The sequence below is a fragment of the Crocodylus siamensis genome, chromosome 11 (genome assembly GCF_052110815.1).
Source record: "Crocodylus siamensis isolate JL-2025a chromosome 11, ASM5211081v1, whole genome shotgun sequence".
NCBI classification, from domain to species: domain Eukaryota; kingdom Metazoa; phylum Chordata; order Crocodylia; family Crocodylidae; genus Crocodylus; species Crocodylus siamensis.
This window is the reverse complement of record NC_143405.1, coordinates 14,801,532-14,872,040: the sequence shown is the minus strand read 5'-3', so window position 1 is coordinate 14,872,040 and position 70,509 is coordinate 14,801,532. Positions and strand designations below refer to the sequence as shown.

The 70,509-nt window shown below is 46.0% G+C and overlaps 2 protein-coding genes and 1 long non-coding RNA gene across 5 annotated transcripts; 2 read left to right on the top strand and 1 right to left on the bottom strand.

Moving 5' to 3' along the window:
* The first annotated feature begins 12,978 nt into the window (after positions 1-12,978).
* On the top strand, positions 12,979-17,904 carry ATP6V1G1 (ATPase H+ transporting V1 subunit G1). 2 transcript variants are annotated; one of them, XM_090022544.1, is made up of 4 exons: positions 13,170-13,631; positions 14,641-14,677; positions 15,387-15,487; positions 17,150-17,904. In XM_090022544.1, exons 1-4 carry the CDS (start codon positions 13,377-13,379, stop codon positions 17,321-17,323), a joined length of 567 nt encoding a protein of 188 aa, XP_089878670.1. In that variant the 5' UTR covers positions 13,170-13,376; the 3' UTR covers positions 17,324-17,904. The 2 variants fall into 2 exon arrangements, with proteins under 2 accessions (XP_089878671.1, XP_089878670.1); XM_090022545.1 differs by lacking the exons at positions 13,170-13,631; positions 14,641-14,677 and adding an exon at positions 12,979-13,142.
* Positions 17,905-23,613: 5,709 nt separating this feature from the next.
* Positions 23,614-50,840, top strand: TMEM268 (transmembrane protein 268). 2 transcript variants are annotated; one of them, XM_090022463.1, is made up of 11 exons: positions 23,614-23,784; positions 30,234-30,319; positions 31,361-31,465; positions 33,641-33,993; positions 39,806-39,915; positions 40,877-40,984; positions 42,248-42,397; positions 43,477-43,587; positions 44,239-44,319; positions 45,385-45,570; positions 47,311-50,840. In XM_090022463.1, the coding sequence occupies exons 4-11, from the start codon at positions 33,897-33,899 to the stop codon at positions 47,488-47,490; spliced, it is 1,023 nt and encodes a 340-aa protein (XP_089878589.1). In that variant the 5' UTR covers positions 23,614-23,784; positions 30,234-30,319; positions 31,361-31,465; positions 33,641-33,896; the 3' UTR covers positions 47,491-50,840. The 2 variants fall into 2 exon arrangements, with proteins under 2 accessions (XP_089878589.1, XP_089878590.1); XM_090022464.1 differs by lacking the exons at positions 23,614-23,784; positions 30,234-30,319; positions 31,361-31,465 and adding an exon at positions 32,638-32,732.
* Positions 50,841-50,852: 12 nt separating this feature from the next.
* On the bottom strand, positions 50,853-55,550 carry LOC149855469 (uncharacterized). Its single transcript, XR_016438534.1, has 3 exons — positions 55,408-55,550; positions 54,399-54,503; positions 50,853-51,683 (listed from the first exon to the last, which is right to left on the bottom strand). It is a non-coding gene; the product is annotated as an uncharacterized LOC149855469 (long non-coding RNA).
* Positions 55,551-70,509: the final 14,959 nt, after the last annotated feature.

Sequence of the window (70,509 nt, the reverse complement as noted above, 5' to 3'; positions counted from 1 at the left end):
AGAGGTGGAAGCAGCAAAGAAACACTGCTGCCTGAGCAGGGAGCTGCACATTAAGGAAAAGGGGAACACCTGCAGCCAGTCCAGGGAACATTACACAGAACAAGTTGGCTACAAGAGAATGGGCAGCTAGAAGATATAAGCTCTGAGTGCCTATTATACGGCAAGCCGCTCTGCAGCAGGCCAATAGGACAAAACCTAGCATAGGCAACAAGGGCACTGCTATGGAAGCAGCTGTAAGTTGTCATGGAGACCAGACATCAGGCCTGATGAAAAATGCTGGGCAGTTGACTGGGGGAAGCTACCTGACCAAAAAAGGGGCAGGACTTGTGAAGCATACAGACTCAGGGCTCAAACTAGGGAGGCAGTCTGACCCTGGAAATAGCCTAAGAAGGAGCTCTAGAGCAGGAGAGATGCAGAGGAGCTTCTGAGAGACACTCAAGCTACCCTGGGCATGCAGGTAGACTGCCACTGGCTGGCAGTGGTATAGGACTCAGGGGGTAGGTCTACATGAGATGCTTTACTACACAGCAACTAATTTGCTGCATAGTAAAGTGTCACCATCAACACACATGCAGCAATTAGGGTGCAGTTGACTAATTTACTGCACTGCCAGGTAGCCCCATCAGGTACAAGTGTATCCAGCAGCACAGTAAATCGCTGTGCTCAAATGTATGTATAGATGGTGATGTTGGGATTAGTTTACTATGGCTCAAATTGAGCCAGAATAGATTCAGTTGCATTAATTGCATGTGTGGACATGCCCAGGGTAGGAGAAAGTATTGTGAGTCAGCAGAGATGTGGATTGTGGTTCAGACCCAGTGAAAGTTTGATTTAGCTGTAGGGGTTGTTCCTTTGTTATAGTCCCAACCCAAACCACCTATAAACTATCAAGGGTAATATGGAGGTCCCAGTGGTACCTGAGGGGCATGTGGCTGCTTTGAGGCCAGCTAGAGGCCAGGCTCAAGATACTGACAGGCAGTGGCTGATAAGCCTAACCTGGCTGAAGCTATAGCTCAAAAGGGTGAGAGGCAGGGCCAGGGAGCCCGGTGCCCAGAAAAGGACAGAGATGGGGGTCAGAGGGCCTGATGCCCAGAAAAGGGGGGAGACAAGGACTGGTGCCCAATAGGCTAAGATCCAGTGCAGTGGGCCAAAACAAAGCGGGACAGCAAGAGCAGAGGCGAAGAGACTGAGGGGGCTAAGGACCCAACAAGGGAAAGTGACTGAACAATAACACCTGTGAGGCATGAGTGTGACTCTAGGGGAGTCAGAGGCCAAAAAATTAGTCCCTGGTATGACTAGTGCCCTGGGGTACTGACAGGCCAAGAAGGCCAAATTTGTGTTTGAGGACAGGACAGAGATCAAGGGGGGTTGGGAAGAACCCAGTGACACCTAGTGCAGCGGTTCCCAAACGCTGACAGATTGCGCACCACCAATTTAAAACGATACAACCGTAAGTACCACTAGCAAATGTTTGTCATATAAAGTAATTATAACAAATCTGTTAACACGTACCACTGATAGGTTGTCTGCATACCACTGGTGGTAGCTGTACCACAGATTGGGAACTGCTGACCTAGTGCGGGGGTTGTCAACTGAGGGTACACATACCCCTGGGGGTACTTGGGACGGTCCGAGGGTTTACACATAGCAGCGCAGAAGTGGCATGTGGCAGCGGTGCAGAGTGGTGAATGGTGGCAGCGGGCGCTGCTTGCGAGCTCCCCACCCCCGCTGCCACCATCCACCACTCTGTGCTGCCACTGCGTGCTGCTTCCCTGCCCCCTGCCACCACCATTCACCACTGTGCACCACCAGCTTTGTGTCTCAGCCATCTGCACCCCTCTCCCCCATCTGGAAGGGGGTACACTCCAGAAGGGGTACCCACCAGAAGCGGTACACTCCTTAAAAAAAGGTTGAAAAGCCCTGACCTAGTGGATCAGGACTTGCTCTGGGACCCTGGGCAGCCTCCCTCTATCCCAATAATAGCAAGGCATGGCAGGAAAGAAGGCAAAAACGGGGAGGGTACTCGGAGCCAGAGCTGCCTGGCCACCGGGGCCATCACGGCCACCCCTGGTGTCCAGTCCCATTACACAGGGGTTTTGTTTCAAAAGACCCCACGGAGGAAGCCACTAACAACTATTCCAAGCCATGCCTTGCTTTGGTAAGAGTTTCTCTACGGAGTTGGCTCCTACAACACTCAACTGATCTTCCCTAGCCGTGTAGATGCAAACTAATTTCTCTCACAGCAAGGAGCTTCCTTCACACCATTCATGTTGTTTTGAGATTGTCACAGTGTATCTTCCTGTTCTCCAGAGCTTGTAATAAACACCCAAATTAAACCGAGCCCTTAGACACTTTCAGTGTCTCCTAGCAATATTGATAATGAAAGAGATTTATACAGCAGCCCTTCATCTATCCAAACATCTCTCAAAGCACCGAACAATCTACATATGCAAAGATTATTCCATTCATCACTGAACTGCAACCACCTGAAGGCAATGGCTGTTTAACAGTGCAGAGCAAATTTACTCAGTGGTTCAGGGCAGAAAATGAAAAGTACCTCATCCAAACTGAAAGTACAGACAATTTATTCTTTATAATAGGAAAAAAATGTTACTGAACTATAATATTTTTTCAGAAGAACAGAAAATAACACCCCTTTTCTTGCAGAAATTGCCAGAAAATTGGTAATGGCTACAAGTGGTCAAAGCCAAGGGTTTATCTATTATAGAAAGATGGCAAATTTCAATTTATAACAGGGTTTTCTTTAGATTGCCCATATACCTAAGAGCCTGTTCATTGAAGTAAGTGGAAAGATTCTCAGTTGCTTCAGTGGGCTCTAAAGACACTATTTTTCAATCTACCACAGCTGTTTCAGTAATATGTAATTATGAATTGCACTTGGGTCCCCAAACTCCATTTCTACTGCACCTCAGTTGCTTGACACACATTTGACAGGGAGTCCCCAACACTGACATGTCACGTAGTGCACTGTACATGACACATTCTTAACACTAGGACCCTAAACCTTAATGCTTTACAAATCCCCAAAACACTAATACTTAGTAAACTGGAGCCAACAGCTCTTCCGGGAGATTTTGCTCTTCTCCCAAAGGAAGGTTTAAGCTTTACAATGATACTTTTTGCAAAGGAAAGTGATTTAATTTGCAATTCAATTCAACCTATGATTATTAATCTACTGCCAGGATGGCATCAGGGATTTATGAACTGAGACCATTATTGGCACCTTAGGGCTAAACATGAATCCTCTGAAATACTGAGTCATACAGAGTGGCGAAGATACCATGTCAGCCAAGAAGCAGAGGCTTTTTAGGACTCTTTGGATAAATGGTTGCCCACACACCATGGGGACTGCACTTAATAGTCCAGGCAGCCCCTATCTGACATAGGTTGCCACCTATTGCGATTTTCATGAGCCAATCATGATTTGAATGTGACTCTGTCATGTACTGCAAGTTCACAGGATATGGAAACAGCTCTCTCTTTTATTTGAACTTCTCTATTCCCCCCCAGGTATAACCCAAGTGGCTGTGCTTTCATTTAATTTATAAACCTAAATTAAATAGATGTATTAATTTAGACACAATATTAACAGTAATGGATACTCAAAAATGAATCATTATCAATGAACAAAAAATTACCTATAAACAACATTTAATTTGTATCATCTCAGGTTCTCAAAAGTAGTCACATGAACAAAGTAAAATTCACAAGATCATAATTATGTTAATTACTCTTAAAAGATGATCATCTCAGAGATTTGGGGCAGAACACACCAGCTTTTCTAAACAGACAGCTGCACGACCTAACAGTTTAGAAAATGAGGTAAAGAATAACAGTGTATCCAACTGAAAGTGCAGGGGAATTGAAGAAGGAAGAAAGTACCTAAAACCAAAAAGAAGACAGGCATTGAGTTTATCATCTCATCTCTTCTGAAAAGTGCCTTGGGATTTTTTTACTGCTATAAAAGGTTTGTATATCTACAGATTTTGTACTGGCTCTCAAAAAAAAAAAAAAAAGACAAAAGACACTAAACTGGTTTCCTGGATCTAGAACAGCCTTATGATTTAGGAAGATAAGAGAATGATTTATTAAAGCAACCAAACATGTGACTAAAGTCAGGTTGCAGTGAAGTAGAGATTCTCAGCCTTTTCAGACTCAAGGTACACTGCATTACACGCAAAGCATGGGTTGGAAAATGCCAGGTTTCACTTACTTTTTTGACTACAGAAAACTAATAGAGCAGTTGTTCCATTGTAAAGAACTCAGAAAGACCTCAAGAGGTCAGAATGTGTTTGACAGTCCAGAGGAGAGCCACGCACATGATCAGAGGTAAGGAAAACAGATCTTACGATGACAGGCTGAGAGCCATGGGACTCTTTAGCCTGGAAAAGCACAGGCTCAGGGGTGATCTGATGGCCACCTATAAGTTTATCAAGGGTGACCACCAGGATCTGGGGGAACGTCTGTTCACCAGAGCGCCCCAAGGGATGACGAGGTCGAGCGGTCACAAACTCCTGCAAGACCGTTTCAGGCTGGACATAAGGAAGAATTTCTTTACTGTCCGAGCCCCCAAGGTCTGGAGCAGTCTGCCAGCGGAGGTGGTTCAAGCACCTACATTGAACACCTTCAAGAGTAAATTGGATGCTTATCTTGCTGGGATCCTATGACCCCAACTGACTTCCTGCCCTTTGGGCAGGGGGCTGGACTCGATGATCTCCCGAGGTCCCTTCCAGCCCTGATGTCTATGAAATCTATGAAATCTATGACACTATGGATTCCTATTTGAAATCTCTAGACTTACCTTGTGAATCATGTGGGTATTTGCACACCTAATGGTGCTAGTATTGAGTGGTGCCCTATGAGATCCCTAAAAGGATCTTGTGGCCCCCTGTTTGAGAATCACTGAAATAGAGAATTAGAGAGAAGAGAAGAAAATTAGTCAGTTTGCAAAAACTGAAAGCAAGCAAAATGCCTCTGTTTGAAACACAATAAAAGTGTATATTAACTGCCTGAATGTAGTCCTTATTTGTTGGGAACCACACTGAGGCCCCCTGCCACACACAACTCATTTGTCACAGGTCACAAGCTGGGACCGAGACATTTTGCAATGACAGCTACTTACAGATCTCCTGGAAATAGTGTCAAAGAGTCAGCCAGCTCAGACTCTGTGACCTTAAACAAACAAGTTGGCCAGGGGAAACCTGAATCAGAATTTGAGTTATGCAAAAAACAGTGTCTAGTTCAATCACAGTTCCCAGTTGGAAAAAAAAATCAGGAAGAATTATTTTGCATTAATCAGATATGATATATTTTTTCATAATATTCAGGCAAGTGAAAAGAAAAAAAATAAATCTGGTCAAATGTAGCATTTCTTTTGCTTCCCCTGAAAATACTGTATTTAGTTTTTGAGCTCTGAAAACCTTTGATTTGGTTTGAATAATAATTGAAGTAAATTTCTAAATGAAACAATGGTTCTTATAAAAAATGTAATTTTTAATGTAAAGCTTGTTTTTCCCAAAAGGTGCTAGGGAATGAGAAGATGATAAAGGGCTTTCAGTTCTGGAGCTGATTTTGTTTTTACTTTTTTCAAAGCTTTTATCTCTTGTTGACAGAGCAATGATTGGTGGAGGACTCCCCAAAGCCCATTGATTTCAATGAGAAGCTTTCAAGTGGCCTTGTTGGGGCTTGGATTAGACGCTGAATGAACACGATGCCTGAACTCCCCTGTTTGCCCTGGAAGTGATCTGTACAGAAAAGGCTGAGAGAAGTATGCGTCTTCACTGCTGTTCCTGTTCCATAGATCACATGAATCTTCAGTCTATAGCTTAGTTCAAAACTCTTTTCAGATCAACGCCTTTCTGCCTATCTTGTATCTCTTTTATTTGAGTGAATCTTCTTTTGACACCCACTAAACTCATTTACTTAATCACTGAGACCAGCTGAAAGTCACCCTCCCAAGCATTCATCACTGCTCTTTAGTTCTCTAAATATCCATCCTGATTCATTGTCCTATGTACTTTCCATCTGAGGAGATAGAAGGGATGTGCCCACAACCACTAATTCCTCCTTGCAGAGAGGTGAGTCACTGTCATAGCTGTAATACTTATAGTGTGACTATATTTTTAGGCAAAACCTAAACTAAGCAACTGCTATAGGGCAGAGCCTGGGTTTAAAGTAAGGGCCAAGGGTGATTTTTGCAACAGGGTTCAAAGGGAATTAGGTGCTTCCTATAGGGGTTAGGACCCATTCAAAATCTAGTGAAATTTTGGTTCCACTGAAGTTAGTGGAAAAAACCCCTTAGGTGTAAACACTTGCGTATATCTAGAATTCAGTGTTACTGACTGCAGGTCTTCCAAAATCATGAGACATTTAAAACATAAGACTTTCAAAATAAAAGTTGAGGGGTGAGGGTTTTTTTTAAATTTATCATCTGGTTTCTGAGCTGTGGAAGTCCCACTTGCTACATAACTTGTGTAAGAGGGTTAGAAACTTGCTTTAAAAAAATCCAAGCCAAGAATGCGTGATTCCAGAAGTTGGAACTAGGAAAAACAGTAAACATTGTGAAACCTGTGGAAACACAAAGGCTGGCAACACTGTAGAGGTAAGTACAGCTGTGAACACTTGGGATCTATATTCTAATTCATTCAGGTTTCAGACAGGATGATCAGAGATTCTGTTTGTGGTAAGGGATGGAAACCATGATGTTGAGTGGATATCTGAAGGAAGTTCTCTCCGAAATACTTAAAAAAAAAAAAAAAAGAAAGAATTTTGAAGGGGAAATGCACACCAGGGCAAATTTGAATCACAAACAGGGAACCTTTCATGCCGCTGATTTTCTTCATTTCTGAATCTGACCTTGTGAAAAGCCCTTTGTATTTATTATTTTACAAAATAAAACATTTAGGATAAGATTGTCAAAAGTGCCTTTGTAACTTGGGATCCTAAGACAGATTAGAAACATGACTTAAAGCTTTAGGCCCAGACTTTTAAGGGCATTTAGTCATTGCTTTGCTCAGCAGTGCAAAATCCAAGCCAGTAGTCCAATAACTTTTAACAAGCTACAGGCTGGAAAAACCTGGCTCCGATTCAATGTGAGCCAGGTGGCTCCGGTGGCACATCAGAGGCCTGGTGCTTTGGTTGTGTCCACAGCCGGGCCAGGCGAGTGGTACCAGGGCCAGGCGGCTGGAAGCTGTGTCCTTTTTGCCACTGCTTCTCTCTGCCCCGCACTCCTCCCAGCTGTGGTAAAGCTTCCCACCAGCTAGAATCTGCACCTGAGCTACAACCATGGGGCAGGGGCTGGGGAAAGCTTCCAGTTGCCCAGCCCCAGCACAGCTCCTTCCTGCCTAGCTTTAGTGTAGGCACAGGCATAGGCAAAGCCCAATAGCTCCACAGACTGGATCCAGTGCCTCTGTGGGTCTGATCTGGCCCGCAGGCTGTATGTTGGCACTCTCTAAGTGACTTAAAAAGCTTGATCCTGTTTAAAAAAAATGCATCTAAGGTTATGACTTCTGAGTAATGTAGAAATAACTAATTTAGTTTTAAATAGGCAGCCCAGCCATGGCAGTGTGTATCAGGATAAATTACTCTGCGAAGAACTTCACGTTATCTTGACTGCTGCTGGTACCTGAGCTAGCACGTTTAAACCTAGCTCAGCTCTCTTTCAACTGCCACCATTTCTGTGATACACACTTACGCCACTGATTCTCAGCCAAGGCCTAAGGGTGAGATCACGTTAAGGGTTCCACGTAATATTAGAACTATTAGGTGTGTGATGCATGATTCAGAAGATAAACTTAGAAATTTCAAATAGGAATCTATAGTATCCAAAATATTTCTGTCCTGTCCTGAGTTCTTTGCAACAGAAGAAGTCCTCTGTAGTCAAAAAATGAGTGAAAACTGAGTGTTGGCATTTTCCGATGTGTGCCTTGAGTCTAAAAAGGTCAAGAATAACTAGCTTTAGATGCTCAGAAGCCTTCAGCTCATTGAAAGTCAATTTGCTTCTTTAGGTGCCTTGAAGGCTTTAAAACTCTGGCCCTAAGTCCCTTCTGAAAATGGGATTTTTTCTCTTGAATCACTTTGATTTTATTTGATTTTCATCTAAAATATAGATGTGCTATTTATAGAGCACTGTGAGCATACACTAGGCTCTACATAGGTGTACTGTGCCAAACAAACCACAGGGAATAGTCTACTCACCCTTTCATCTGCAGGCCCAAGGGGCAAAACGACGTAGGAGAGTACGCTGAACGGCATATTTTATGTAACTGAATGGCTTCATGGAGGGAGTTTTATAGACTGAGAAAGGGGCATTTTGGCGAACATTAACTGGGAGGCTGGAGAGAGAGAAAAGAATTATTAGCACTTATCAGAACTGCCAACAGATAGGAGACAGAATTTATTTTGCTTTCTCCACTTTTGATTTTGCTGCCTCTAGAGGGAACATATGATTTGCCAATGTTCAAAGTTTAAGATGCTGTTTTGGGCAGACTCCCAATGAAGAGAATTAGCAATGAATAAGTGCTTGCACTAATGATGGCAGAGCATTAGTTTTGAGGCAATGACAGCTGAGATAGTATAAACTTGTTGTGAGCCATGCATGGCTTTGTCAATACGAAACCAAGTCCATCTGACCGTTCAGAAACATCAGCTAATGCTAAGTAATAGCTGACTGGCAATTTCAATGTGATCTGATCATGCTGTTGCCACACTGTGACATTTTGATGCACTCCTTTGGCACAAAGTTTTGATTCTAGCATTGCACTGTGCTACACTTTTGGATACTCTGCGATTTCACTGTGGATAGGTTCATGGCAATGAGATGGTTTCTGGGCACTACAGCACTCTTCCGAGGCGCTGCATATCACAACATATCAATACTTCAAAGCAACTTGCCTACAAGGTGCTGCAGAGCAAAGGTTTGGGAGAATGTGCCTTTGTGACCAGGACGTCAAAAGCAGCCAGGTTTCCACAGGTTCTCAGGTCAGGTGTTTTGCACAGCATGATGGACTTGCAGCAACGGCCTTGGCAATGCTCTCACCCAAGTGCAGGGCTGTGGGGATGTGGGATGGGGGCACCTCAGCTGGGGTTTCTCTAACACAACACTCCCCCACAGGGGCAGATCCTGGGGTGCACTGGTGCACTTCTCCCCTCCCCCAAGATTCCTGCTCCACCCCAAATTTAAAATCAAGTGCCTGGCTGTAGGATCAGTATGTCTTGTCAGGCAGTGCTGAGGCAGCCGCTTGATTTGATGGCTCGTTGTCAGCTACCCCATCCCTTCTAAACTCTTTCTTCCAGGGGCGTTAACAACCCTCTCTCCTTTTTTAAGGGCCTTGATGCTCCATCCGTCCATCCAGTAGGGCTGTGCAAAACAGCACCGTTCTGTTTCGACTTGCACTTCAACGTTTTGATGGCACAGTGTTTCAGTTTGAATTTTGTTTCTATTTGAAACTGCTGTTCCATTTTGTTTCGTCAAAACAGTTTTGCTGTTTTGACGTTTCGCCCATAGGCTATAATGGGGAAGCTCGAAACAGCCTATAACCTTGTCATTTCTGGCCTGATTTGGATGAAACTTGCAGAAATGGTAGCACCTTCTCAGGGCATGAAGTCTGCCAAGTTTCAAGGAGATAGGTTGAAGGGGTTCGGAGAAACTGCACCTCAAAGTCTTGAAAGCAAACAACTCACAACATGTGTATGTGTTAAGCTGCAGCAGGGTCAAAACTGCAGGGATGCTAGCCCCTGGTGAGGCCACAAAGCCTGCCAAATTTCAAGGAGATAGGTGCAGGGGTTTGGGGGAAACTGCACCTCAAGCTGCAGACAAGCAAAACTCGTGACATGGCTGACACTGTGTGTGTTAAGGCGCAGCAGGGTGAAAACTGCAGGCCTGCTAGCCCCTGATGAGGCCACGAAGCCTGCCAGCTGTCAAGGAGATGGATGCAGGGGGAGCCTGGGTTCTGGGTCCCTGCACCGCTGGCTGATGACTGGCAGCACTCATGACATGGGTGGATGACACTGTGTGTGTGTTAAGGTGCGCCCTCACTCAGCTGACACCAAGGCAGAAAGCAGGGCAGTTCAAACCATGCTGCCTTTCATGCAGTTTTTCCATCCCTCCCCAGAGCACTGGGATTGTAGGGGACCTCAGGGAACGGTGATAGTCACTGGCCAGCTACACAGTCAACAAAGAGAGCTCTCCTCCCCCACCTTTCCCCTCCCTCACCTTACTTTAGTTTCTGTTTCCCTGTAGGCAAGCCCAGCTTGAGCTTCGAAACTTGAAACGTTTAGAAAATTTCGAAATGTTTCGACTTGCCTTGTTTCGCTTTGAAGCTCTCTGTTTTGTTTCGATTTTGCTGTTTTGAGCTTGAAACGAGCTGAAACAGTGTCAAAATGAAACTGCTGGCGATTTCACACAGCCCTACCATCCAGCCATTGTTCTGCCCTGCTTGTCTGTGGGCTGCTCCTGGTCAGGAAGTTCCTATGTCATAGCCCTGTGGGTTGTTTTAACTCATCCCAACAGAGTTGTGCTTATTTTGGCTTCCCTCCAAAACGGAATAAGGCAGCCCCAGGAGGCGAGGGAACCATCTGGTTTCTTTTGAACTGGAGAAAAAAGTGTACCACGTAGGGTTGCCAACTCTGTTTAAATCTAGTCTGGGAGGTTTCCAGAACACTAACGTGGCCACGATGCACAACACAAACGTGCCCATGTGCTTGTGTACATCAGTTATGGATTACAGTGCATCCACTTTATATCAGGAAGGCAAATGCACATCACTATTACATTTAAAATACCCACTAGACGACTGTATAAATCGGATTTGACATTTCATATTTATTTCATAGATTTCATAAACATTAGGGCTGGAAGGGACCGCGAGTCCAGCCCCTTGCCCCAGGGGCAGGAAGTCAGCTGGGGTCATAGGATCCCAGCAAGATAAGCATCCAATTTACTCTGGAAGGTGTTCAATGTAGGAGCTTGAACCACCTCCGACAGCAGGGTGTTTCAGACCTTGGGGGCTCGGACAGTAAAGAAATTCTTCCTTATATCCAGCCTGAAATGGTCTTGTAGTAGTTTATGACCATTCGACCTTGTCATCCCTTGGGGCGCTCTGGTGAACAGATGTTCCCCCCAGATCCTGGTGGTCACCCCTGATAAACTTATAGGTGGCCATCAGATCACCCCTGAGCCTGCGCTTTTCCAGGCTAAAGAGCCTCATGGCTCTCAGCCTGTCGTTGTAAGGTCTGTTTTCTTACCTCTGATTATGCGTGTGGCTCTTCTCTGGACTCTCTCAAGCTTCTCCACATCCTTTTTGAATTGTGGAGCCCAAAACTGGACGCAGTACTCCAGCTGCGGCCTCACCAAGGCCGAGGACAAGGGGAGAATGACGTCCTGGGATTTGCTTGAGAAGCTTCTATGGATGCATGCCAGCGTTTTGGTCGCTTTACTAGCTGCAGCACCACATTGAAGGCTCTTTATTCCACAGTTCTAGCCAGTGTAGCACTGCTGAGCCTATAAGGATGCTGCAGGTTTTTCCTCCCCAGGTGGAGAACCTTGCATTTTTCAGTGTTAAACACCATCAGGTTCTTGTCTGCCCATTTGCTGAGCCTGTCAAGATCCGCCTGGATCACCCTCCTGTCCTCATGTGTGGATGCTTTGCCCCAAAGTTTGGTGTCATCGGCGAACTTGGCCAATCCGCTTCTGACTCCAATGTCCACATCATTAATGAAGAAGTTGAACAAAACAGGTCCAAGGACAGAGCCTTGGGGGACCCCACCATGATGATTGACTTCTGTCAACCACCACCCTCTGGGTCCGAACACGGAGCCAATTTCCCAGCCAGCGGATCATGATGGACCCAAGGCCACAGTTGGCCAGTCTTGCCAAGAGGTGATCATGGGATACCAGATTGAAGGTTTTTGAAGTCAAGATATATGACATCAATCTCTTCCTCCTTGTCCAGGTGATAGGTCACCTGGTCCTAAAAGGAAATGAGATTGGCCATGCAAGACCTACCCACAACAAACCCGTGCTTGCTATCCCTTAGGATGTTGGCATCGGCCAGTCTATTAAGGATGGCCTCCTTAATAAACTTTTCTAAGACCTTCCCCGGGATAGAGGTCAGGCTGATGGGCCTGTAGTTTGCCGGATCTACTTTCCTCCCTTTCTTGAAGATCGGCAGCACATTGGCCTTCTTCCAGTCTTCGGGCACTACACCAGAGCGCCAGGAGTTTTCAAAGATCCGTGCCAGGGGCTGGGCTATGACGCTTGCCAGCTCCTTGAGTACCCTGAAGTGTAGATTGTCAGGGCCAGCTGACTTGGAAGGTGGCCAGCCTTATTTGAATGAATGCCCTGTCATTTATCTCCCAGGTGACTCTCAGCTGTCTCCTGGAGATTTATATCTAATTCCTGAAGGGTCGGCAACCCTAGCGCCAGGCCGCACCTCACCATCCCCAAGCCCAGCCCCACGTGCTCCCCTGCTGTCATATGTGATGCCTAGAGGGCGAATGGGGAGGGGCACGTGCCCCCTCGGAGACCGGCTGCTGCCGAAGCCGCTGGGGCGGTCGCGAATCAATGGTATTGACTTGACTTCGCATTGAAAGACCCATGGGAGTGAGAACTGGGTCACCGCCGTCAAACAATGTCTTATGATGATTTTGGGGCAAGGCAACCCCGCAAGTGGGGTGAGATGCCTCAGAGCGACTGGGCAGTACACGTGCTGCATCAGTCACCCGCAACAACCACGGGGCTGCTGGGATACGTTTATCATAATCAGCACGATCATCAACAAACAGGGATAAGCATGATGATAAACAGCTGATTGTCATTCTTTGTACAACGGGTGACGTCATTGTACAAAGGCGATCGTCACCTTTCACGCGGGCGGGGCAGAAAACAAAGCCACTTGGGACGCCCCGCCCCCTGCTCTGATTGGCGGTCACCTCCCCCGGCCGGCCCCTTCCGGGTTCTGTCCCGCTCACGTGACGCAAGCCGCTCCCACGTGACGAGGCCCGGAGCTCGCTGCCGCGTTTGGGAGCCGGGATCGCTGCCATGGCCAGCCAGTCGCAAGGCATCCAGCAGCTGCTGCAGGCCGAGAAGCGCGCCGCCGAGAAGGTGGCCGAGGCCCGCAAGCGTGAGTGCCACCGCGTCCCGGGGCCTGCCGCGCCCGAAGCGAGCGGGGATCGAACCGGCGGCCCCTCGCCCGCTTTCGGCGTCCCCGCACGCGATTGGCCCGTGAACCGCGGAGCGCGTTTCTGATTGGCTCCGGCGCGTTCCATTCCCGGGCTCAGGGGCTTCCAGCCCGTGGGTTCGGAAGGGAGGCGGTGGGAGACAGGCGCTGCCCGTCCCCGAGGAGCACGGGCCGGGCATGGAAGCGGGTTCCCACTGGGGAGGGAGCAAGGGGCAAAGGTGCTGCCGCTCCAGGGTGGTGCGGAGTCTCCCCCCCCCCCGGGGCTCGCTCTCGTGCCCGGGGGTCCGGGGCGCGTGGCTTGTCCCAGTTGTGCGGCCGGGGGAATGGGCCCATGTTGGGCAGAAAAATGCAGAATCTTCTGAGCGCTCCCCAGCTTCCCTGCCCTCCCGGTGCTTCAGCTCTAAGCACTTCTCCATCCCCACCACCTGCCGGGTTCGTAGCCTTTTATATTTCAACGTTCGACCGAAGGGCCTGTCCGCGTCCCCCCAGCAAATCAGCCTGTTCTGCTCCATGAATTGGTTCCAGAAAAGAGCAGGAAAGGGGGCACCAAATGGGGCGCTCTGGGCATGCTCAGAGCGGTGCCTTGGGGTGTTCCCCAGGTGAAGCTGCAGCCTGATTTCCAGAGCTGGGTCTATGGGGTGGGAGTGGATGGGGCTGGAATTGCTCCCATCTTGTTTCTGGAGCCAGTTGCCCAAGGAGGTCTTTGCTGTGGTGTGGACCTGCCCTTTTGAGGAGTGTTGAAATGGGCAATGGCTACAAGTCAGGCAGCTGCTGGGGATGGAGAAGTGCGTAGAAGGGAAGCTGGGCCCCTTGCGTGGAGCAGTCAGGAGGTTCTGTATTTTTCTGCCCTGTTTGAGCTCCTATTCACTGCTTGCTATAGCAGGAGGGGTGTGCCCTAGTGCACTAAGGAATACGGCTAGCATCTGGCACTCTAAGGCAGAAGTGCCTGCAGGGGGTGTTCATTGTGGAGTTGTTTTTAACAGGAAAAGTACTGCTGTGTGTCTGGTTAAAGCCGGCGGGGTCAAAGAAAATGTGCTGCAGGCTTGCAGAGGATGGTGTAGGTTGTAGCCGTGCTGGTCTGAGGACATAGGCAGACAAGGTTCTTTGGGTGAATCAAAGAACCTTGTCTACAAAAGATGGTGAAATTTATGTGGCGCTTAGCTCCTTATGAGCTCGCTCCTGTGACGGCTTGCCTGCCCCAAGAAAGCGCCGCCTTCTGTGTGAAGATGTAGCACGGAGTGGTGGGAGAGACGCTTGTGATCCAGGAATTGAAATCTCTCCAGATCAGTTGAACAACTAATCTGTGCAGAGATCCTTATAAAAGTGAGACCACCAAACAGGAACAAGCATTTTCACCATGAGGAGTGGGCTGGCATGCTCATATTTCTTATCTGCTTTTTTGCTGGCATGTTGAATCTCTAATCTCTACATAAATGCCCAGGAAGCAAAGACAGAGTTGGACCCTAGCCTCATCAAAGGTGATGGAAGTATTTTTTTTTTTCATTGATCTTAATGGAGCCAGGACTTCATCCATGGTTACTACCCTGAGGAGTTCTTGTCACACTTCCCAAGTGCTGTTTTACTGCTTATCTCCTGCTTAATCATTTCAGCTTCTTTACCTGGGAGGTACATTGCTTTAATTTGGCTTAAATATAGAAATCCTTAAAGGGGGGCGGGGAGGGGTGTCATATAACATGTAACTTGTAGCCATTGCACAACTGGACCGAGGCAAAGCTGTGATCGCTTGATCTGTCTGTTGTGCAGACTGCAAGTACTCTTACAGAAAGTACAGATCAGCTGAGCCAAGGCAGCAGGACTTTTTTTTTTCCCCAGCAAGTATTTCTGGATTTTGAGGGTCTTTTTTCCCCCCCTTTCCACCCCGCCTTTTTTTTTTTTTGTCTTGCCAGGTGGTGAGTGGGTTTATGGATCAGAGGTGCACTCTGCAGTCAGTCCCCCCTTGGAAGATATAGGAATGTCAGTTAACTGTATAAAATTGGATAACAGGGGAGGCCTTAGAAAGCGTGTGGCATTCTGGCAATGGCTTCCCACAGGCTCTTCCTGCCAAGTTGCAACTGTAGATGCCACAGTAACTGTCTGCTAAGTTGGATGCCTATGGGGAATGTTGTGTCCTAGCTGTCTCTCTCTGTCTCAGATGTTATTCTAATCTGGCATATTTTTTGGTAATAGGAAAGAACCGGAGGCTGAAACAGGCAAAAGAAGAAGCACAGGCAGAGATTGAACAGTACCGCCTGCAGAGGGAAAAGGAGTTCAAAGCCAAGGAAGCAGCGGTTAGTTTATTAGATAATTCACAGCTGCCTCCTCCTCATCCTTGTGTCCCCCAGCCCCCAGTCCTTGGGGCTGCTTGGAGTTGGTGTTGCTGCTGCTTGAGATGATGCTGTTAGAGCTCTGCAAAATGTTTAGCTGCTGCTCTTTGTGGAAGAACATTCTGCATGGGGTGGTTTTGTCCGAGAGTGGTTTTCCTTAATTGCCTCCCTGTGCTGTAATGTGCCGCCAGCTGCCATGGCAATATCAGTGGAAAGCAGTCAGCAGCAGGAGTGTTGTTGCATCTTGGAACCTGGAACATGGTATCAGTAGTGAAGCGGTTAATATTAATGAGGTCTGATTTGTGTGTCATGGGTTAGTCTTACAAAGTAGACTTTGTGCATTAATAACAAAAGGAGATCATGCTCAGTTCTGCAGAGCTAGTCTTTCTTGCAAATGTTTCACTATGGTTCCTTGAGTGTTTAAAGATTTGAATTTTGTGATGTAAGTTTATCAAGTGGCCTATAAGTCTCTTGGCAGCTTTGCATGCTCTGTTTTATGTGGTGCTTTTATTCCCAGCAAAATGTAAAATAGTATGTGTGACCTCAGCCTTCATCAAAGGTTCCAAGTGGGAGCCCTCTTTCCTTTGAAGTGTGTTGTGAGAGCAGTGACGCGCTACTTTGTGCCAGCTCTGTTTTTGTAAGGGGTATTCCTACACTACCTGCAATCAGATTTCCAAGAAGATGAATCACTCATTTTCTTCTTTCTATACAACTTTTTAAGTTGGCAGTGTATAATTTCAGTTAAGCCTGTCCTCACATGGACCCCCCCCCCCGCATTATAAACCAGCAAATCAATCTTGACACCAGTAAGCTAAGATCTTATTTCTTAAGCTTTTCCTTTTTCATTCTCTAACCAGTAACAGTACTAGTCCATTCAAGACTTTGACTCTGTTCTATTCACCATACTTTGGAGTTTGGGTACTGAAGTACGGTTCTTGTGCTTCTGATTCCTGTACCAACAACATTTCTGAACCTTGTGTTTAATTCCTGATTTCCTGCCTCTGAGGCTTCAAGTCCCTATTTACAAATGGAGAAGCCGAGAGACAGATTTGAAGTGGTCATGGCTTTTTTTTTTTTTTTCCTTTGTCCTCGAGTTGTATTTACGGCAGAGGAATAGAATCCAGGTCCTGTGAGTCCTGTCCTGTGCCTTGACATTGCTCGTGTTTGGTGCGCAGCCAAGTTGAAGTGTTTGTACCTTCCAGAGAAATCGAAGGGTTAGGAATGACAAAGGAATACATTTTTCAAAAGTCCTTTACTTAAATATTACTGCGAATATTGTATTAGCTGCTATCATTATTAGCAGTCTTACTTAAAGTAGTGTCCAAAAGGCCCCAGTTAAAACCAAGGTGTCATTGTCCTAGGGACTGCACAAATTCCCCCAAAGCTTATATGCTAAATAGATGAGATGGTCTAATGATTCAAGGGATAGCAATGAAGCAACCGTGATGAAGCAACTCTCTCTTGGCATTACTACTTTACCGCTACGCTGTGTTGCTGCAAGAAGTGTAATGATTATTACTGAAGCATACAGAGTAGCAGAACATAAAAATTAGTCACAATAGTTTGCTTCCTTACCAAGGAGCTTTTTGTTCTAAGTGGATTGCTTTTTTCTTTTCATTCGCTCAGGCTCTTGGATGTCATGGAAGCTGCACCACCGAGGTTGAGAAGGAGACCGAGGAGAAGATGAGCATAATCCAAGAAAACTTCCAAAAGAATAGGGAAGAGGTGCTGACTGAACTGCTGTCACTAGTGTGTGACATCAAACCAAAAATCCACATGAATTACCGCATCAATGGATAGTAGAGGAAGAATGTGTGTGCTGGAAGTACTAGCAGTAACATCTGGCTTCAGATGGAACGTACAGCCCTTAGCCATACTATAGCTCTGTTCTTTTTTTTTGGAAAGAAATTAAATTATTTCAGTAGGTTTGTAGGTCCTTGATACCTTGTTGGAGACTCAGTAGTTTACCTCTACATGGATTCAGAGCTTATCCAAAGAAAATGACCATGTCTCAAATATGCATTAAATGGCAAATAGTTAATAAGCAAAAAAAAAAAAAAAAGTTTCTGCTTTTTCTTAGGTATTTGCTCAAAAGGAGGGGTTTGAGATTTAAAAGGAGAGAGATGCTGGACAGCTTTTAAAATGCAAGCCTGAGTCAGTACTGGTTTAGACATTTTTTCTGTATCCTTGTAGGCTGAATTGTGTTGGTAATCTTTAAAATAAAGGTGAATCCAGAAAGAAAAATCCTTGGGCTGTTCAGTATGGGCTGGTAGTTAGCTGTTGTGTGTACTTTGCTGTAACTTGAATGATAATGTCTTTGCTATAACTTGAATGGCATTGTCTGGCACTGACCTTGGAAAGTAAAGAACCTATGTAACTGATGTCTCTTTAGTTGTCTGTTTTGTTTCTCCTTGCCCTTCTACTTATTACAGTAGTGCCTGTGGCTTCGTTTTTTTATTATGTGCTGCACATATGCACACTGAATCTGTTAATTCTCTAAGACAAAACATGGGAGAAGAAAGAAGTGAAGTGACTTGGCAAAAGTCAGAGTGGGTAAATCGCAGAGCCTGCGGTGGAACCCACGTCTCCTGGATTCTTCTCTAGCATTCAAGCCACTAGACCAATGATGAACAACTTGCCCAAGAAAATTCTCAAGTAGTGATCATACGTGAAAGCTTAGGTGAAATAGAAATTAACTGCTTTCCAAATGTGACTTTTGTAGTCAGCCATGCAAATGCAGTATCTATCCTTCCTCTCCTGGTGCCTCGTACTGATCTCCGCTGTGCTGTAATAAATATCAAGGTGCTACTGACTTAAAAAGAACTGTGGGACAAGTATATTGTGTCCAAATTGGCTTCAGTGTCCGTTGCTTCTTGCCGAAGCTAACGTGCATCAGAATCTTGCAGGCTTTTTTGTTCCAGCAGCATCTCTATCAGCTGGTATAGTGACCCTTCATTCTACTAATGGAAAATGTGAGACCTCCTAGGAAGCATTCCTTATTTTTTTTTTTTCCTCAAAGCTACAAAATAAAACTCAATTCTGTTTGCATACGTTAAAAAACCAACCCCTAAAATGGCATTTTACTTTAAACTTGGTGTGCTCCTATGGAAGCAGTACATTAGCTGGACTTGGCTCACCTGCCATCTGTATAAGATCAGGTGCATTCGTGTGGCTTTTTTGGTGCTGTTATCTAATAGTTGATGGAATCAGTTTTAGCTAAAAATGCCAAAAAGCCCTGCTGATGTACCCTATCTATACTTTGACTCTGCTCTGAAGGATCTGTAACATGCTGTGCCAAAAAGCCCTGCTGATTTACCCTATTTATACTTTGACTCCACTCTGAAGGATTTGTAACATGCTGCTGCTTCTGGAAAAGCATTTTTTTTTTTTTTAAAACTTCTGCAAATAGCCCCTATACATATATGAGGAAGCTAAGTAAGAAATTCTGCTCAATGCTACCACGCCTTGCTAACAAGAAATAACAACCCCTGGCAGTGTACTCGGTTTTAGAGGATCTAGATTCTTTGCTGCTGACAAAGAAAGTGCTTTTGGGAGGTAGTTAGGAAAACACAACCCACTATCTTTGTAAGTAGAAGATTGGAGATAAAAGGTGACCTGCTTGAGATCATGCAGCCATGGGAGCTGAAGTTGTTCTGTCTTTTGTTTGGTTTTTTTTTCCCCGTTTGTTCACATCAGGTCTCTGATCAAGGATTGAAAGAGTCTCTTTGACAAATCATGTTTGGAAAAATGAAATGGAAAAAGCAGACGTGTTATACTGCAGTAGATCTTAAAAGATCCAGGGTAATTATGTCTTGGCCTCACAGGTAGTTCGTGGTTTAATGACATACAAACATGCTGTATGACCAGCAGCTAGTTGCGTTCCAGCTGGGGAATAATTGCTTCTGTTCTATGCAAGGAGTATGAAATAATCCTTGGTATTTCAAAACGCTTGTATTTGCTATTATCGTGCACAAGTGATACCGTTCCAATTCTGTCTACCTCTTCCAGGGTGTACTGCTCGCTGAAGGCAGCTGTTGACACCTTGGCTTGTTGCTTTCCTTCAGTAGGCAAAGACCACCTCCCCCTTGCCAGCTGGAAATGTAATGGCGCTCTCTCTGTTCCCAGGTTGACTTCTAAATACTATGTAATGGCTGCAGAGCATCTCCTTGTTAACCCAGGTTTTCTCCAAAACCACATCCCCTGGAGCTAGGGACAGGGAGGAGGAAAAAATCTACCTCGGTCTCAAGTTATCTTTTTGGCTGGATGTGTAAGGATTTCTGCTCCAGCTCATGCTGAGGTTTTAATGCCTTGCCAGAATATGTTTTTTTCTTTTTATATCCCTTGGCATGCTGTTCCCAAAAAAGCCTTATTTAACAGCCAAGAATTATCTGACTGTCCAAATCTGCGTAGAGGCAAATCACTCCAGTTACTGCTTTTCAGTCAGCGTGGCTTTGTTTGCAGTGTACAGCTTTTATTGAAAATGAAAGACGCATTAATTTCATCCTGAGCCTCCCTGGAAAAAAAGACCTTTTATGAGTCTGGGTACATAAATTAGACTTTGTAGACGTTTTTTCCCCCTCTAAGATAAGACTGCGCCACAAAATATTCCGCAGGGAAGGTTTCTGGTTCAAGACACGTGGGCTAAACATAAGGTAATTTGGATCTTGGAAAAAAAAGAGATCTTACATACTGTCTGCTCCCCCTCATTTTGATTAGTGCAAGTATCATTAATTTCAGTTTTTGTAGTGAAGCCTCCCTTTTGCTGATCTCTCCAAGTGTTGCCTATTATTGGCTATTTGCCTGTGGTGGTCTGGATATAAAGTGCTGCTGCAGGTCTTGATTAGTGAGTGAATTCCAATTAATTCTAATAGGAGTTTAGACCCAGATGACATGTATTTTGGGGATTTTTATGCTGTATATTCTAGATCAGGGGCAGGCAATTATTTTGGGTGGATGGCCACTTAATGGGTTTTGGTTTTGGTGAGCAGTCGTGGGCTGCAAGGGTAGTCCCTGGTTGCAATCTTGGGACCACAAGTCCTACCTGCTACCCCCTGACCATCTGAAGTCCCTCCCCTTGGGACTTCTGGTAATTCTAATACTATAAAAGCCTAAGTCTGTCTGTCTGTCTGTCTGTAACGCTTTATTTGCACTCTGATTGGCTGACGGAAGCAGCCAATCAGAGTGCTCCAAGCATGGGGGAGTGCTGCCATGTTTCTGAAGTGGTGCCAAAGACCAGACGGAGGGTGGGGGACCTGAGACTCGAAGTGCTGGCCTCGGCTCACCCACCCCGCTCCCTGCAAGAGGCAGAATGGCAGCAGCATGGGGCGTTAGGTGGTAGCACACCATCCCTGCCCTTCCCCCACCCCGGTCATTCTTGACGGGTAATTGGCTAATAATAAAATAATATTATTAAAAGAACTAAAAAATTCTTTATTTAAAAAAAATATTTTTGTCCTGATTTGTGTGCGTTTGTGGTGTATATAGAGGTGATTACATAACAGTTCAAAATGAGGTCTTACTCTTGTATATTGTAGTGGAGTGTGGTGCATGGGGGGTATGGAAGGGTAGCTGTGGGGTTTGTGGGGAGCTGTGTGTGTGTGTGTATGCGTGGGCATGTGGAGTGTGGGTGTGGGGAGGTGTGGCTAGGTATGGGGAGTGTGTGGAGGGGGAGGGTGGCTGGGGGTGTGCCTGTGGGGGGGGGGGCACCTTTGAAACAAAACAAGGGCACTCAAAATGTTTCGAAAATTTTGAAAAGTTTCAAAGCTGGGCTTACTTGGCTTCAGTGCCAGTCCCAGCTGGCAGCGGCAGCCTGCTATCATCTTGTGCACAGATCCAGGCTCCCCCCGGAAGGAGTCTGGCGCAGCCCCACAGCCCTCCCAAGGGTGTGAGCCCCCGGATCTGTACGTGGGATGACAGCATGCTCTCGCTGCCGGCTGGGGCCAGTGGCAGGTGGAAGTTTTCCCGGTGCTCGGCACAGGCTGTGCCTAGTGCCAATCCCAGCCAGTAGTGGCAATCTCCTGTGATCCTGCACACAGATCCAGGAGCCTGCACCCCTGGAAGGAGTCCGGCACAGAAGGCTGCGGGCCTCCACATCTGCACGCTGGATGAAAGGAGGCTGTTGCTGCTGTCTGGGACTGGCTCTGGGCACAGTCTGCGCCCAGTGCTGGGAAGATAGCTGCTGCCAGCGGCAGTCTGCTAGCATCAGATCCAGGGGCCAGCAGCCCTGGGAGGGCTGTGGGGTTGTGCCGGACTCCTGGGGGTGCGGGTCCCTGGATCTGCGCGCTGGATGGTAGGAGGCTGCCTGGGGCCAGCGGCAGTAGCAATCTTCCCAGCACTGGGCATAGGCTGCACCCAGCACCGGTCCCAGGTGGCAGTGGCAGTCTCCTATCATCTGGTGTGCAAATCTGGGGACCCACATCCCCGGGAGGAGTCTGGCACAGCCCTGGAGCCCTCCCAGGGGTGGAGGACCCCTGATCCCCGCTCTAGATAACAGGTGGCTGCCACTGCTGGCAAGGGTCATGAGTTTTGCTTTAAACAGTTGGAGGCGCAGTTTCCCAGAAACTTCTGCACCTATCTCCTTGAAACTTGGCAGGCTTCATGCCCTCAGAAGGGGCTACTATCCCTGTAATTTTCATCTGAATCTGGTAGGAAATGACAAAGTTTTAGGTATTATCATGATTCCCCATTATAGCGTATGGGTGAAACACAGAAACGCGTTGAAATTGCAAAACAGTTTCGATGAAACGAAACAGACCAGTGCTTCAAAATGAAACGAAATGATGAAATGAAACACTGTCCCTTCGAGACAGCAAAAAGGAAGTCGAAATGAAACAGTGCTGTTTCGCACAGCCCTACTGCCCAGCCCTGACCTCGGGTGCCCCGCGTCTGCTCTAGGCTGGAGCCTGTGCTGCACTGGGTTGCCCTGCATCTGCTCCGTGCTGCCACTGCTGCCCTGCATGGCAGCCCAGAGGTTGCCATGATGGCTGCAGAAATGGAGGACAGCTCTGCGCAGGCTCCAGGCAGCTGCAGCAGGAAGGGGAGAGGCCGCTTTCCCTCTACTTTGAGCAACAGCTTTTGTCCTGTGCTGCCACTGCTGAGCCTGGGAGGGCAAGGCCAGAGTAACTGTGGCGTGTGTGGGGTCAGGGCTGTGCAGCACAGATCCCCGTCATTATTGCAGGGCTGAGGCCAGGGCAGTGGCAGCCGGAAGGAGCTGCCTGCCCTCTGGGCTTCTAGGCAGTGCAGCCACAAAACCACCCCAGCCCATGGGAAGCAGGATGTGCCATGACTGGACTGTGCCTGGGCCAGGGGACCAAGGGACCCGCTGCAGGCCAGACAAAAACCCACATGGGCCCGATCCAGCCTGTGTGCTGTATGTTGCCCACCTCTGTCTTGGATGGAAATGCAAAGTTCCTACATGTTAACAATGACGGCAATATATTTTACAGGTGGTGATAGTAGGGTAGAGGATAGTCTTTATTAGAGTTTGGAAACAGAATCTATCCCATCTGCCTTCTGCCATTAATATAAAGTCGTCTGTCCTTTCACAGGGCCCTGAGTATACTGCAGTGCCTTTATACGGAAGCTGAAACTCTATCAATTGGGACTCCTAGGGGCTCTTGTAGTACAATTGTGGATCAGGATCCTGGGCAGTACAAATGCAAAAAGCCATGGTTCTTGTCCGAAGGAGCTTGCAATCTAAGAAAGTTTATCCATGGAGGAAGATGTGGGACTGTAGGGTTGAAGAGGCAGGTCTATGGCTTTCTACAGATGAAGTACCACATGCGGAGTGCACAGAGCAGAATGAGCCAGAAGTACCCTTGGTGTTAATTGAGAAATAGAGCTCAATACCCATAAGGTTCCTGGATGGGCAGACACGCTGTTTTTCCTGTTTAATTTGTTGTGTGTGGCCTTCTTCTGGCATGGTTCCCAAATATAAGCTGGAAGTGTGTTTCCCACCTGGCTGCTAGGAAACTGTCTATTTAAGTTAAGGTCAGCCTGTTGGGCCCCTCCCCACATTACCTCTTTGCAGAAGGGTTACTTTTAGATAAAGAGTTGCTTCCTGCCTATCACTGAGATGCCAGCACTGAAAATCCTGCAGTGTGGTTGCTTTGAGTCTGATTCTTCTTTCCCTTACAACAGAGCGGTGCTGATCAAAATGCTTCTGCTTCAAGACAGCAATAGCCTAATCAGGCTCTGTGGGAACCTGCAATGGCTGTAGAAAGAGGATCTTCTGGGAAAGAATGGCACTTTGTTCTTATGCGGTATGCCAGTGTTGGGTTTTTGATGTTTCTGATAACTCTAATTGCAGCTGCTGAGAACTCGTGGGGGGTGGGGAAGAAATCAGGACATGTATCCCCACTCCAAAAAGCAACAGTTAACATTTGCAGCTAGGAGCATGCGGTGGTGTAAGGACCCTGGACTTCAGAAAAGCAGAATTCGACTCAGGGTATTTAAGGGCAGGATCCCCAGGGAGACCAGTCTGAGGGGGAAAGGAGTCCAGGAGGGTAGGTTGTATTTTAAAGAAACCTTCCTGAGGGCACAGGAATGAACCATCCCAATGCGAAGGAAGGCAAGCAAGTATGGCAGAAAATCAGCTTGGCTTAGCAGGGAACTCTTCAGTGAGCTAACACACAAAAAGGAAGCTTACAAGAAGTGGAAACTTGGACAAATGATTAGGGAGGAGTATAAGCGTGTTGTTTGGGCATGCAGGGATGAAGCCAGGAGGGCCAAAGCACAGTTACAGTTGCAGCTAGCAAGGGACATAAAGGGTAACAAGAAGGGTTTCCACAAGTCTTTGAGCAACAAGATGAAGATCAGGGAAAGTGTGGATCACTTATTAAATGGGGGAGGCAACCTAGTGACAGATGATGCAGAAAAGGTGGAAGTACTCAGTTCTGAAGTACTCATTTCACCTCATTTTTCACAGGCGAGTTCAGCACATAGAAGCACCTGGCAGCACAGTTTGGGGAGGAGGTGAGCAGTCAACAGTGGTGAAAGAACAGGTTAGGGACTGTTCAGAACAAATGGATGTGTACAAATCCATGGGGTTAGGTGTGATGCACCTGAGGGTGCTGAGGGAGTTGGCTGATGTGATTGCAGAGCGGCTGGCCATTATCTTTGACAATTCATGGCAATCAGGGGAGGTCCCAGATAATTGGAAAAGGGGAAATATAGTGCCCATATTTAAGAAAGGGAAGAAGGAGGATCTGGGGCATTACTGACCAGTCAGCTTCACCTCAGTCCCTGGAAAAATGGAGCAGGTCCACAATGAATCCATTTTGAAGCACTTGGAGGAGAAGAAGGTGATTAGGAACAGTCAGCATAGATTTACCAAGGGTAAGTCATGCCTGACCAACCTGATTGCCTTCTATGAGATGACTGGTTCTTTGGATGCGGGGAGACCAGTAGATGTGATATACCTTGACTTAAGCAAGGCTTTTGATAATACATCCCATAACATTCTTGTAACCTAAGGATGTATGGGTTGCATGAATGGACTGTAAGATGGATAGAAAACTGGCTGGATCTTTGAGCTCAAAGGGTAGTAGTTAATGGCTTGATGTCTGGTTGCAAGCCAGTATCACGTGGAATACCCCAGGGGTTGGTCCTGGAGCCTGTTTTGTTCAATGTCTTCAACAACGTGGAAGATGGGGTGGAGTGCACCCTCAGCAAGTTTGCAGATGACACCAAGCTGGGGAGAGTAGTAGATATGTTGGAGGCCAAGGCTAAGATTCAGAGACCTAGACAAATTGGAGGGTTGGGCCAGAAGAAATCTCATGAGGTTCAATAAGGACAAGTGCAAAGTCCTGCATTTAGGACAGAACAATCCCATGCACCGGTACAGGCTGGGGGCTGACTGGCTAAGCAGCAGCTCCGCAGAAAAGGACACGGGGGTTACGGCGGACAAAGAGCTGAATACAAACCAGCAGTGTGCCCTTGTTGCCATGAAGGCTAATGGCATCCTGGGCTGCATTGGTAGGTGTGTTTCCAGCAGATCGAGGGAAGTGATTCTTCTGCTCTATTCAGCACTGGTGAGGCCACATCTGCAGTCCTGTGTCCAGTTTTGGGCCCCCCACTACAGAAAGGATGTGGGCAAATTGGAGACAGTCCTATGGAGGGCAACAAAATTGTTAGGGGGCTGGGGGACATGATTTATGAGGCAAGGCTGAGGGAACTGGGTTTATCTAGTCTGGAGAAGAGAAGAATGAGGGTGGATTTAATATCAACCTTCAACTACTGAAGTCCCTTCCAACCCTTATTATCACTGATTTTGTGTGCTAAGCTCTGTGTGAACACACAGACAATGGTCTACGCTATGTAATTTTGTCAGCAGGCATCCAATGGCAAATTTGGTCAGCAGGGCCTTGGTAAGGCACAATTCCTGCACTTAGGACCTCATTAGAGGTCTGTCTTTGTGTCTGAGTTACTCCAGTCCAAGAAGTTTGGTTTTTTAGCCCAAGCTGTTAGCAGTTCATTAATTTAAGCTCAGAAGGTCTTCTGTTTAATCAAGCAGGATGTAGGCTGTCACACTTATAATATACATAGAGGCAAGTAGAGCGTAGGAAAAGGGATACAACATTGAACTGGAATGACTGCAACATGACATGATGAGAATAAGGTCCCTACCCTGAATCGTCCCTAGCCTGAATCATGTGCATGTATGCTGTGTGTGGCACACCACAAGGGGGCATGACAGCAGGCAAGAAGAAAGCAGTTTTCAAGAAAATTTGTGATTGACTCCTTTTGCTTTGCATGTGTTCCTTTTAATTAGGTTTATTAAGTTAGAATGGGAAATATAGGCCTAAACTGTAATCTTTCATTTTCCAGGGTAGAGACCAAGCTGCAAAATGTTGCTGTGAAAAAAAACTCACAGGAGTTCTTGCTATTGAGTTTTACTCCCTGTTTTTCAGTCCAGTGGCAAAAAATTAAAAAAGCAAAGACAAAGGTGATCTTTGAATATTAATTTCCATTTTTTCAAAACCTATTTTTTTGGTGAAAATTTTCTTTTCATTGAAAAAATGTTTTTTTTCCCACGGGCATTTAGTGCCCACACTGAGCATCAAAGTTCATAGTTGGAGATTTTGAAAAGAACACTACAAAGGAATGATCAGTGACAGGACGATCATTGAATACTGAATGTCCATTTTCATGATGCTGCCTGCAATGACATACAGATCTGTTTTGGCTGGTTGCTAGGCTCTAAATGAATTAAAGTTTGTTTGAACAGTTCAAAATCATTCTAGCGTTCATTGATAGCTTCACATTTCATTTGTTTTTTGCTTCCTATTCCTCTGGTTTGGTTATGCCCTTTGGGGGGTACATCTTGATCTTCAGTAGTTTTGACTAAATGTTTTTGTATCCCCTGCCAATTTTGAAACCCCATGGATTCATCACACTTTTGACAACTATAATAAATTAATATGAGCTTTGTGTATCTGTTTAGTAACCTTTTGCCATGGTGAAATGTGACCAGATTTCCCATTCACTATTACTCAGTTTCTTAACCAGATTCTTCCCCCGTCCCCTGCTCCCCATTTGTTTTCCATCATCAAGTCTAACATTAATTTATAACAAAAGGCAAGCGACCAGGTTCTCAACTGTTATGTACTGGTGCACGTCTTCCATTTACTGCAGTTGATTATCTGGCTTAATTTTGAAGAAAAGGAATATCAAGAACCACCAAAACTGTTATCTAGAAAAAAGATACCCGCCCCCCCCCTCCAAAAACAGCTTGCCAAAAGAAAGTAGCTTATACTAATCAATTTTTTTGGTATTATACTCATGGAGTAATTATATTGGCTTGGACTGGCATTAGACTAAAAACATGTTAAATTACATTCAGCTGCCTCAAAAAATTGAATGAAGAGTCTGCTGCATCAATAGTGGAGCCATTATTCAGGACAACAGAAGGGTTTTTTTTGTTTGTCTGTATTATGATAATGCAAAGGGATGCAGTGCTTTGGACCTTTAACTTACCTTAAGCTTTGCAGGCAATCAGACAGAAATAGGGAGAAATAAAAGAGCTGTAATTTATCTCATAAGCAGCAGCAATTTTTGATTTCAGATACATACTTTCAGAAATATTAGGAAATATAGTTGTTATATCTAATGGTTTCTGATTCATGGCTTCCTATGAACTGTGATTAACAACAGGTCCAGAGAACAAGAGGTGGAAAGTGTGTGGATGAGAGGAGAGCGAAGGACATTCCCAAATACTGTTACCCTTTCTTGATTAGGGTTGGCAGGAAATTTTTGATGGAAATATTTTTCCACTGAAAAATTAGGCTTCATGAAAATACAAGTGGCACCTGTCCCAATTGGTGATCCTGTGCATTTAACTGGAAATGGCATGGGATGGTCTCTGTCTCTGCTGTGGAACTGGGTCGCATCTGAATAACTGGTTGATGACCTTATAATTAAACATGAATTGTGCAAAAGTAGAAACAACACCAGATGTCTAAAGATAACTGGATGGGAACAGTGCAGCATACAGTGATAAAATCAAAAAGGGCAAGGTACAAAAGTTACCTCTAGCAAGGAACATAAAAGGCAGAAAGAAAAGGTACTATAAATATATTAGACGTCTAAAGAAAACAAAGGAAAGAAGAGGTCTGTTACTTAATGGGGAAGAAAAGGAAACAATGGATGACACAGAGAACCAAAGCAGTCAAGGCCTATTTTGCTTTAGTTTTCACACAAGTAAGGTTATTTTTGACCAGGCACTTAATGCACTGAATGTCAACCGAGGATAAAAATGCAGGCCAGAACTGAGGGAGGCTATTGAGATAAGTTGGATGCATTCAATTGACAAAATTGGATGAAATTTGCCCAAGAGTACTTAAAAAAAATAGGTGAAACAATCTGGAAAGCATTAGCAGTTATCTTCAGGAGCATTTGAAGGATGGGGCTATCTCAAAGGGCTGAAAAAAGGCAAAAGTAGAATCTGTGTGTAACAAAGTGAAAAGAAGGACCAAAAGTGATATAGAGCAGTGCACCTAATTTGGATACCCACAACGCTATTAAAACACATTAGTAAATCATCAAAAATAAAGCACTTTTAAAGGGAGGTAAGATGATGAGAAACGGGAACTGTCAAGAGTTTCAATGGCAGGGCATTGGCAGTGCCCTTGTCTCCCTCAGTTTTCCCCTGTGGCATACTCTGGGATATTTTGCATATTGTGTTTTGATGTGAGTGAGGGTCCAAAGTTGTGATTTTGAGTATTTCTTCAGTTAATGTTAGTCATAGGAGTTCAGTCTCTTTATTTGTGACTTTGGGGACCTTTAGATTAGTCGTCCTAAACATCTACTAATAAAATTCAATATTGCTTCTTAGCATTGGTAATCTCCATGTGGGAAAGGCTAGAGAGTAACAGAAAAGTAATACCCAAGTATCCATACTGTACTAAGCTCTTGCAGCTCAAGCACTCCAGCTTGATGGATATACATGACAGATCCACTAGCTGTAGTCCACTCCAATCTAGTTGTAGAATAGCACGTAGGGAGCATATGCCCTGGCACACAGTAATTTGCAGGGAGCATGGGTAACCTAGGCAAGGGGGTCAGTTTTTCCCCCCATTAGCATAACTGAATTACTACATCTAAGACCCCTCTGCAGCCATCAGAGTGGCAAATAGGATTTGTTCCTAACAGCTAGGTCCTGGTTCCTTTGCAAACCGTGGAATTTTGCCACTTAAATAGGGTGAAGCTTTGGCTCTGAAATGTAATTTTTGCTAAAGAGTGATATGTACAGTTTATGCACCGGAGCAAATTAGCAGTTAAGCAGCCAGGGAGATTTGGTTTCATGTTTATTACCCCATCTGTGGTTTGCCACAGGCCGTTTTTAACAGCGCGCTCACAGTCTCCTTTCTAAACATTATGTCACCATTTTATTGCTCTCCCTGGATCCTTTGCTAGGCAAGAAGAGGAGGAAAGCACAATTATTCCTTTTGATGCAGTTGCATCGCAAGCTTTGGCATGGCTGGGTTTGTGGGGGGAAGTGATCCTGTGCGCTAGTGTCAAAGAAAGTGTCTAATTTACCAAGCTGAATGGATGCTTTTATTCTATCAGCCTGCAGTTGCCAATATAATAAGGTCCCATGCAGATAACAAGTATGAAGTCAAATCTGGTTTCAGTGTGTCCCTGCCATTCAATTAGCACATTGCCCACAATGTCTGTAGTAAACTAGAGCAGAGGAATTCAGTTACAGGAGAATCACGTGATCATATTCTCTAGGGAATGTATGCAGTAAAGAGAACTGTTTTCTTAAATTTTGATCCGCATGCACTAACATGAAGAAATGCTAAGGCCTGCCATTAGACCTAGTCTCTGCCTTCATAAAGCTGTATATATTTGTCTGGTTTTGGTATGTCCCAATTATTTGGCAATATCATGACTCTTACAGACCATTCAAAATGAACCTCTTCTCTTCCTGCATCGTCCCTTTGTTTAGGGAAGTTACAGTCATTTTCCTGTAATACAGTAGACTGAGATGGAAAAAAAACTGCGATGAGACCCCTTCTGGTTTTATATTTGATCATGTTCCGTTTTTCGGGGAGAAGCTGGCTTGGATGCAGCAGTGGGGGAGGTGGTATCATGTCTGCCGTTCGGCCCGGGTGACTGCGCATTCTCCTGTTTTGAAATGGATTTGAATATTGCTGAACAAGGACCTGGGATTCAGCCCCTAAAGCAGTTTTATTTGGCTTCTCTACAGAGATATATATTTGCAAATGAAATCATGGAAATACCCTACTGAAACATCTCCGGTTTTGTGACTACTCAGCGAATTCTCGGGCCCGGGTATGTGGTTCCCATTCTTCCTATCTATATTTGTCTGTGATTTGTATGACTCTGCCAACTATGTTATGACACAAAGTGCTTCACTCTGGGCCCTTGGGCTGTTGAGTGAATTTCCTGATCTCTAACTGTCTCAAGCAGGGGAGAGTTTGCACACCCTTGGTTAATCACTGAGGGAGATCTGCATAGCAGTTGTGCTTTTCTTGAACACAAGCAGCATGCCTACCACTGTCCATCTCTGTTCACTGGACTTGTTATATGGGAATTTATGCATGGTGGTATATCACTCACCAGCAGTGACACTGTGGTATCTGGCATGGGGCATGACGGTTAAGGGTGCAGCATTCAGCAAGAACAGTGAATTGAAGCCTTCATCAAAGCCAGGTCTGGCTAGAGGAATGTCTCCACCCTGGAAATGATTGCAGTCCATGAAACAAGTTTTACTTGACTATTTCAACATTTATTTTTACAGTGCTTGAACTTCAGGCACCAATTCCGTAGCCCCATAGTTAAAACTTTACTTTGACTTTACTACTACTTATAACTTCCTGCTTTTTGGTTAGGGGCTCAATGTGAGCCACACTTTTGTTTAAGGGCAAGTGCAGCCTTTGGACCATCCTGGTGATCAACTTACTGGACCAACTTTAGACCTGTAGGGTGTAACCTAGATTTGAACTCCTCTAAATAGGAGGTTTCCTGGGTCCGAATTTTACAGCTTGAGTCTATTTCTACTATTATGAGAGATATTGAAACACTTCTGGAGAACTCAAGAGGGCGAAAACTCTTTTCTAAAATATGGCAGAGGTTAAACTCACATGCACACGAGAGATGTAGCAAGCTAGTGCTTGCAACATAGGGTAATGAAAGTGAGAAGCTGGGTGGGGGCCTATCTATGTCTGTTGCAAGCCTCTTGACTTCAGTGGTTGCACCAATGAACTTATTTGGCCCTGGGAGTTATGGGGAATAAGAGTGATTTATTTCTGCAGTCGCTGCTCTGTATAGTAGTTGAAGCATCCCAGATAACCAAGACTTTTCTGTCCCAAGGCTGAACTGTGTGAAGGCACAAAGTGTCCAGTGTTGGATATTCCCATGCAAAGAAAGAAGAAAGAATGATCAGGGTAGAGCTCATTTGAACCATGACTGGACCAGGTAAGCTTTTTGAATCCCCTTATTATGTGGGGGGCCTAATCTGGAGTTTTGCCAAAATATGGAATGACATACATGGAAATGCAGTAGCTTAGCGTGGATTGACGAGACAAATTAAGTAGCCACAGGAGAAGCTCTGGCAGATCTTAGGGAGTGAATAGGAGATAAGGGTAGAGCCCTTGGGAGCTTGGGCAGCGAGGGACAGCATGCTAATGTTAATGTGGGGGGAGAGGAGAAGGTAGAGAGGGGGAAGATTGTGGGGAAGAGAGACCTCCCAAAAAGGGCATTACTTCTGTGATAAAAGCGAGCCAAGAGAAATGAGATGCATGCTGGGCAGAAACGAAACTATAAAGCTATGCTGTCTGCACCTTCCCTGCAGCTGCTGTCAATGCTGTCTGCTGTCTGTTAACAGGAGGTAGGTTTTCCTGCTCTGAACTAGCTGTTGCCTTTGAAGTGGTCTCCTAAGGCAAGCACATCCCAGGTGACTGAAAAGTCTGAAATGCCTAAACCAGAGAATCCTGGTTTGTCTGTAGCTTTACATGACCCCAGCACCCATGCTGTGTTTTGTGTTTGTATAGTGAAAAATACACTCTGTTCTGTGGTTTTTCTTTTTCTTGTTTTCTCTCTTGTTTCCCACCAAAGTGCTGGGTTTAAAATAAAAGGTGCTGGGGGGAGGAGGAAAAATATTCATCACTTTCCTTTTAAGCTTGGGCAATGTGCTCTTTTGCCTCAGTTCTGAAACCAAGCATGTTACTCATTTGAGCTGGTGCCAAAGGGTGGGATCAATGGGATGAAGGCAGGGCACATGTGGGTACATATGAGCTCTCAGAAGAAAGCTACTTTTCAGCAGTGCCCCCCACCCCCAAATACTAGATCTCTTGTTTTGATAAGGTTGAGTACAAGCAACCAGCTAAGCAGGCAGGAGCAAAAATGGTTAAAATGGTATATACATGCAGACACAAGTGCACCATTCATTATGCCAGAGTATTAGAGCGTTACTCCTTTAACTGAGTTTTCTGCCCTTTGCAGGCACTTTCTGTAAGCATAGAAATCTTTTCACATAGTACATGTTGCATCAGTTTCCTGTTTGACTGTGCTTCAGCTGATGAATATGATACAGTCATTTAACTGGATTAAATTTCATTTATACTTATGGATTCTATTACAGCAATCCTGTGTGTAACTGGGGAGTGGCATTGATGTGTTTGGCAAGAGAGGCCTGTTGAAACTCCTAAGGATGGCAGCCACAATCTGGGAACCTGGGATAGGGGTGAGATGGGAAATGGGCTGAAGAAGCAATGGGTAGTTGTGGAGAATTATGTCGATTTTGCTAGAAATGTAAATGAGTGCCAGGGGTGTAATGTGACTGTGGTGCACATGTTCAGATGCTTGGTTTGGAGGAACATCCGGAGATGCTGGCAACTGATCTGAAATGTACAGGCTTTCCGATTCAGCCGCATTTAACTGAAAATGGGATGGAGCGGTCTCTGTCTCTGCTGTGGAGCAGGGTCACATCTGCTTCGGGCACCATCTGGAACTTGGAAATGAAGGGCAGAGGTGTATTGAAAAATGAACATGAAAATAGTTTGTATGGTTTTTTAAGCTAAACATTTCCCCAAACATTTCTCTAGGTTCCAGCTGGAAGTTCTAGCTGGTTTTGGAATATATCTTTCTCTTAGGCACTTTAAATGTCTATTTGTGTATTCCTTATCTGAATTGGGTTTTCCTTTCTCCTCTACCCATGCATTGCACTATAGTTGTGCACTGCCCAACATTAATGGTTCGGTATTTCAGTGACTGCAGAACTTTGCAGGTGTATATTTACAATGCCCCCGACCTTCTCTCATTGATGAAAATGGCAAACCTCTTGTTGCCTTCAGGAGAAGCAAAATCAGGCTCATTAACTGACTAATTGCCTGCACAGTGTAAACAGTAGTGTTTAATTATGGGATGATTTTTCTGAAGAGTGCAAAGTGTTGTTGTTTTATTGATTAAAATGTGTACATGTGGAAACAATGCCTAAAGAAGCCAATACTAATATGGCATGTCTTGGGTATACGTTGATCTCAGAGGATTGTGGGGAGGCATGACCTAACAACACTTGTTTGGGTGTATACCATAATCCTTCAGAAACAGAAGCAGAGGCCAAAGTGTCGTCATTTCTTTTCTTTCTTGCAGAGCTAAATTGTGACTCCTGCGCAGGCAGAAAAGATCCTGTTAATAGCCCTACTGAAGACAATGAGATTACTCTTCACTGTGAAAAAAAAATCATCATCTACTCCACAACAAGGAGAATGTTTTTTTTAACACGCTGATTTGGTTTTTCCTGGCTGTTTCCTTGCAATAAAAGAGGAAAGGAGGGAATTCATGAATGTGGAGTGTTTGATTTATAACAGTCAAGCTAAGAGATCCTGATAGAGACATTTTATTCACCATGTCACATGAAAGCCAAGCAAATGGAGCTGAGAAAAATGGTTCCTTGTCTTCTCCCTCTTCCTCCATCTTCTACTGTAAGAACCACTTAGTGAAAGGTAAGCAAACAACCTAAGTTGCCAATTACAAACAATGAATATTGAATCAAGTATCATTAAACTAAGAGAAGATGCATTTTTTCAGGGTTGTTTATCTTCTATCTTGGGTGCAGCATCTTGCTACATGAGTATGTCCTGTTCTGGACTTGAGCTAAATGCTGCTGCTGGTCAGCTCAGCTGTAAATGGACTTGGTCAGGAAGTCAAAGGCAGCCTAGCATGATGCTAGCCACAGTTGGCAGTGTCTTAGCCATGTTAGCCTGATGGGTCTCATGTGTAGGTGGACTTTGATCTTTATTCATCTTCTGTTTTGGAGGGCTTACCTTGGAACCCTATCAAAAGGGCTGATTATCTAGGAATGGCGAGTGTCCACATGCTGAAAATCAGATTCATTTACAGCTCCTCAACTTGGGCACTGAAAGTCATGTCAGTTTTGAAAATTGTGGACTTTATTTGTAAAATGACCCCCTTCCTCAGTTTATGTTGGATAATGCAATACTCCTTTACAGACTGACCATAGTTCTTACTCTATATAATAATAATAATAATAATAATAATGAATCCTTATATAACATGTTTCATGCACAGACTGCAAGGGAAGTTGTTGAATCTCCATTATTGGAGGTGTTCAAGAGGAAACTTGACAGGTATTGGTTAGGAATGATCTAGGCATAGGTATGCTTATGTTCTGCTGTGGGTATTTCCCATGCTTCTGAGGTGTGCTGGTTGCTGCATGGAACCAGGAGGGAATTTTTTCCCTGCCTGCTGCTAGATTTTTCTCACTGACGTTGGTTGTTGGTTGCATCCAGGGCTAGGGATTCTGTCTTGGGTGTGCCAGTGCTCCGGCTGGAACTTAAACCCAGAGTCCCTTGGCTAGAGGATCTTGCCCCTCCACTCAGGGTCAGACCAATCCTATATTTGGGTTTAGGAAGAAATTTTACTCCATGGTCAGATTGTTATGGACTGTTGGGGAAAGGGGTTGGGTGAGTTGTCTTCCTCTAGCAGGGGGTGTGGCCCTCATTCTGGGATCTCTGGAGGGTATTTTAACAACTTTTGCAGCAATAGGATAGTGGTTGCTGTGGTCCACTTCCTTTATCTGTGGCAGATTAGGGCATTATGTGTTGTGTTGTGTCTGGGTTGACTGTGTAGTTTTGCTAGGTTAGACAATGGATTTGTGTAAGATGGTTTGGATAGGAATGATCCTGCCTCTGGCAAGGGGTTGGACTAGATCACCTCTGCAGGTCCCTTTTAGCCCTACTTGTCTATGATTCTACAACAGACTGAAGTGATTTGTCCATGCAAATCCCCAGCTGCAGGACAAGGGGCCAAGGTTTCAAAGTGACTCCTAAATTAAATGAATAAGGGTGGCAGATACTCAAGCCCTCTGGAATTCAGGCCATAGTCATATCCGTAGAAATGTCTGCTCATTCTACGTACTTTCATTTTTGGTTGCCCAGCTTGAGACATCCAGGAGCTAATGCCTGATTTCCAGAGGTGCTGAGCATTCATTTGCAGCTCTTGTCAACTCCAACCTCAGTTGTGAGTTTTAAGCCCTTGTGAAAATCCTAGACATTTAAAGTCAGGTACCCAATATTATTAGACTTTGTCCTGAGTAACTAGCCCAAGTCACAAGATGAGTAAGTGGCTTCATGTCTTTCCTACTCTTAATCCACTAGACCAGTGTTTCTCAACCTGAGTGTTGCGACCCAAAAGTGGGTTGCAAGAATATATGAAAGGGTTGTGAACAAACTTAAAAAATGAATTCTTCTTTAAAGGAGAAAGATGTGGGGACCATAGCTTTTCTCTTGCAGGCTTTCAGAGTTCCAGCCTGCTAGGGGCTGCTAGGGGTGTTTGGGCCCTCTCCTGTCCCACACACTGGGGGCAGGAGCCTGAGGGCAGGGGTCAGTGAGTTGAAAGTGAGAGGCACTGGGTTGGGACTGGCCATCAATGTTTAAAAATGGGTCTTCATACAAAAAAGGTTGAGAACCACTGGACTAGACCACACTGCTGTATTCTGATGAAACAGTTAACTTAGAAAGCAAATGGAGTATTGTTGCTTCACATACACGACAGATCTTGAAATGCGCTTACTCTTCAGTTTTTTCTTGTAGATGGACCAAACCCTCACAGTCTGAGAAGGAATTTGGTTTCCTTGCTGTTCCCTGACCTGAGGCAATTGTTGGGTAGAGTAGAAAATAGGCGGGTGCTTGCCAGATTTATGTGGGGTGGGGCCGAGCGCACAGAATTCTGCCTTATTCTTAGCCCGTGCAATAGTCCATTGGAGAATGCTGCAGCCAGCATAATTTAGTGCAGCCCCAAGTTCCCCTGGCTGGCCCACCATTGAGGGAATGGAAGTAAATTAACAGCACTGAACAAAACAAACAATGTTGATTCATTGAACTTGAAGGCTAGGGACAGACATTCAGAAAAGTCTGAGTCTGAATTGATTCAATTTTCACATGCCTGCGGTGGCTCAGGCTGGGAGATGGGTGGAGTGGGGGAGGTGCTACAGCAGCCCTTCCATCCCTTCTACAATGCTGGGCTAAGAGGTGGGGGGTGTGGTCAGGCCTGGGCAGGATGCTTTGATTAGGGATGGGTTTTCCCCTGCCTGCACAATCCCAGGCACAGCCCCAGGCTTTTTCTGGCTTTCTGCTCAAGGGACAGGAGTGTTGCCAGACCTTGGCCCTTGGCTAGCACCTTAAGGCACTCCCTGCTTCTTCATACTGTCTGCAGAAAACCTGACAGACGAGGGAGCCAGCAGGCAGCTGGTAACACAACGTTTATCAGCCCATCAAGAAAACAAAGCCTCTTGAACTAAGACATTAGTTCAAGCTCTTCTTAAAAGCTTTTTCCAAGGAAGGAATGGAGGGACATTACTAGCTGACCTGTTGATTAGTTCCAAAAAGCCCTAAGCAGACACTGTTCTGTGAGCCTTTCTCCCACAGAAACAAGGAGATGCATATGTACAGACGCCTCTCAGCATTAGCTAGCATGAGGGTGGTGTGAATGTCACCAGATACAGGCTGGGGTCCATGTTGTAGGAGAAGGGAGGTAGGGAGTGGGGGGGTATCTCTACTTGAGATGTGAGTTGCGAGGGGGGATGGGGCAGGGCAAAATCAGGAAGGTGCTGATGTGCCTGCAGTCTCCAACTCTTCAGCCAGCTGGAGCAGTGATAGTGCTCAGGCTAAGGGGCAGAAGGTCAGCCCTGCCCTCTGGAGCAGACAGCCTAGCCCAGCCCAGGACTGCAGAGCATCTGGGATGCTGGGGAACTCTGATTTAATTTAAACCAGGAAGGGGTCTGGGACAGAAGTTCCGTAACTGGTTTGACCCAAATCAGTTAAGTCTAATACTACATTCAACCAGGTTTATGTCAAACCAGTTTCAGCCATTTTGAAATTGGTTTATGTGCACTGAATATATGTTCTGTTACAGATTTAAACCAGTTTTTGTTTACTTAAACTGGTTACATGTAACTTCTGTCCCTAGCTGAAATGTTCTTCTATAACATCTCAGGTTGGATGAACTTTTTTTTCACTAAAGGCAGGGTTTCCTGCAACTTGGCCTGGGTTCATAGTATGCTGTTGAATACCCCAGTGTTTCTCGAGTCCATGGGTTCAGGGCAGCCCCATCAGGAGGACTACTTCAGCTCCAGGCATCCTGATGAACATATCTAGGAATGCTGTAATACAGGGATGGGCAAAATATGGCCCACGGGCTGGATCTGGCCCATGAGGCCATTCTATCTGGCCTGCAGGGCCCCTAAAAAATTTAGAAAATTAATATTTATCTGCCCTTGGTTTCCATCAAAAATGACAGGAACTAGGGAAAGTAGGACCCAGGTGAAGCCCTGGTGGGCTCCTGCAACAGCAGGGCCTGCCATGCCTGGGACCATGTGGCTGCCCTAGCGTGGGAAACTCAGGTAAGGGGAGGGGGGGAAGGGCAGGGGAGGACTCCAGGGAAAAGCTGAGCATGGGAAAAATGACCCTTCCCCTGCCCTGTGGCTGGTGCTCTCTGCTGCAGCCGCTTGCAGCCCACATGAGGCTGTCCTGAGCAGGCACAGGCAGCCCCAGGCAGGCTGCAAGTGGCTGCAGCGTGAGGCGCGGAGCACGGGATGGGCAAGGGGCCACTTTTCCCCATGCCCAGCACCAGCTTATAACCTGCCCCTGCTGCCAGCCTGGACCTTGCACCAGCTCTTGGCTCGCCCATTGGGAGCAGCTGCTTGGCACAGAGGAAAGCTCCCCTGGCCTGCTTGCCATGCTGGGCAGTGTTTGCCACCACTGCATCTGTGCTGCCTAGTGCATGATCTCGGGCAGGTGGCAGCAGCAACCACTGCCCAGTGTGGCAAGTGTGGGCACTGCTTTCCTCCGCACTGAGCAGCTGCTCCTGCTGCAGTGCAGCCCTGATGGGCAAGCCTGGAGGTGGCGCAGGGCCCAGGCTGGCAGCAGGGATAGGTTACAAGCTGGTGCTGAGCATGGAGAAAAGCAGCCCCTCACCTGCCTTGTGGTTGGTGCCCTGCACTGCAGCCACTTGCAGCCCGCCTGGGGCTGCCTGTGCCTGCTCAGGACAGCCTCGTGTGGGCTGCAAGCAGCTGCAGCAGGGAGCGCCAGTCACAGGGTGGACAAGGGGCTGCTTTTCCCTTTGCTCAGCGCCAGTTCCTTCCTTGCTGGTGAGCAGGGGTCAGGGCTGCATGCTGCCCCCTCCTGTACTGTGGGGCTGGGGGGTACTGGGAGTGAGTGGGTGAGGAGCCAGCGGGAGCATGGGGCCCACACCAGTGTCCTGGAGCCAGCGCCGGCAGGGCCCAGAGCAGGGCGGCAGGGGTACAGGGTCCCGGCTGGCAGGGGCTCTATGGATCTGGTCCAGCTCCCCCCTCTCCCTGCTGGTGCAGCCCAGCCCAGCTCCACAGACCCCTGCCAGCCTGCGCCCTGCTCTGGGACCTGAGACACTGGTTTCAAGACATTGGTCCCAAGATGGTGACCAGGGGGAGGGGCAGCTGTCAAGGGGCAGGGCTACCATGTGGCCCTCAACAGCTTGCCAAAACTGGGTAAGTGGCCCTCTGCCTGAAATAATTGACTGCCTCTGCTCTAATAGCTGTAGATCTAACCAAGGTTCAGCTCCTGCATCCTGATTACTTCCAGGGCCCTCAGATTTTCCAGGATCCTTGCCGGATTGTTACGAATTAGAGTCTGGAAAGCCTAGGACAGGCTCTCAGCATCTGTGGTGATGGGGAAGCATGTAGACTGTCATAGGCTGGGGTTCTTCGGACTTCTAGACTCCTCGACTACCTGTCTCCACATTTATGGCAACATAGACCTCATATTCCATCTCAGAAACACCGTATTTTGAGTGTCTGATTTTTTTTCTTCAGAATTTATGTTTCACAATTTGGGGTAAAACTAATTTTAAGAAATCAGACATTCCAGACCACCCTGCATTTTGACCAGCTTGAAGTGGAATGGTGCCACAACTGTAGTGCATTACTCCTTAGGAGATCAGAATATCATGCTATAACAGATCACTTCCCCTTTTAGCATGTGCTGAATTTGCTTCCACCTCTGTTTCTCCAGTATAACTAGCTATTGGAGTATAACCTCATAGTATAACGTTATAATAGTTGTGACACTATTCCTTTTTGTGATTTTATTAGACATGCTGGAGAGAGAGAGCTTGGGATACATTACATGTTGCAATCTTCTCCATGTGATTGGTTTTCTCTTATTCCCTCATGGTCAAGCACTCTTTAGTTTTTGTGATGAAAACAAGTCACTGATCTGAACATTATCATCACACTCAGACTTGTCTTCTGATGCTTTGCAGAACTTCACAATGGCCAGGTGCTTACAGTTCTCAGTGCTAACAATAGCTGCTCTTCCATCTCTTTTGATCTGGAGCTTTGTGTAGAGAAACTGAAGACCTTGGGAATTCAGGTAAGCTCCTCAGTAATAACCTGGTTACCAAATGGCTTGCAGATGTGACAGGTATTTTTATGCCTGTGGCATTTTGTATCTGTAACAAGAAATCAAGGTCTAATTGACAGCATATGTGTTATTCAGAGTCAAATATATGACCAGGCTACCAGTTATTCCTGTGTAGTTCATTGTTACACCATGTAAATTTCTGCCTGATTCTAGGGGAAAAAAACTATACAAAATGTAATAGTGCTCTCCATCATATTGAAAGGCCTGATGTTGCTGCCTTTGCAGTAAGAGGCCAAACTCTCACTTGATGCAAATTGGAACAAAATTAGGACTACTGTTAGTGAAGAGTTAGACTTGAGTAATGCTCTTGCCACTAATTACTCAGCACTTAAATTAACCATTCCATGTGTGGAAAAAAGAAAGTACTGTAACAGAGAGAGAAGTATCTGCTTTTTGGAGGACACAGCATTGCTGATGCATTGGCTTGGGACTAGGCTGAAAACCCTTGTGCACTTTTAAATATGGCCTCAGTCTCATACTGGTTCCCACAATAATTTTTTTGGCAGCTTCATTACAGTATGGTGGGTCTGTCTCACAAAGAGTTTCAGCAATGCTTCCAGGACAGGGGTGGGCAAAATATGGCCTGTGGGCTGGATCCGACCTGCTGAGGGATTTTGTCCAGCTTGCAATGGGTCCCTTGGTCCCAGCCAGCCTAGGGAGGGGAACAACCTGGGCCATGGTGCATGCAGCCGGTCTCTCTGCCACCGGATGTGCAGTGGGGCTGGGGCAGTGCAGTGGCTGGACTCGCTTCCTGGCAGCCCCAGCCTTTTAAGTTCCAATTCTCTTAAACTAATAATTTGAAATACTGTCCTTGCTCTTTATTAACCACTGTTCAGTTTGTTTTCTGACGATACTTAGAGCTCTGTATGAAAAAGTAGGTAGAGCTCATTTGGTTTTGGTTCCCAAACAGATGACAATGGATGAATGGAGAAGTTTAATTCAAAACCCAATTCTAAAGCCTGAAATAAGACGCTACATGTTCTACAACTCCAGAGCTTTCAGAATAGCTATTGCTGTGGTAAGGATCCTGGTTGGAGGATTATTGATTTGGGCCATTATTGATGTATTATGAATGATATGTTATAACTTTTCAAAGGAGCCTATGGGAATTAGTGCTTATTCCTTTGGGATTTGACACAGTAGGCACATGGATTTTACATGGCACATGTGGGTAGTAGGTGTCCCACCAAGGTTGGCTTTTGAGCCCCTTTGAAAAATCCCAGAATTTGCTCTGTAACAAGGCAGATCTCTACACTACCCAATTCTGGGGAGCCCCAGTTTAGATGGCAAAGTCTTTTCTGCCATGGTCCTAAAGTGAGTGGAATTCCTTCACATGGGAGTATGTGCCACTGTCTACCCTGCCTTGCTCTCAGAAACCATCTGGTAATACTCTGGACCTGGTTCTCATTTACATTAATGCTACTTTATACTTAATTGGCAGGGTTCCTGAGCCTTCAACTGGGACTAAATTAAACCTGTGCCAGTTATAGCCTCCTTAACATGAACAGAATGGTGTAAACTGGTCTTGGTTTAAGTAATTATCCTGTCTTTCTTTTTTCACAGGCGTTTTTGGTCACTCATTGCATATAGGTTTCCCTGTTTTCTCTAGCAGATGTTTAAATATATATTTCTTGGCTTAATTGAAATGAATTATATCACATTATATTAGAACATACCACATAATAGCATTCTATCTGTCATTAAACTACCTATCCTCATTAGGCACCCCCTTGTTAGAAAATATACCACCTCAAGTTACCTCCAGATGAATAGGACTCTGCTCCCCTTCATTAGAAGTTAGAAGTCTCTTCCTCTACGTTCCTAGAGTGGTCTCTGAGGCCATCACCTGCACATATTTCATTTTACTAGTCCCTGCAGTACCTGAGTGCTTGGGCATGAGGACATTATAAACACAGTGACTGTAGTAAGTTGTTATTAGTGAATGAATTTCTTATTAAAATAAGGAATTTAGTTAAGATCCCTCTTAAGTGTGATATATCATAAATAGTTCACTTGCTGTCTTTGATAATCACGGCTTCTTTATTATAAACCAGGAACTCATACAGTCCTGAAGTTACTTCTATAGTTTCTGTCCCCCAGTTTCTTATTAGATGGGACTTTTCTCCATTTTTGCTGTCAGACAATCCCTGGGATTTAATTAATTTATGGGAAGGCACCAACACGTGAGGAAAGGAACAGCAGTTCTCTTGTTCTTCTTGATTTTTTTTCTGCGTTCTCATTTTGTGAGTATTGCTTACTAAGTCTCTGTAGGTCTTTTTAGATTTTCTACATTTCTCTCTGGACAAATATTTATTCCATAATGCGGCTGTATGCTTTTGGACGCTACTGGGAAATCAGCATATTGGTGACTTTTGTTGCAGTAGCAGTCACTATAATCATAATACTGATTATTGACCGATATCAAAGGAAGGTAAGAAGTTGTTCATGTGATCACTTATGTAAGCATGGTAAGCCTTTCCCAGCAAATACTGAAGGAGCAAAGTAATTATGTCAAAATATTTGAAAAGCTTAAAGAGTGCAAAAAATAGTTTGCCAAAGAGTGGACAAAATATTTTAAAATGAGCTCAATGTAATTGGATGAAGAAATAGTCTGTAAAAGTAAAATTGAGGTTGCATGTCAGAAAAACTGATTTATTTATTTATTTAATGTTTGTATGGTCATTATTACTACATTATTAATGATTTATTATTTGTATTATTGCAATACCAAGGAGCCTTCTTGGGGATCCATTGTGCTGGGCACTGTACAAACCACTGAATAAAAAGACAGTGTCAGCACTGTAAATCTTGCAGTCTGAGTCTAAGATAAGAGACAAGAGATGGAGACAAACTGATGGTAGAGTACACTATTAATCAGTGAAATAGTGATACACTATTAATCAGCATGATGGGCAATGGACTCAGAACATTAGTAGACTATTTTTGCTATGTAGCGATTGCAGCAAAGCATAATTTTAAGGGTGGATTTGAAAGTTAAAAGTTACCAGGTCTGATCCAAAGTCCAACAGGAGACTTTTTATTGACTTTGATGAGCTTTGGATCAGGCCTTTTATGAGGAGAGCTATTGACCATGGATGGTCTTCTGAAGGAGGTGGGAGAAGTTCCATTCCTGGACATTTCTAGGCAGAAAATTAGAATAAAAAAAGTACTGTATGGGATACTTTTGACTTGGGGGGTGATTGGAGGAAGGACCATGATCTTACAGGTCATAACCATCCCTAACTTCTATGAATATGATTTATGCTCCATGATAACTGTGATAATATCTCTGAATATAATTTGGTTGCTAAAACAATTTCAATCAAGTGATGGTGGTTAGGCTACAGCTGAGCATTTTTTGAAATCCTCTCTTAAAGGCATAGTTTCTCTTATTGCTATTTTCCAGACACGTAGGACTTTAAGACCATCAAACTCTTTAAAATTCTTGATCGTGGGCTGGCCTTGAAAGTCACTACGGAACATGCTATTATCTCCCATGTTATTTGACAGATAAATGTGAATACAGATGTAAGGCTAGCAGCTGCCAACGAAGCTTTCATGCGGCATAATTTACTTGTGGGGATTACAGATGCTATGGATATGCATCAGAGCATTCTACAAGTATCCTTGTGCTGTGAGGTACAGTATCTTTCTCTCCAGTGCCTGAGAATACAGAGGCATTTATCAGTCTTTCCATTAAAGAGGATCTACAGAAGGTGTTGTGTCCTCCCCCTGCTATTTTAGTGGGTTTTGCATCAATATCTTTGTGGTGAAAATTATTCCCAAAAGTGGGATATAAATACATGATAATGACAATTCCTAATAATTATTATTTGGTGAGTATTATTGGTGTGCTCACAGTAGTATAACTGTAGAGGAAAATGTGTTCCCTGTCTGTAAGTGATTACAAGCTGTATTTTAGAGACAGTGACATGCAAATACGTAATACAGAGCCCCCACATATTTAAGTATCTAGTATTTTTAGATACTTTACTTGAAGGGACTTGTTTTTAAAAGGGGGGGTGCTTAACATATTTAGAAAATCAGGCCCCTTTTGGAGGGGGAGAGAGAGAAAAAAAAGATAGAGCGAAAGAGTTGCAGTCACGCTGTGGGTTGTAGTCTGGCTCCCCTAGCTAGCAGCAGTCTCCATGGCAGGGACAGACTCTGCTTCTGCACTGAAGCCTATGAAGACCCCAAAGTGGTAGAGCTACAGATAGATGGGCATATACAAAGTAATTCTATTCCTTCCTTAACACTTGCCACCTTTCCCAGCTATGGTTTGTCTACTTCAACCTGGAAGAGTGTCTTGAGTCCTTAACAAACTATATTGCAGACCTGAAGAGAAACCAAGAGGTAAATAATGAACTAACAAGTTTAGGGTTAAGAAGAAATGATGGATATTGTTTATGCACAGGTTTTTTTTCAGTATGCCCTTGTTGCTTCATGCTGCTTCAGCAACACAAAACTGTTAAGAAGTGGTTGAACCTACTAAATGAGTTGGGTTTTTCTACTTGGGATCACCGGTGCGGCAGAAAAATCCAGAGTGTGCTGGTGAATTGCGCCCTGTGGGTTTCACAAAAATAAAACAATTTCCTGTGTTTGAATTACTTTGTTATTGGGTGCCTTCCTGTGGGGCCAGGATTTAGCAATATGTAGATGAGCAACTGAATGCACAAATGTCCAGTTCACTGGTAATTCACCTGGCCATTCTGGTGCTTGCATTTCTAAATAGCTAGCTTCTGAGAATTTGATGGAGGAAGATCATTCAGGATGAAGAAAAAAAATGTACGCCCTTGCTTATACTGAATAGGTCCTGAATCCCTGAGCTATCCTATAGAAATCAGTTGGAAAGCTTGAGGGGTAAAATGATATTCTACCTAACTAAGGACATTTGACTCTTACCTTGATGGCCTTCAAGACGTGCTGCATTTTCAGTGTAGTGTTGTTACCGTGTATGATTTGAAATCCTAGTGTGGGTATTTTTGTCCATACCAGCAGGAACCTTGCACATTATCACAGCCATCACCTATTGCAAATACACATCCTTGTAACTTCTTATTTTCATTGGCCCAGATATTGAAATTGTTGGTGGTGAGCAGTTGCAAAGAAACACCCTGAAGTCAGTTGTGCTAAAAGAACAGTGCTTGCACATAAATTACTTCTACAGGGAGATTATATTCTAGACCAGGTACAGTATTTGGTGAGGAAATGGTGACTAGCTCCAAGTGGCACAGATAGCTCTTCACCCTAAAACATTTTTAATTCACCCTTTCCTGAGTGGATTATCATTGATAATGTACATTGGTAATGTGTCTTGTAAATTGTCCTTACCAGCTACACAGAGCTAAGGACGGCAAAGGCAGAACACCAGTGCTGCTCACCATTAAAGACCCTGAATGCTCTCCCTTTTCTTTTCAGTCAGCCCTGAAGCGTAGTCTGGACCAACTCTGCATTGTTATAGAGAGAGTCATCCAGCCAGCTCAGGGAAGAGGAGAGGAGAGTTCATCTGAAGAGGCCCCTCTCCTAACCAGCAAGAAGAACTTAAAGAAAAAGACTCTGACATGCAGTGACCTGATGCAGCTCATTCCCCAAGAAGCTCCAGAGGTAATATGATACTACCTGTTCAACGTGCCTTAGGTACCCAGCTGTCAACTGAGGCATTTAAGCCCAAATATAGAACCTCAAAACCCTGTTGAGCAGTTGCCTAACTGGAGGTGCCTACATTTCTACCAGTAACGTTCCCGAGGCGCCTGTATTTCTGCTTGGTGTACATGTATCTTACTTGTGTGGTCCAGTCTTGTTGGTGGTCTTAGAACACAGTTACCTTCATAAAACCCAGGGAGAAGGTGATCTCTTTGTAATCAACAGCCCAGTGGCTAGAGTACTTCCCCATTATGTAGGTGCCTCAGTTTTAAATCCATCTTGCCTACCTGACTTAGAGCAGGGACTTGAATATTGGTCTCACATCTGTCAGAGGTTTACCCTAGATACCTCAAGGTGGGGAGGCACTGCCATGTCCTCCTTTTAATTGTTACTGCCAGAAAAGACTGACTTGGTTTGGTAGTTAGCTTCAGTAGAGGGATTTTATCTGAGAAGCTGGTGTCTCCCTGTAGTCTGGAGCTTGTTGCTGGGGTACCTATGAGACTCGGGCATAGGCATTCCTAATGACTATTAGAGTGACTCCCCGCTCTGGCTCCTGTCTTCCATCAATCCCAATTGCAATAGCTAAGTATTTTACATAGGCAACAAGGTGCTTAAAAGTTAGGTAATGTCATGTCAAACCTAAGTCTGTTTTGTAGACTCAGTTGTTAAAGGCTTGTCTCAAGCAACCAGTGTGTCCTCACTCTGACTCTGCATGAGAGTTCAAGGGTATGGGTATTTTTCTATGATTTTATGCATACTTCCATGAAGAAAATTGAGTGTGAATGAGTCCTGGAGACTACCACTATTGACAGAACAGGTACATCACAAACAGCAGCGGTAATACAAACTTGCTCCTGTATCAACTGTGCCAACTTGGCTTAACTATAATTACCATTAGGGTGAAGTATTTTAGTCTTTGCAGTCTGCTTAGCCCTTGGCCTTTAAGCAGCCTATCAGTTAAGAACAAGTATGGTGGCTTTTTTTGTGATGCTGACCTGATACAGCTCTGTGATGGTAATAACATTCCAGTACTGCTAACCTGAGCTATGGTTGGAGTAGTTACTTAAACATCACTAAAGACCATTTGTGCTCCTGGGAGTCATCACATGTATTGCATGTTAAGGACAGAGGGCTCGATTCACATTTACATTGAGTCCCACCTGTGAGATTCTGGCAGCCTTCACATGAGCTTAAATTATAGTGACCTTAAAGTAGAAGGGCCTGAGTGTAACCTAGATCAGACCCAGATTAACTTAACCTTCTGAATGCACTGGATACCTCTTTCTTGATGAGGAATTTCCTTAGCAGGTTTTCAGTCTCCTACAGTCATCCTATAATTTTGTAGGAAGTATATCAAAAAACCACTTGTGACTTTTGTGACTGTCCACTTCTGTAAAGGTATTTGTTTGGGGGCTGGATCAGAAATAGTAGGAAACTGTACTAGGAAGTCACTGTTTAGTATCTACCTAATATATTATCGAATGGGGTAACATGCACATCTTGAGCAGAGAAATGGATATCAGGACATAAAAATCCTTTTTCATCTCTGATACCTATGGTTGCCTCCAAATTCTGTCATCATGAACATTGACTCCAAAGATTGATCACCATGTCTGCTGACCTTCAATCCCTGCCACTGTGGGGCAGATATAGGAACAGAAGTATGAACTGCCTCTGACATTGCTGTCATTCTTATTCCAGGTGATGGCCCGACATTTGCTGGTGATCTTCAGTGGCAATTATGTCAGACTGCTGGTCAATGGTCAGCTCCCTCAGGGCATTATGTTACGGCACATGGAACATAGTAATGCCCCCTGCCCTTGCGAGTTCATAAAAACTAGTGTACTCAACACGGGACACTGCTGTTTCAAGGCGAGGTGAATGCATAACCCTGGAAAGAATTGTTGCAGCAACTACTTTTTGAATACAATGGTTCAAGAAAGAAGCCAGAGCTCAAGGAAGTCTTGAAGTGGGCTGCAACTCCTCTGAGGGACTTGTTCTGACTGACACAAGGCTTAAAGAACACACACACACACACACACACACACACACACAAAGAGGCTGAGGACATGATTTTGATTAAATATGTAAAATACCACTCAGAGAAAATGAGAGACAGCTGCCTACCTGCCCAATCTCTTGCTCTGCCCAGGAGTCAAATGCCATTAAAAGTAGTGAATTGTACTCAGAAAAGTGGCTTTCTTATCACCAGTCATGTTTGTGGGTTATTCAGTACAATGAGTAGCATTTAATGAGCTATCAGGGCGTGCTACTGGAAGTGTAAGTGTGGAACATGTACAGATGATAGCTGGCTGGTAAGGTTGAGATTGTGCCAGGTTTGATGCAAGGACCATGGAAATTTGCAAAATTCCTTCTTGACTCATTATGCATGCATAATCATTGCGTTTTCCCCAGTGCGGGGAAATAACTATTATTTTATTTTCTTGCACAGACAAGTTCTACTTTCCCAATGGAGATCTGAACCTAGACTTGTTTGCACCCTCTGAAGAAACTCGTAACAGTTTGTGGATTTTGCCTACACTGCAGACTGCAAGCTAGTTCAGACATGAGGAGCAGTGTAAATGCAGCAGTATGGATTTCCATTTAGAACAATGGTTCCCAACTTCTGCTTCTCAACACTGCACTTCGGTTTGCCGTGTAGACATACTGCCGTGTAGACATGCATCCCAGTTTCCCATTTAGGTTTTTAATGGACTGTGGAGTTTCTTTGCACAAGGAAGGCAGGGAAGATGCCTTTATTTAGGGATTATATAAATGTAATATTTTCTCTGGAATATAAGATGTTTTTATTATTTGCTAGGCACCAGAATATGCTCATCAGCACTGAGACACAGAAGATGTCAAAACCTTTGACCCAAAGAACTATTTAATCTAGGAGTCTGTCCAGGCAGTTGTTCAGTATTCACAAATCTGATCAATGTTACTGGGTTATGAGGTTGCTGATCTGCTTCCCAAAAGTGCTCAGAACATTGTTGCAGGGATGTATTTGGCAGCTGTGTTGGTCTGAGACAAACATAAATGCAAAAATCTAGAACTCTTGGTTCATAAATGCAATATGCAACATATTGGAGACCCAAGGGTGTCCTTTCTGCACTGCTGTGACATGGTATATTTTCATAGCATTTGAATGTGACACAGAAGAAGAGTGAATTTTGATCAGATTGAAATGTCTGCTTGGTATAGGGTTAAACTAATAAACAGGCAGTGAAAGAAGTATTGTAAATATGCAAGTAGTTGAATATGAAAGTAATAATCATGAGGGAGCACACAAATCAGATACAACCCCTGTTTTCCATATGACTTTCCTTGACAACTCATGTCTCTATTAACTGGTGTCAGCAGGTGGACTTCAGGCTACAGTTCTCTGGAGGGTTTCCAGCTTTCCAGTGTAAATAGTAAGAGAGGATTATATGGATCCATCTTTTGGTTATGAGGTGATAAGCATGGGGTTACTACTATAGGTACCAAGATAGCGTGGTAATGAGCTAGGTGAAGGGGCTTAGACAGTCATCGTGATTCATCTCTGGCTTTCTGTTCCATACTAGAATCCCCTAAATGTCTTATTTCTGTTGATAAAACTTTCATTTGGAATATGGCCTCTCAATGGAGGGATTGGGAACACTTTTACATGTGCTCCAGTGCATTCTGCTTAATCGAGTCTGCTGGAGCATTTTAATCTCTTGTATCAATGTCCCCACATTTCAGAATGGTGGTGGGGGTGCTTTAACTACAGCTCATTGAACAAGCTTTAGTCAAAGTGCCCCTGCCACCATTTTGAAACATCGGATGCTGAATACACGTGATGCCATGGATGTTTTAATTAGAGCGGCTCCCAAGAGCTGCTCTAATAAAAATGCCTCCTCTCCATCCCATAGCACATGTATAGGTGCCACTGAAACCAGGCTTCATCCAGTCTCTTCTCTTAAATAGGAACATAGGAACATATGATATCAGATGACTACTTTTTGCAGTTCAGTAGCTTGTCTTGAAAAGTGCCACCACTAGTGAATAGGCCAGAAAACTCAGAGAAAAAATGATCAAATCAGTTGCTCCATTGAGCGATCTTTTCCTTACTCCACCCCCAAGTTAATTGTTTGTCTGTGTCCTAAAATATGAGACGTGTGTCCCTTATAACTGTTCATTGCAGCTTAGGTAACAGTAAATCTTCTCATTATTGTTGTCAATGTACAATACTTTTCTGAACGTTATAAACTTCTGCATAGATATCTTGGCCCTGCTGAAACTGGTAGGAATTTTAACAGAAACTTTTTTGTACCATCAGGACAACATCTAAATTGATATTTAGTGTTGACCTTGAGGTCATCCTAAACCAGTGAGAGCCATATGAGCCACCCTTTCCCATCTATAACTCTCATGGTAGCCTGCACCAAAACTGTCCCTATTATACTTCATATTTCCTGAGCGTTTCTTATTTTCATAAGGTGTATGCGAGCTTTCCCTTGCGGAGCCCTTCTAGCAATTATTTTGTGGACTACTTGTCTCTACTTATGGTCACAGTGGGATAAAAGGGAATGAAACAGGGTTGGAAGACTGGAACAGAGTACGGTGGGATTGCTTCAGGCACACTTCCTTGGTTTGAAGCTTGCACATCTGGGTAAACTCCAAGCACCATGCAGAACAGGGTAGGTCTGGAGGTGAGTGGGGATGGGATAAACCTCTCATCTGGCAATTCTAAAGAGCTTCTGGAGCTGGTCTGGACTGCCACCAGGGTCCAGCTCTAGGGGTTTGTGGTATAGGTGGTTGGTACACTTAGGCTTTAGGGTAAACTTAACACTGACTCTATCAGTGTAGATAGAACTGAAGTTCCACTTTATTGCTAAGCATTGCCCTTTTCATGAAGGTCTGCAACAGACCAACTTCCAGTGACAAAATATAAGTTGTTACCCCTAGTTACATTCACAGGATATTGGTTTGGGAAGTGGATGCCAGTCCTGAGCCAGTCTTGGGTCAATTCATTTCCCATTCTTTGACTCTGATTCCTCTTTCACTCTTTGTCTACCCTCTTGGTTTGCAGCGCAAGCAACTTTGGGGGCAGGGTATTTTCTTACTGTGTGTATGCATTGTCCTGTACATCTGGGACCCAATGTGAGCTGGAATCTCTAGGTTGCTGCTGCAATGCAAATACGTAATTCCATGTGAAATCAGAAGCAATAAATAAAGAATGTTTTTCCAGTATCAAAAGCTTTACATTTACAACACACTTTCTTCAGTTTTGATTTTAGTCTTTATTTCTGGTTGAATTCTGGGTTTGCATCACAGGAAGGATTCAGACACATTCATCTCCACGCAATGGGAGTTTGTGAAGCTGTCTTCATTGCTCACTGTGACAATACAGGAAGAGTTTCTGATAAGAAAGGAAATTTGCTGACCACATATCAAGAGCTGGGCCCTCCAATGTCTGCTTTGCATGGTCTAGTGTTGAACCTGGGTAGCAAGGTCACCACTTTCATCTGTGGAAGGGAGAGTCTGGCTGTGTTCAAAGCACTACCAGAATTGGGGGGATTTCTGCTGGGCCAGCCTTGGTTGTAAATTGGCATAGCTCCACTGCAGTCAAGGAAACTATAACACCTGACAGGCAGGGGAGCAACGCTGGATTAACACTAACATAAATGAAAACAGAATTTGGCCCTGCACACTACAGAAAAACACTTTTCTATTGTGCTGTCTGGCCCAAACATGGAACATAAAGGGCATGGAGCAAGCCCCTGACAGCCAGGAGCTGCAGCTGCTGCTCAGATGTTTTAATTCATGTTCCATGCAGGGGAGTCCCGGCAGCAAGGGGTGAAGAAGGACAACATGTATCATTGTACAAAGGTGATGCTGGGTGGATTTGTGGGTGAAACGTTTCTAATCCCTGGGGGAACAGGAGCACCAGCAAGGCATGGTCAGTGAAAATGGTGGCTCTAGGGCTGCCAAGGAAGAGCACAAGGCCAGCTACCCTCAGGATCCACAGGGTTGTTCAAGGATGAGACCATTATTCCTGGCAACTGAGTCTGTCACTCGCGGGCCTTCTGATGTCACTGTATTTACATCTGGAAAGATGGAACATCAGAAAAAAAGAGGGAGAACCATCATTAGCCACAGAAATTAAAAGGATTATTGCTGTTGACAGAGCTTCAACATTAGAGGAGACTGCATTACAAGCCTGCCAGCAGAAAATCATGAGAGTAGATCTGAGAGAACTGTACCAGGTCAACCTTAGACAACTTTTCCCGTATAGCTACATTGGCCTAAGTAGCAGAGAAACAATTTAGCAGGAAAAATTATGCTCTTGTCAGTATAGCTTGTACTGGACTGGCAGGTGAAATGCATTATAGCACAAAAAGCCCTTTTGGGTTTGTGTAACTGCTTCTACGCTCTGGTTTCTGCCCATATAGAAATGTCACACAACACTCCTAACTGAGGCTGCTTCATTAGAAGGACATGGCCTTACCCACCCTGTAGATCAAAGTCAACACAGCCCAACACCAGCTGGGGTCTAGCCCTTTCTATCTTCACACTTCAAGCCAGATCCTCAGGTTCTGTCAATTGGTGGAGCCCCCTTGATTGCGCTAGAGCTACTCTGGCATAGCAGCTAATGAGTTTTAGCTGGTTCTCTTAAAGGGGAGAGATAAATATCATCATCCATGCATCTCATCCCATACCAGTGTTGAGCATTACATGACCCCATTACAGGCCCAATTGTAATTCAGCCTGTTTAAAACAGTTGTTTTTAGCTTATAGTTAAACATTGGACAAACTAGGCTGCCTTTGTTGCAAAAGAATTCCCACACCCTCACCTGTGTGGCAAGACACTGCTCCTGAGATTAACACCAACAGCAGTAGTAATAATAAAGCACTGCCACTCCTCCCCGCAACTTTTCCCTTTATGAGTGTCGGGAGGGAAATTTCCAATCACAAACCTTATTCCTTTCCATTTGCAGAACAGAGTTAGCAGCTCCTGGCTGACAACAGAGCTCTGTGTGAGAGTCTTGGCTACTCCTGTTGTATATAGTAACTCAGGAAGACAAAGCCCAGATCCTTTTAGCTGGACCCTGTTGTGAGCTTAATCACACTGGGTGCATCCCCACATGCAGGGGCATGCAGTTATCATGGCAAAAATGGCAGCAGAACAAATTTGTGCCACTGTTTTTTGCTGCTGTGCATACCCCTGCATGTTGGGTTGGTGTGGGGTAAATTGTCCTGGGTGGGATAGGGCAGTTTGGGGATGGCACCCTTGTTGGCCCCAGCAGCCTTACTTGGGGTCCTGGGGGCCTCCCGGGGCAGCACCAGTGCTGATCTGGCTGTTCGGAGCATGGCTTTGGCTGGCCAGCCTTTATTTTTGGCAGCACATGCTGTTGCTGAGTGCACCATGCCACTTTTTGTGGCAGGTTTGCTTTTTGCCACCAGGATCTCCCGGTGTCAATTTATGGCACTTTGCTGCAAATCCGCATGGCAAATGGGTGCGGCATTTGCTATGCAAATTGGGTGCACATGTGCAGTTTGCAGTGCCTCAAACCCCACTTGCACGCTCATCTGCACGTGCCCACTAGAGCCAGTCAGGACATACTCCCCTGAATTCGGTGGAGTTATCAATGGTATAGAACTGGTGGAAGTGAGAGAAGGACCAGAGTCCTTTATCTGGTAAATTTTCCCCATATGGCTTCTCTTTGAAGCTAGAGAAATGCTTTGGAGCCTTCCAGCCCTGCTATATAATTTGGCCCCCCAGGTCTGGTTCACACTCCTCAATCTACTACCGAGTGCTTCTGTATTTACATTTTAATCATAGATACATGGGCAACACACTAAGAGAACCAGAACAGCAGCTCAGTTAGACTTATCTTGGCATAAAGGAGCACGGGATCAGTGCATTTTACATACAGTGAGCACAAAAGTGCAGGTCTGCTGAGCAGGACACTGTATCTCCCAGGGCTGATAATGAGAAAGGGAGGAGGCAAAGCAGGGAGTATCCCAAGTGACTCAGTGGCAAGTATCAAAGGTATTGAATTGCAGGCAGGTGAACGTGTGGCAATCTCCCCAGATAGTCCATGAGCAATTTGCCAAGTCATACTGACTGGTGGGTTTTTAAATGAACTGCCTGTTTGATGGATGCAACAGGGAGGGAGGGAGTACTGGCAACGAAAACAGATTTTTTTGTGTTGCTGACCCTGGTGTGTGATGATGCGTTTTGCTAACAGGATATCTGATTATAGGAAATAACACAGGCTTTCAGAAAGGCCCCTGGGGAGACCTACATCTGGGAAATGAAGGATACTAAACATTTAAACAACATATATCCAGACACCCCTGTGATTACCTGCAGTACAGCTTTGGCTATGGTTGTTTCTCTCTACAAGGGTCTAGAATAGGATGGCAGTGTTGAAAATTAAAAAAACAAAAAACAACAGAGGTAGAAAATTAAGCAGGAGAAATGACAAGAAATGACACCACTGTTGCAGGATCAAACACTGTGCTTCTTGTTCAGGGAAAAAATCCAGTAAGCAGGAATACTCATGATCCTCTTTAGGAGATAGCAGGACTGCCAGGGGTGGTACAAACTGGGACACACAAATGATACACTGTGCACTGTGGATGGAAACATCTGACAGCCCCGGGAGTGACTTGATGATACAGGCACATAGATCAGGTCAGTAGCAGGGGTAGGACTCGAAACGGGATCTGAGTTTGAGACCTCTGCCCAAGCCATTACACTGCACAGCCTCCTAATTGTGTGTTATCATGACAGTCCCAAAAAGATATGCACATACTTTGGCTCTGGTTGTGGTCAGCTGGCCGGGCTGTGCAGCTAGAAGGCTCCTCCTCGTCTCTCCTGCCACATAGGCTCCTAATCTTCCCTGCCACATACCTGCAGGCTGTAGAGATAAGGAAGAAAACTGAAAATATTAGGAGGCCTCTGAAGCAAACTGGGAGAAAAAGCTTCACAGGGCACCAAAGTGAAAGGAAAATTCCCAGTAGTACATTATCTCTTATGAATCATCTTTGCCAGTTTAGCAGGTCTGGCAGGTATAACACACCTGCCATACAACAGGATCAGAGCTTTAAGATGAAAGTATAATTAATAGAAAATATATTCTACAGAACAGAATATGGTAGCTCAGTTCACAAGCTGGTTCAAAGCCCTGAGAGAGATTAAACTGATAGCACAGCTGATCTCGGCCCACAGGAGAAGAGGAAGTCAAGATGGTTAGAAGCAACTGGAAGAAATGGGCCTGGCTGTTTGCTTATGAACTCCACTTTTGTCACAAATAGCTCCATGAACTTCAGAGGAATAGCTCCTGATAACTCCATTGTAAGACCAGTCAGACGAAGGATTATTTTAAATCACTAAGCAATTTTTCCTTGGCTTCCCCAGCTGGTTACTCCATTCTCCTCCCTAGTCCCCATCCATATTGGCCTTTTAAAATCACATGATGATGCTGTGGGTAGGGGGAGCTGCTAAGGGTCCCTGCTGAGAGGACTTCTGATACCCTTGCACTGACATGGCAGCAGTCTCCTCTCTGTGCCACAGGCAAGCATACCAGTCTGTGACAGCAGAAGATTGTCTGTCATTGATGATTAATGACCACACCTGACAACAACTGTGATTTCAGTACCAAAGCCCTGTTGATGAAGACCTGGTAATGCAGACTGCATTTCAATGCACTCGATCTTCAGCCTTCCTCTGCTGATAGAAGCCATAAATTAGAGAGACTGAAGATGGATTTACCAAATAGAAATCACCCTTGACTCTATGTTACCTTAAGAAGTTTTCCTTACCATTGATAAGTACTCAGACCATCTCCTTCAGGTCTCCACACAAGCTGTGCTGTGCTTTCTGGCTGGCCTTTCCTGCCCTTCTCTCTGACTTGCATTCGGCTGGGCTGCAGTTTATTTTTCACAACACTATTTCCTTCCTGCCTTCCCTCCCTCTGGACGTTGCCCCAGTAACCTGAGTCATGTGATTGGCAGACATGAGTGTGCAGTGTGAAACTTTTTGATTGTGCTGTGCAGGTAGAGTTAGGGGGACGGATTTTGGATCCCTCTCTCGGGTTGGTTTCAATCTAATGTATGCCTGTGACAATCAGAAAGAACCACGTGGGCATCAGTGTAGGAAATTTATGTAGTGATCAGCTGAAAACCCAGACTGACCATATCTGCACTGAAGCTACCATTGCTGATGTAGCTCTAGTGACTTAAAGAGTTGCAACGAGGATACATTTTGGCCCAAGCTGTAGGACGTACTCCATCACAACTCATTCCTGCCTTGCTCTTGTTTAAGTTTGGCTCTGTTCCCTAGGGCTTTTTCATATTATGGGATGAATTCCATGTTCCAGTCTTTCTGTGGAGCCAGAGGACATGGTCTGGTGATACATTTGAGGCTTATATATGTCCTTCCCTTCTGCATAGACTCCAGAATCTGGTCTCCCCTCAATTCTGTTTGTCCTGGCCTCTGAATCTACAAGGCAATGGGAAAGATGAGATTTGTGCTGAAGGCAGGAGAGATGTTAAATATGCTTCAAGTTTCTCTAAAAGAGTCCTTCCAAATTCTAGCACTGTGAGGACTGGGCCTGTGAGCTTAGATGAAGTGTTGTCCTCAGGAATGACTCCAGGTTGTAAGCAAGGATAGGCAAAGATTTGCACTGTCTCAGTGAGATCTTCCCTTGGGTTTTTTGTTGTTTCTTTCAGCTAGTTAAGTCAGAAAGCTGTGCCTGTGTCTCTTATAGGAAAACAGCTCCCTCATCAATACATACCGCACCCAGTTAAAGTGGATTCTGGGACCAGGGTACCAGGTCTGGGATAACATTAGTACATAGGAATGCCCTGGATCAGACACGTCATCTAATAATCTATCTGAGAGTAACCAGTGCCATCTACTTCAGGGGAAGAGGTGGGAACATCACATTAGGAAAGTATGGGATGATTTGCTTCCCCAAACCACCCCATGACAAAGGTTTCACTGCAGTCTCTCATATTTAAGATTCAGTGCATGTCCTGAGGCACTGGGCTAAAAAATTACAGCACATAGATCCATGACCTGATCCAGCAGTATGTGGCATCCCATGGGAAGTTGTGATGAAAGACCAAGGATATTTCCAAGGCACTCTCTCCTCAGCCCTGGAGGATCCCTCCCACACACATTGATGGGTAAGTGCTGTTGCTTGTGTTACGCCTGCTCTTTGGAGACAAAAAAAGCCCTTATGCTCCCAACTCTTGTCAACATTTCATTTTTATTAGGGAACTGAGAATGAAAACAAAGATAATTTTAGGCCAGGTCTTGTGGGTTCACCAAGCAAAGAGGAAGTAGGAATGCTTTGGTGATGAGAAGTTTGGGCCTGCTCCCGGAGGAGATGCACAGGTCAACACCCATTGTGCCCCCAGGAGCTGAACACTGGGAGCTGGACTCCACCCAGATTCTGACCCCCACAAGTGAAGAGCCAGGAGTAAGTAAGCTGGGCCAAGAGAGGGTGGGCAAGTGCAGGGGTGCTCAGAGGGCGCCAAGGGAGTGTGTGTGTGGGTGGGTGTGTGAGTGCCTGTGTGCGTGCATGTGCGTGAGCATGTGGAGCCATGCTGGGCGACTTAGCTGAGACTCCCAGGGAGCCGTGTAACTGGAGCTGCATGAACAGAGCATGCAGACAGGTGCAGCTCTACTTGGGCATGGCAGTTTGCATGGGAGTTCATGCAGAAGGCACCCAGAGGGCTGGTCTGGGCAAGGAGCCTGAGGCCAGAAGCCCAAAGAGGAGCTGATGAACTCACTCATAGCCAGGCGGTGACTTGTTGTGCCCACAGGTGTCCTGGCATCATCAAGATCTCCACCCAGACACAGTTTGAGACTCTGCCCCCCACCCAGGCAAAGCCCCTGGCCCCTGACTGTGGGGGCTGCCTGGCACGGCTCTTGCCAGCTGGGCAGGAGGACACCTCCGCTTGTGGGGTGTGCTTCCTCATGAAGTCTCTGGAGGGCTGGGTGTGGGAGCTCGAGGAGGAACTACGCCAGTTGTTTCATAGTTTCATAGTTTCATAGTAGCTAGAGTCGGAAGGGACCTAGGTAGATCATCTAGTCCGACCCCCTGCCTTGGCAGGAAAGAGCACCGGGGTCAGATGACCCCGGCAAGGTGCTCATCTAACTTCCTTTTAAAAATCCCCAGGCTAGGAGCCTGCACCACTTCCCCTGGAAGCCGGTTCCAGGCCCTAGCCGCCCTGACTGTGAAGTAGCGCCTCCTAATATCTAATCTAAACTTACCCTCCGCCAGCTTGTGACCGTTATTCCTGGTCACTCCTGGCAGCGCACGGGGGAACAGGGACTCCCCCAATACCTGCTGATCCCCCCTGACCAGTTTGTAGCAGGCCACAAGGTCCCCCCTTAACCTTCTCTTGTGGAGGCTAAACAGGTTCAGGTCCCGTAGCCTCTCCTCATAAGGCCTGCCCTGCTGACCCCTGATCATACGAGTGGCCCTCCTCTGAACTCTTTCCATATCGTCCACGTCCCTCTTGAAGTGTGGCGCCCAGAACTGGACGCAGTACTCCAGCTGCGGCCTGACCAGTGCCGCATAGAGGGGGAGGATCACCTCCCTGGACCTGCTCGAGATGCATCTGTGGATGCATGACAGGGTACGGTTGGCCTTCTTGACTGCCTCCCCACACTGCCGGCCCATGTTCATCGTGGAGTCAATGACGACTCCAAGATCCTTTTCCGTCTCCGTGCTGGCAAGAGGGGAGTTCCCCAACCTGTAAGTGTGGTGCTGGTTCTTCCTCCCCATGTGCAACACCTTGCACTTATCAGTGTTAAACCCCATCCTATTCTCATCCGCCCACCATTGCAACCTGTCAAGGTCAGCTTGTAGCCTATTGCACCCTTCTAGTGCACCCACATCCCCCCACATCTTAGTGTCATCAGCAAACTTGAACAGGGTGCTTTCTACCCCCTCATCCAAGTCACTGATGAAGATGTTGAACAGTGCGGGCCCGAGGACCGAGCCCTGCGGAACCCCACTGCCCACATCCTTCCAGGTCGAGAAGAACCCATCCACTACCACCCTCTGGGTGCGGCCCTCTAACCAGTTGGCGACCCATTTGACCGTGTGGGCATCGACACCACAGTCTCCCAGCTTTTTGATGAGGACAGGGTGAGAGACAGTGTCGAAAGCCTTCCGGAAGTCCAGAAAGACTACATCCACAGCAACCCCTGCGTCTAATGATTTGGTGACCTGATCGTAAAAGGCCACCAGGTTGGTCTGACAAGACCTGCCACTGATGAACCCATGTTGGTTGCCCCTGAGCATGCATTCCCCCGCAAGGCCCTCCTGGATGTGTGCCAGGATAATTTTTTCAAAGAGCTTACCCGGGATTGAGGTAAGACTAACTGGCCTGTAATTTCCCGGGTCCTCTTTTTTTCCCTTTTTGAAGATAGGGACCACATTGGCCCTCTTCCAGTCCTCCGGCACCTCGCCAGAGCACCACGAGTGCTCATAGAGCCGCGCCAGGGGTCCCGCAATGACCTCAGCCAGTTCCTGTAGAACCCTAGGGTGAAGATCGTCCGGACCAGCGGACTTGAACACGTCCAGCCTCTCCAGAAGTACCCTAACTAACTCCTCGCTAACCCCTGGCCCAGGCGTGTCTCTCCCGGGGCCCGAGGGGGGCCCAGCAGGGAGGTGGCTGAACTGGTCCCTACTTAGGAAGACAGAGGCAAAGAAATCGTTAAATATGTTAGCTTTATCATCTGGCGTGATGACTAAGTTGCCCATCGTGTCCTGCAGGGGCCCCACATTACCCGGGACCCTCTTTTTACCCCCTATGTATTTGAAGAAGGACTTCTTATTGTCCTTAATCCGGGAAGCTAGTCCTATCTCCATCTCTGCCTTGGCCCTCCTGACTGCCCCCCTACATCCTCGGGCGACTGTAACATAGTCCTTCTTGGTGATGACCCCATCTCTCCATTGGGTGTATGCCTCCCTTTTAGCAAGGAGACATTCCCGGATGCTCTTAGTGAGCCATGGGGGTTTATGTGCCCTCCTGCTCCCTTTGACCCTTGTTGGGATTACCTCCCTTTGGGCATGGAGGATCGTCTCCTTAAGGAGCAACCACTCCCCTTCGACATCTGATTCCCTTCCCCTCTGGGTCCTCAGCGCTTCCCCAACGATCCTCCTTAGCTTGTTAAAGTCAGCCCTCCTAAAGTCTAGGGCTGTTGCCTTGCTGCAGCCCTTTGCCACCTTACACTGGATGGTGAATTCCAGCAAGCGATGATCACTGTCTCCCAGGTGGCCCATCACCCGCAGCCCCCTCACCAGGTCATCACCTGTGGCCAGCACCAGGTCCAACAAGGCGTCTCCCCTGGTGGGGCTGTGCACCTCCTGGGTTAGATGGAGGTCCTGCACTCTGGCTAAGAACCGACGTGAGCGATCAGACTTGGCTGACTGCTCCTCCCAGCAGATGTCTGGGAAGTTCAGGTCCCCCATGATGACCACATCCTTAGCCCTCACTGCCTCTGTGAGCTGACCTAAGAATTCCTGGTCGAGCTCTTCTCCCTGGTTGGGAGGTCTATAGTAGACTCCCACCGTTAAGTCTCTCTCCCCTGGACTGCCTTTTACTCTAACCCAGAGCACCTCAGAGTGCCCCCCCTCTACCCCCTTGCTAATTAACGAGGAAGTATATTCCTCCTTGATGTAGAGTGCTACTCCTCCACCTTTCCTTCCTATCCTGTCCCTCCTGTACAGCCTATAGCCCTTGACACTCACCGCCCAGTCATGCGATGAGTCCCACCACGTTTCTGTGATCCCTACTATGTCAGGGCTGGTGACAGCTAGGAGGAGGGCGAGTTCCTCCTGCTTCTTCCCCATACTTCGAGCATTCGTGTAGAGGCATTTGAGGCCTCCAACGGTTGTGCCCACTGACCCCCTAGTCTCAGCAATGCCCCGTCCCCCATCACTTACCTGTTTCTCCCTTTTGACCATTGGTCTGGGCTCGCTGGCTGTTGCTGGGCCTGGTAGTTCATCATCTCCTCCGCCCTCATCTTCCCCCTCCCCCGACGAGCCTAGTTTAAAGCCCGCCGAAGGAGGTTCACCAACCTGGAAGAGAACACACGCTTACCTTTAGGGGAAAGGTGGAGCCCATCCCATCCCAGCATGTCTCTCATCACGATGTGCCGGTCATGGCTGAGGAAGCCAAAGCCCGCCTCGAAGCACCATTCCTGTAGCCTCCAGTTGAGAGTTGTGCACCATCAGGGCCCACAAAGACTTCATCGATGGCTACTGCCAGACCCTTGTCCAGAAGAAGGAAGAAGAGAAGGAAGGCTGACCATGAAGACCCACCTGGAGCTACTTGGAAGACAGTCACCTAACGCTTCAGGAAATGCAGGGTCATGGCTCCTCCTCCCCTGGCCCTGCACAAGAGGTACACTGGAGGAGACTCCAGTGGAGACACCGGAGGAGGGGGAAGATAAGCAGTGTGCTGCCACCCCCAAGAGGAGGTGCAAGGTAATGGTGGTGTGGGACTTCCTCCTGAGGGACCCATCTGCTGTCTGGACTCCCTAGCCCATGAGGTCTGCTGCCTCCCTGGGGCTTGCATCTGTGCTGTTGCAGAGAGCATCCCCAGGCTCATCTGGCCCTCCAATTACTACCCCATGTTCCTCATCCATGGGGGAACAAATGACATGGTCAGGAGTAATCCAGACCAGGTCATGAGTGACTACAGGGTTCGGGGGGCTGGGTACAACGGGTCAGGTGCCCAGGTAGCCTTTTCTTCTGTTCTCCCGGTTGCAGGCCATGGTCCTAGGAGGGAAGGATGCATTGAGGAAGTGAACTGACGATTCTGGTGGTGGTGCTACCGAGAGGGCTTCAGATTCCTCAACCACAGCGCGCACTTCAGGGAGAGGGACCCCTGGGAAGGGATGGCATCCACTTCACGTGGAAAGGTAAATCCCTGTTCTCAGCCAGGATGGCCAATCTTCTGGACAGGGCTTTAAACTAAGATTGCTGGGGGATGGGGATAAAGTAATTCAAGCATGCCCAGGGACTGTCTCACAAGAAAGGTCCATAGATAGGGACACTAGGAGAGCCACTCTTGTGGGAATTATGGGAACATCTTCTTTAGCGTGACAGGGAATCGAGGGCCTCTGAAGGTGGACTCAGATACCTGAACACTAATGCCAGGAGCATGGGCAACAAGCAGGAGGAGCTAGACCTCCTGCTCTCCAGTGGGAGTTATGATCTAGTAGGGATTATGGAGACCTGGTGGGACTTTTCATGCAGTTGGAGCATAGCCATGGAGGGCTACGCCCTGCATAGAAGGGACCAGGTAGGGGAGAAAGGTGGAGGTGTAGCTCTTTATGTGAAGGGGCAGTACACCTCCTTGGGGGCTGTCACCAGCTCCAAAGGATGGCCTGAAACCCTCTGGGCCAAACTGCTGGGAAGGGGGCAAGGGAGCATGATGAGAGAGACCTAACTGTAGGTATATACTACAGATCACCAAACTCGATCTAGAGTTCTCCTGAGAACTGGCAGAGGCTGCATGAGCGTAAGACACGGTTGTCATGGGCTACTCTAATTATCCAGATATCTCTTGGGAGGAACACTCAGGCAAGCCTTCTGCTTTACTTGGCACTGGTGAGACAGCAACTGAAGAACTGCATCCAGTTCTGGGTGCCACACTTTAACAAGGATGTGGTACAACTTGGGAGAGTCCAGAGAAGGACCAACCGTATGCTTAGAGGCTTGCACAGCAAGCCATACAAGGAAGGACTGAGGGACCTGGGACTCTTCAGCCTGAAAAAGAGAAGTTTGAGAGGGGACTTGGTAGCAGCTTACCACTACAGCAGGGGAGTACATCAGGGGCTCGGTGAACAACTGTTGACCAGGGCACCCTTGAGGAAAACCAGGAGTAATGGCCACAAACTCCGGGAAGACTTTTTCAGGCTCAACATTAGGAAAAATTTCTTCACAGTCAGGGTGTCCAGATTGTGGAATAAACTCCCTCCAGAAGTGGTGCAATTGCCTACCTGGAAATCTTCAAGAGGAGACTGGATAGTCATCTTGCTGGGGTCACCTGACCCCCGCTGCCTTTCCTGCCTGGTGCAGGGGGCTGGACCCGATGCTCTTCTGAGGTCCCTTCCAGCATCACAATCTACGAATCTGTATGTCGGATCAGTTGCATTCCTTCCTGACCTTCATCAAAGAGCTTTTCCTGACTCAGGAGGTACACGAACAAAGCAGAAGTAATGCTATTCTAGACATGGTCCTGGCCAAGGGGGACTACCTGGAGACCAACTTAAAAATAGAAGGTAGCCCAGGTGATAGTGACCATGAAATCATCATGTTCACTGTCCATCGCAAGGCAGACAAATAAGATAGCAGGACTGAAGTTTTGGACTTCAAAAATGAAAATTTCAACCAATTCAGATCACTAGTAGGGAAAGGGCTATGGGACCAGGAGCCAAAGGTCAAAGGAGTGCATGAAGAGTGGTTATTCCTTAAGGACACGATCCTCAAAGCGCAAAGGAAGCCCATTCCTATGCGGAAGAAAGGTAACAAAAGGGCTGGGAAGCCCTCTTGGCTAAACAGGGATATCATGGTCCTCTTAAGAAAATAGAAAGAGGCATACAAACAATGGAAGCTTGGGGCATGCCCCAAGGAGGACTATACAATAATGGTCCGTACTTGTAGGGAACAGATTAAAAGGGCTAAGGCAGCAACCAAACTAAAATTGGTGACAGGAGTCAAGGACAACAAGAAGTCCTTCTTTAGGTACATAGGGAACAGGGGGAAAACAAATGGTGGTGTGGGGCCACTGCTCAACAACTCAGGACAGCTGGTTTCCAGCAGTCATGAAAAAACTGAACTTCTGAATGACTACTTTGCTTTGGTGTTTCACTGGGCCAAGCACAAAATCATGCCAGAGTGGGTACAGAACAAGCAGGGTAGAAATGACTGCCTTTCTACTATTACCATAGAACTGCTACGTGGCCATTTAAAAAAATTAGACATATATAAATCAGAGAGTGCTGAAGGAGCTAGCTGAAGTCATGGGGACCACTGGTGAAACTTTTCCAAAAACTTGTGGTGCTCTGGAGAGGTGCCTAAGGACTGGAAGAGGGCCAATGTTGTGCCTATATTCAAGAAAGCAGGGAGGGAGGACCTGGGTAACTATAGGCCGATCAGCCTAACCTCTATCCCAGGGAAGATCCTGGAAAAATTCACCAAGGAGTCTACATGTGATAGGCTTGCAGAAGATAGGATTCTGAATGACAGCCAGCATAGGTTCATTGCAGTCAAGCCTTGTCTTACCAACCTCATCTCTTTTTATGATTGGGTAAATCACCACCTGAATAAGGGAGAGGAGGTTGACACTGATGGTGTTTAACACTGAAAAATGCAAGGTTTTCCATCTTGGGAGGAAAAACCTGCAGCATCCTTATAGGCTCAGCAGTGCTACACTGGCTAGCACTACTGATGAAAGGGATTTGGGGATCATGATTGACCACAAGATGAACATGAGCCTTCAGTGTGATGCTGCGGCTAGTAAAACGAGCAAAATGCTGGCTTGCATCCATAGATGCCTCTCAAGCAAATCCCGGGACATCATTCTCCCTTTGTACTCGGCTTTGGTGAGGCCACAGCTGGAGTACCGCATCCAGTTTTGGGCTCCAGAATTCAAAAAGGATGTGGAGAAGCTTGAGAGAGTCCAGAGAAGAGCCACACGCATGATCAGAGGTCAGGAAAACAGACCTTACGATGACAGGCTAAGAGCCATGGGGCTCTTTAGCCTGGAAAAGCGCAGGCTCAGGGGTGATCTGATGGCCACCTATAAGTTTATCGGGGTGACCACCAGGATCTGGGGGAACATCTGTTCACCAGAGCGCCCCAAAGGATGACAAGGTCGAACGGTTATAAACTCCTGCAAGACCGTTTCAGGCTGGACATAAGGAAGAATTTCTTCACTGTCCAAGCCCCCAAGGTCTGGAACAGCTTGCCACTGGAAGTGGTTCAAGCGCCTACATTGAACGCCTTCAAAAGAAATTTGGATGCTTATCTTGCTGGGATCCTATGACCCCAGCTGACTTCCTGCCCCTGGGGCGGGGGGCTGGACTCGATGATCTCCCGAGGTCCCTTCCAGCCCTAATGTCTATGAAATCTATGAAATTGTATACCTTCACTTCCAAAAGGCCTTTGATCTAGTATCCCAAGATGTTCTCATGAGTAAATGGAGGACTGTGGACTCACAGTGAGTCAGCCAGGTGGGAAGAAGCTGATTGTGGGGTAGGACCCAGAGAGTTCTAATGAACGGATCTGTCGTCTTGGTGAGAAGTGACCAGTGGTGTCCCTCAGGGGTCGGTGCTGTGTTCAGTGTTCAGGGCTTTTAAACATCTTTATTAAGGACTTGGATGCAGGGGTGAAGAGCTTACTGGCCAAGTTCGCGGACAACACCAAGTTATGGGGAAGCGTGGTCATGCTTGAAGATAGGCTGCAGATACAGGTGGACCTAGCCAGGCTGGCAAGTTGGGCGGATCAGAATCAAATGAAGTTTAATGTCAAGATATGTAAAGTGCTCCATCTGGGGACAAAACCTCCCTTTACACACCTACAGGCTTGGCAATGCCAAACTGACCAGCACCATGAATGAAAGGGACCTGGGGGTAATAATAGACCACAGTATGAATATGAGCCGGCAGCGTGACGCTGTAGCTAACAGGGCAAATAATACCCTGGCATGCAGCAATCGATGCATCTCTAGCAAAACCAGGGAAGTGATTCTTCCACTCTACTCAGCCTTGGTGAAACCACAGCTGGAGTACTACATCCAGTACTGGGCGCCGCACTTCAACAGGACATGGTAAAGCTCGAGAGAGTCCAGAGAAGGGCCACCCGTATGATCAGAGACTCTCACAGAAAGCCATACAAGGAAAGGCTGAGGGATCTGGGACTCTTCAGCCTGTAAAAGAGAAGGCTGAGAGGGGACTTGATAGCAGCTTACCACTACATCAAGGGCATACAACAAAGGCTCAGTGAACAACTGTTCATCAGGGCACCCTTGGGGATAACCAGGAGTAATGGCCACAGACTCCTGGAAGACCATTTCAGACTTAACATTAGGAAAAACTTCTTCACAGCTAGGGTATCCAGACTGTGGAATAGGCTCCCTGCAGAAGTGGTGCAATCTCCTGCCCTGGAAATCTTCAAGAGGAGACTGGATAGTCATCTTACTGGGGTTGCCTGACCCCCAGTTGTCTTTCCTGCCTGATGCAGGGGGCTGGACCGATGTTCTTCCGAGGTCCCTTTCAGCCTCATAATCTATAAATCTATGAATCTATGAGATTTTATCTTCTGGCAGTTTGATTTAGTTTAGGGCTTTGGAGTCTGTTCACTGTCTGTTGCAAGGCAGACAAATTAGATAGCAGGACTGAAGTCTTGGATTTCAAAAATGAAACTTCCGAGTTGCACATTTTGCAGAATGTGCCCTCAGTAAAGGAGCCCTGGACTTCCTGCATTACTAATGCTGCACCCTAGATGGCGTTGGATTGAAAAGAAAAGGTCTAAAGTGCCAGAAATCCTTCTGATTTATGGCAGACAGATTACCAAAAAATGTAGTGTGTGAATTAAATAAGGAGGTCATGGGTTAAAGGGAGAAAGAAGCCCATAGTGACATAGCTGGTCCATTGCATGCACATAGAAGAAAGGACATCTGCTGAAATGAGACAGTGACTTCCGTATAATTTATTGAACCTGCTGACAAGAATCCGGGTCCATTTGCTGTTTCTGCTGTAACACTTGCTAGGCCTGTTTGCAGTTGGTAAATCTCATCAATGAAGTGTGGTGTCTGTTTGCAAACATGGCCTCAATCAACAGATCTGCTTCTTGCGGGTATTTTAGAGTCAGACCTCCCGATTTCGCATACAAAATACATTTTTACTACTGTTTTACTCTTGCTATGGTGAGCAGAAAAGCAGAGAGTGAGGGAGCCAGCTCCTAGTCCATTTGGGGTAGCATCAACAGAATTGTTAGCCACTTTCCAGTTACTGACTCTGCATAGTTTATGAATGCAGATGACACACATAGCAAGAGGCAATCCAGATTCATTTTGCAATACCCACATGTATCTAGATGGATGTAGTTAGAAAAATAATGCTTTTCAAATCGATAATGGAATACATCTTAGATTCGCAGAGTACCCAGATTCACCAATAAATATAGGACAGAACCTAATAGTGACAGAAGCACTTTCTGAATAGCCACATCTGGGGCCTTTTCCCCATTTACTGTGGTGTAAATGAGGAAAACATCCATGGAAATGAACAGAGTTATATTGGTGAAAAATGGTTCTGAGGGGAGAATCAGACCTTTGGATGTTATCCCTTGTAGTGGTCCTTTGTTCTTGAAGCAGTAAAGAGCTCATGAGCTTTAAAATTGTTCTTAAAAGTACTGGCCTACAGCCTATTCTGTGGGATGGTATGGGGAAGATTCTTAGATGGCAGAAATAGGCATAGCTCAGCTGAAATCAGTGGATGTCTTGCCCCATCTATGCATCCTGCATGTCCAGCAATTGCTGAGCATGAATATCTGAGTGACCAGGCTGTGCATCTGCTTCTAGAATCTGGTCCTAACATTTTTGCCTAAACAAGAACTTTTCCAGCTGTTGTATCATTACCACTGCAGTGCCAACAGGAGTTGCCAGCGGGAGCTGCTGAAAAGCTCCAGCTGCTGTCCTCATTTTAATGTTGCCTAGACCCAGTTTCAGTGATCACTATGGGCCAGGATTGCTTTTCTCTCAGCAGTTGTTACAGAATGAGTGGATCTTACTTTCCAAGAAAGGCTCAGCAACTTGCATGTGGAGCTCATCGGGCCTCATTAAAAACTCAGAGCCAGATTTCCAAGGGCTCAGGCTTCATGCTCAAGGCCAGATTTTCAGAAGAGCTCTGTTCACATTTTGATGCCTAGATTTGGGCCAAAAGTCCTCTTCTTCCAGCAGCTGACACAATGAAACCCACAGCTTGATTTTTCAAATATCTCAGCATTCAACTTGCCAGGCATTTTTGAAGCCCTGTACAAGTATTTTAGCATCTAAGTGGGAACTGAACTCTTCTAAAGAGTTGACCTCTTATAACATCTTGGTTCTTCTTAGGAAGTGAAAGAAACACTCAGAGAAAGGCTGGTATGCACTACAAAGATTTCCTTGTAATAGCTCCACCAGGATAGCTACTGTGGCTGCAGCTTCTACTGGCATAGCTTGATCTTTCAGTGGTATAGTCAAACCACCTGCCAGGAACTATATCATAAAAAAAGAGTTGTTGCCACTATATGTCCTATCAGGAATCCAGGAGCATTCTTGTGATTTTTTTTTTCATGCTCCTGCCCTAATTAACTATGCCAGCAACATTTTACAGTATCTTCTACCTACTATCATGAGTCAGTGTCTCACATACCAGTAGGACTTTAGCCACAACAAGGAAAGATTCTGGCCTTGTTGCAGAATCCAAGAATCCTTAATAATCATCATTTAATGGAGATGTCAGAGCTGGGAACTTTTATCAATGTGCGTGACCTTCTTCATGTATCTTTTGCATTCAAATATTGGAAAATGTAGGGTTAACTATTTCCTCTCATCATTTCTTAGTTTTTCTACAGCTCAAGGATTCCAGCTAAGACAGTCAGATACCTCTTATTATATTCCTTTGCAAACTGGACTATTAAAGGTCCCATACAACACAAATCCAGGAAGGCGATTAGATGCTCTTACAAACTTGTCAGGTAATTAAAAAGTAGTGAAGAAAGGACATTTCCCCCAAAGATTTCCACTGTGACTGGAAGCAGAAAGCTTATGAAAATAATGTCTCTTTACCTAGAAATAGATAACTTTGATTAAGCAGAGCTAAAATTAATAAATGCTAGAGCCGAGATCAGGGGAAAAAAGTTGGCTGTATGTGGATGCCCAGTCCTAGTGCCCAGCTTTAGCTCCGGGCTCATCTTAGGGTATCTTTACAGTCACTTGCAACTCGTGTACATTTCATAGATTTCATAGACATTAGGGCAGGAAGGGACCTCGGAAGATCAAGTCCAGCCCCCTGCCCCAGGGGGAGGAAGTCAGCGGGGGTCATAGGATCCCAGCAAGATAAACATCCAAACGTCTCTTGAAGGCATTAACAGTAGGTGCTTGAACCACCTCCAGCAGTAGTCTATCGCAGACCTTGGGGGCTTGGACAGTAAAGAAGTTCTTCCTTATGTCCAGCCTGAAACAGTCATGGAGGAGTTTGTGACCATTTGACCTTGTCCTCCCTTGGGGCTCTCTGGTGAACAGATGTTCCCCCAGATCCTGGCGACCACCCATTATAAACTTATAGGCATCACCAGATCGCCCCTGAGCCTGCGCTTTTCCAGGCTGAAGAGTCCCATGGCTCTCAGCCTCTCATCATATGGTCTGTTTTCCTGACCACTGATTATGTGTGGCTCTTCTCTACACCCTCTCAAGCTTCTCCACAACCTTTTTGAATTGTGGAGCCCCAAACGGGACTCAGTACTCCAGCTGTGGCCTCACCAAGGCTGAGTACAACGGGAGAATGATGTCCTGGGATTTGCTTGATTAGCATCTATGGATGCAAGCCAGTGTTTTTCTCACTTTCCTAGCTGCAGCATCACATTGATGGCTCATGTTCATTTTGCGGTCAATCATGACCCCCAAGTACTTTTCATCTATAGTGCTAGCCAGCATAGCACTGCTGAGTCTATAAGGATGCTGCAGGTTTTTCTTCCCAAGGTGGAAAACCTTGAATTTTTTGATGTTAAACACCATCGGGTTCTCATCCGCCCATTTCCTGAGCCTGTTAAGGTCAGTTTGGATCACCCTCTTGTTCTCAGGTGTGGACCACTTTACCCCAAAGTTTGATGTTGTCGGCAAACTTGGCCAGTCCGCTTCTGATACCAAAGTCCACATCAGTAATGAAGATGTTCGATAGTATAGGCCCAAGCACAGAGCCTTGAGGGACCCCACTGGTCACAGCGCACCATGACGACTGAATGATCTCTCCCTTGAGGAGCAACCACTCGTCCTGAACTCCCCTCCCCTCCCCTTTGGGTCATGGTCCCCTAGGGCTTCACTGAGAAGCCTCCTGAGCTTGTCAAAGTCAGCTTTCCTGAAGCTGAGGGCTTCTGTATTGCTGACTGACTTGCCAGCTTTACAGCAGATGGTGAAGGTGATCAGCTCATGGTCACTGTCACCCAGCTTCCCTTCAATCGTTAGGTCACTGTTGCCGGACACTTCCATGCCCCACTCCTAGTGGGCTATGAAGTTAAGGGGGGAGGTGTGTCGCAGGACACTTCCATGCCCTGCTCCTAGAAAATGTACAGGTGCCGGTTGCTGGGGCAACCGCAGCAGGGGCAGCTGACCAGAAGGGGGCAGGGCCTGGCCTCTATAAACAAGCCAGGCTGAGGCCAGAAAGGCAGTTCCCCGCTAACATCCAAGGGAGAAGGAGTTCTGCTGGAGTATGCAGCCCAGAGAAGCTTGATGGCCTGAACAGCTTTGGTTTGGGGACTGGGTGGAGAAAGCCCTGGCAGGGATTTGATTGATGATTAGCCAGGTGGCTTAGAGGTTTACGTTTAGCCAGGAGGCTTAGTTTGAGTTGTAGCCAATTGGCTCATGTTATTACGTGTTGTTGTTTGCTGTTACACCGGAGGACCGGGTGAGGCTGATAGGGGTTGAAGGAGGCCTCACAGGGGCTCCACAGTGGTGTGGGGACCCTGGTGCCAGAGAGGGCACAGCATTGAGGGGTGCACTGACCCCAGCCCTGAGAAGGGGCACAGTGCATTGGGGGCCAGGTAAGGTTGAGGCCGCCTGAGACCCAAAGGAGTCATAGACCTGAGGAGGGGATTTAGGGGCCAGGTATGGCTACGGCCACCTGAGCCC

Coding starts and splice junctions, on each gene's coding strand:
- ATP6V1G1 (XM_090022544.1), top strand. CDS start 13,377: ATGGAAGCGGGTTCCCACTGGGGAGGGAGCAAGGGGCAAAGGTGCTGC. Junction 14,678..15,386: donor GGACCCTAGCCTCATCAAAG/GTGATGGAAGTA, acceptor TTTTGGTAATAG/GAAAGAACCGGAGGCTGAAA. Junction 15,488..17,149: donor TCAAAGCCAAGGAAGCAGCG/GTTAGTTTATTA, acceptor TCATTCGCTCAG/GCTCTTGGATGTCATGGAAG.
- TMEM268 (XM_090022463.1), top strand. CDS start 33,897: ATGTCACATGAAAGCCAAGCAAATGGAGCTGAGAAAAATGGTTCCTTG. Junction 40,985..42,247: donor TCAGAATAGCTATTGCTGTG/GTAAGGATCCTG, acceptor AGGTCTTTTTAG/ATTTTCTACATTTCTCTCTG. Junction 43,588..44,238: donor TGCATCAGAGCATTCTACAA/GTATCCTTGTGC, acceptor CACCTTTCCCAG/CTATGGTTTGTCTACTTCAA.